The sequence below is a fragment of the Thermobia domestica genome, chromosome 1, assembly GCF_964235325.1.
Source record: "Thermobia domestica chromosome 1, izTheDome1.hap1.1, whole genome shotgun sequence".
Classification (NCBI taxonomy): domain Eukaryota; kingdom Metazoa; phylum Arthropoda; class Insecta; order Zygentoma; family Lepismatidae; genus Thermobia; species Thermobia domestica.
This window is the reverse complement of record NC_137454.1, coordinates 347,438,858-347,510,946: the sequence shown is the minus strand read 5'-3', so window position 1 is coordinate 347,510,946 and position 72,089 is coordinate 347,438,858. Positions and strand designations below refer to the sequence as shown.

Below are 72,089 nucleotides of genomic sequence, written 5' to 3'. Positions count from 1 at the left end.
GTCCCATAATTTGTTTGGTACATCTATAGACAAACCTTGTTTCTGAAGATCTTACCAAGGGATTGAACAGTGACCCTGTCGACAGAAATAAAGATAGCATAATAGCTATTGAAGAAATATGTTTCTCATGCAGGAACTAGATGCCTTGATCTAGTTTAATTTCCTGCTGTTGTGACTGTAGGTTGAGTGAAAAGAACAGATGAATGATAATAATAGACCTGCTGGAAGGAGAGTAAGAGGAAATTGAAGTACCATGAAGAAACCTATACACACCATTAATAAACAATTGGTTACTCAGCAAAACCAGATATACACAAAATACTTGTCCAATACAAAGCATATAGAACTGCTGGAATTTGAACCAGAGAAGTAAACGATTATCCAGTAGATCTACTTTTGCCGTACCGCGACTGAAGAACAATACTCTTACCCATGTCTTCCAGTCAACTTGTTCCCAAAGTTAAAAGCGAAAAAATCTTACTGGACAGGGCTTTTAATCAGCTAATGATCGGAAAACCACAGAAGATTCCTTTTTTCGGGACTTTCTAGAAACGTATGTTCTGGATATTATATAAGCATTGAGATCCGACTGAATTGTGTTTATTGTAGCTAAAGAAGACCACATTACTTGATATGTAAAATTATTATTATTATTTATTTATTTATTTATTTAAGGAAAGGACATAAGGAGGGGTTCGGGCATCCAACTACTAAGTCTCATCAGCCCTTAAAGTGAGGCTAAGACGGAGGAACGAAGTTCGCCTGCCCTCAGATAAGGTACTACCCAGGCATTTATCTGGAATAGCTGAGGGCGATCAGAGCAGGCTAGGGTTCGTTCCCACGCTCGACCTACCCAAATGCCGCATGGGTGGCAGATGCGTTGAGAAATAAAAGTACTTCAAAGACGCAATTACATTCTTTCATTTTACGCCTCGAAATGTTCAGCTGACCCTCGTAGATCACGTTACATGAAAATGAAGTTGCACCAATGAAGCTTCTAAATTCTTATATCAACGTTATCTATAGCCATATTTTTCAAGCAGGGACAGAAGTGACGAATTACATACTGTAAACAAGTAAGTATTATTCCACAATTTAAAGGTACAGTATACTTCAAATATACAAATGCAATAGTAAAACCCTGAATCAATTTGCGAAAACTGTTTGAGCTACCTATTACCGTTTTTGAGTTGTAGTCCTTACTGTTGAAACAGGAGGTAGTAGATTTCTACCACTTCCGGTTCAAGGAAATGGGATCTGATCTTGCGATGCTAAATCAATTCCCAAAAGCCGCTTGTCGATACCACTGACCATTTCTTAATTATGACCATTAATATTGAAACCGGAAGTAGTAGTGAATTTCTACCGTTTTCGAATTTAGTATAAACGCAAGAGTAGAGATGGTTTATTTTCTTGAAATCGTTAATCGATTTCCGGAAACCGTTTGTCGCTAGGCATTACCATTTTTGAGTTATGACCATTAGTATTGAAACCAAAAATGGTCCATTTCCACCATTTTCGGTATAAGTGAATGGTTGTTGAAGGAGATGCAACCAATTCTTTGGATGCTGAATCGATTTCCGAAAGTCGTTTGTCAATAATTTTCACAGTTTTTGCTGTGACAAAAAAAAAAAAAAAAAAAAAACACTTTAAAACTCTCTCTATATAAAAAAAAACTTACTTCAACCCTAAAAACCTGGTTTAAACCATAGAACTTGCTTTCTAGTTAGTACAGATATTTTTCTAATCTTTTTTCATATTTTCCTAAATGATATGTAAAAAAGAAAGTCCATCTTTAGCGTAGAAACTTTTCTTTCCTTAAGCAATTCGTTTCAGGATTTCCATGAACTTACTTCAATAGAATTAATGAAACAATTTCATCAGTTAATTTTACGATGCATGCACACTTACGTTAATTGTCAAAGTATAGTAATACCCTTTTTTGGGGTCACTGTTTAAAGGTTCTGCTTTGTTACATACTTTTACACAGGGAAAAGTTACGTACCGTTCTTGTACTGTAGGAAATGAAACAGTCGACCATCAGAGTTTCGTGGTTTCTTCTTTTTCGTGGCAACGTCAAAAAGTTTTGATTTTAATACTGGGAAAGTTTCAAATAAGCTGATTGTGTTGTCTGAGTAAGTGTACTCATAGTCCTTAAGGAGCTGGAAAGAAAAAAGTAATTATTTTCATTATTGTAGTTGCTAATTGCAATATAAATTAATATTACTTACAAAGACATTAAGATATATTATCATTACGGTGTTTCGCTGCCAGTACCTGAGCTAGTTAAAGAAACGTGCCTGAAGAAATTACGCCTACTTTGTTAAAATACAGAATACTAGTATGTTTGATTTTTTCTTGCTTACAACAAAAGGCCTGCCATTGAGTGAATATTGTATATCTTTCCACATTTACTAGTTCGACAATAAGAAACATTTAATAAATGATGTTAGTAAGCATGCATCCAAAATCTAAATGAGATAGATATGAAATTTATTCCAATGAGCAATCCTGCGAGAAATACTGATAGCGAACAACAGAAAGTAGATGTTATAACACGACAAGAATACCTTGATATATTACCAAGACCAAATGAAAAGTGTATGGTTACTTCTGTTAACAAATGTTCTTTTATGCATCATTTTCTATTACATTTTTAAAATTAAGATCTTAAGGCATTAAATACATTCAATATTAAATATAAGTCCAAAAACCTCAAGGTATTCTAATATCAACTTATCCCGTTTGTCGTGGATGTCAAATAGAAGGAAGACGTGTGGTCATTTATGCTTCCCTGTGTGTGGTCATTTATGCTATTATTTTCTGTTGTGCTTACTGTATACTGTGATCGGCAGAGAAGCGGGAGGTATCATAGTTGAATTTTATGCAACTCTGTTTCAAAGTAACTGTTTATATAAGGAGCCTGTTTGATTTCTGCTGTTACGACTAAAAGGGAACAGTTATTCGCCAATGGGAATGTCTCGTCTAACAATCATTAACGGGGAAATGAGAACATCTTTAGGGTAGCACGTATGCTCCTTGCTCTCTGGTACTATATTTTATTAGGTTTACAATAATAATTTCTAAACCTATATTTAGTCACAAACACCTTTGTTGGAATTTAATATCCCAAAATGCCATTATGTAAAAGTTATTATGACAAAAATAGCCTATGTGCGCAGGTCATCACTACTGGAACATATGTATTAGGTAATTTATCACAAATGGAATAGTATTGTGCAATCAGAGTTATTAGTTAACTATATTTCAAATCAGAAGTAATTAAAGGTATAAAACACATTCTAAATTTAACATACTAACATTATATGTTCCAGCACTGGTGAGCTTTTCTGCTCTAAAACATCTCAATAGCTCAGGTGTAAATAGAAAATAGAAATAAAAACCAAATAGGTATTATAATGGTTGGCTAAGCTGAAATTGGTGTACAATGAATGTTAGAAAAATATATTTTATAAAATTTCCCTGACTTTCCCTGATTTCCCGTCTTTCCCCTGACCTGCAACATTTTCTTTCAGTTCTTTCTGAGAAGTAGGAACCCTGTTCTTACACTTATGTATAGCATTGTTTGGAAGTGTAATATAACTATACGATACCTTTAAATACTTCGAAAGCTTTGTCATTTATATACTTCAGATATGTTAGTAATGATAAAACTACGAATAAGTAAAATATACAACTAACCGCAGAATCACAGTCTACTAGTGGATGCATATCTTTCTTCCACATGTTCCAATGTTTCCTGAACAATGCTCTGTGTCCCACTTTTGGAAACAGAGAATTTATGTCTTCGCCTTGGAGCATGGCCATTATGTTGCTAGTAATTTCATTCTCTGGAAAATATATTAAATAATTACACTTCTGTAGGACAAAATAAGACTGCAAGGTGTGATGTGATTACGGGGGCAGACTACTAAAAATGATACAAAAGCTAACATATTTTCTTCTGCCTGTTTCTCGTAAGTGGAAAGAGATAATGAAATGTAACTTACCACAATAATAGATAATTACAGCCGAAATATGAATCGGAAGAATTTTCAGTGTTGCCATCCATAGAAATTAAAGTATGGCCAGAATATGAATTACCCAAAAATCTAGGTTAAGGCAGGACTAGAAGAAAGAACTCAAGGATATTGTATTGTATTGTATTTATTTCTTTTGTATGAACTTACAAGTACGAGGAATGTCCTCAAGTAAGTGTAACATGCGTCATATGTACAAAAAATTTACATGAGTAAAATAAAGTAATATTACCTTGTCATGATATTTACGTACTCCTCAATCGTATAACAAGAATTTTCTAATAGAAATAATTTTAACTTTTGTCTGAACCTTTTCATATTTGCTTCATACTTTATATCAATAGGCAACATGTTGTACAACTTAACACCACCATAACTTACACTTTTTTGATACATTGCTGACCGGTGATTACACAAATGAAAATCATTCTTATTTCGCGTATTATGATTATGTACATCCTTATTTGTTACGAATGCCGATGAGTGTTCTTTCAAATACAAAAAGAGACGATACAAATATAAACTATCCAGAGGTAGTATATTGACCTCCTTAAACAAATGTCTACAAGAAAAATTCGGCTTCTTATCGCAAAGTATTCTTATGGCTTTCTTCTGAATTTTGAAAACATTAAATCTCTGACTTGAATTTCCCCAGAACATGATACCATATTGCAAGATAGAGATAAAACACGAATGGTACAAGGTTTTAGCTAATTTTAAATTTACCTTCTTTCTAATAATCCTTAGTGCATAACATATTCTATTTAATTTATTAATAACTGACTCTATATGAAATTCCCATGTCAGGTTATGATCTATAGTAAGACCTAAAAACGAACAGTGTGTTGTATAGTTAATTTTATTTTGGTTCAGATATAGGTTAGGGTATATTGGTTTACTGCACTTGTTATGAAAATTTATAGCAATGGATTTTTCAACATTAACAAAAAGATTATTGTTCTTCATCCAAAGAGATACTTCATTTAATGTTTGCCTAGCATTCTGTTCCAATAATTTTTCATTTTTTCCACTCACTAGCAGAGTGGTATCGTCAGCGAAAAGGGTAACATCTGCCGAAGATATGCTTTTCTCAAAATCATTAATATATAAAAGGAAGAGCAATGGCCCTAGAATAGATCCTTGTGGAATTCCGTGTTTTATATATAATTCATCTGATAAATAGCTTTCTACAATGTTATTATTCTTATGCGTTATTTCTACGACCTGCCTACGATTTTTTAAGTACGAACCAAACCAGTCCCTTGCTTTACCACGTATTCCACAGTTCTCCAGTTTGTTCAAAAGTAAACTGTGTTGTACTGTATCGAAAGCTTTAGACAAATCAAGAAAGATTCCTATACAGTTTTCTTTCTTATCTACAATATTTCTTACTTTCTCAATGAAATTAAATATTGCCGTATTTGCAGATCGACCTTTAAGGAAGCCATGTTGTTTTGTTGAAATAACATTTTCTTTCAATAAAAAATTAATTACCCTGTTATACATAATTTTTTCCAAAACTTTTCCAACGACAGGTAAGAGAGATATTGGTCTGTAGTTATTTATGTTTTGCTTATCACCTTTTTTAAACAAGGGCTTAACTTTCGCAATTTTTAACTTTTCTGGATACTCGCCATTTGTAAGTGATATATTTGCTAAATGACAAAGTGGCTTTGTCACCTGATTGAAACATCATTTCAATAAATTATCTGAGATTTCATCAATTCCAGCTGTATTTTTGTTTTTGAGAGATTTTATTATATTTGCTATTTCATCTTCTGATACTGGCTGTAGAAAGATTGTTTTTTCACATTTATTTGAACTTTGTTTAAAATTATTTACAGTAACTACTTTGTGGCCATTCTGTTTACATTTATTTACTTTATCATCATCCATAATTTTTGCGACAACATTTATAAAAAAAATTATTAAATATTTCTGCTTTTTCCCTTGGGTCTGATACACTGTTCCCTTCATGTATTATTGTATCCACATATGGTGTCTCTTTGCCACCATTTAGTTCTTTATTTATAATGTTCCACATGGTTTTAGTTTTATTCGATGCATAAGCAAGTTTAAGTTGGTAGTAATTCCTTTTAGTCGTTCTAATTAGTTCCTTGTACCTTTTTGTATATTGTTTATAGTAGGACTTTGCACAACCTGTTTTAAAAACCTTACTAAGTTTATGTAAATTTATGTTTGTAGCACTTGCTTTTAGTACTTCAGGAGTAACCCATTGTCCCTTCTTCTGGGATTTTAACATGAGTTTCATTTTAGGAAAAGCTATATCAAAATAGTAAGCAAAAATTTTTATGAATTCATTATATATATCATTTGCGTTGTTTAATGAAAGTACACCTTCCCATGTTTCGTGACTAAGTAAATAATTGAAATAATTGATATTTTGATTACTGAATACCCTTGTAACTTTGAAAGTTCTTACACTATATTTCTTACACTTTTGAGTTACAGAGAAGCGTTTATCACATATTTCAGTAATCTGAGCTTCATGATCAGAAAATCCGGTACTAATCACTTGCGCCCTTGAGCTCAAGTGGTCACAGTTTAGAATAATCTGATCTAGTGCTGATATACTGGTTGGAGTTATCCTAGTAGGCTTATTTATTAAATGTTTTAAATTAAACGTACCCAATAATGTTTTTATCTTTACATCAATATCTTTCAAAAAATCCATATTCAGATCTCCTACTACTACTAGGCTGTATTTAGTACCACTATAATGTGAAAGTATTACTTCTAAGTTACGCACAAAAATTTCAACTTCACTATCCGGTGTCCTATATATACAGATCATTACAATTTTTTCCACTGGGAGCTCCAAAATACAACATTCAAAATTTTTTTCATCGTTTATATGTTTAAACTTAGTGCATTCTTTAAATTTTAAACTATGTTTTACAAAAATGCTTGAACCACCCCTTGTTTTCTTTTCTCGACAGAAACTACTTGCTAGCTTGAAATTTGGTAAATTTATAGTTTCTATATTGTTTTGTGCACACCAATGTTCGGTTATACAAATAATATCTACATCTTTCAGAATTTCCGTCAACAAAATTTCCATAGTTAATTGTTTCCCAATGGAAAACCCTTGTACGTTTTGGTGAAAGATACGTAAGCCTACTCGCTGTGTTAAATTTACCCTTGAACTAAAAAAGAAGTGCCCTCATCCACATTCTTCTTACTTTGAGTTACTTCCCAAGGTATTGGCAACGCTGCTTGAGACCTAGATTTATTACTCATATCACTGTTAATTACATCACAAATTTCATTGCTTAAAAATTCTTTTCCCCTTTTATTTAAGTGCAAACCATGCCTTGTGAACATTTCTCTACCAAATTTACTTACATCTACCATCTTCACATTTCTGAAGCGTTTACACAAAGATTGCAGCTTCGTGTTAGTGACCTTAGTAGCTTGATTTACACATGAGTCTTCCATAAGGTCATACCTATTTGGAATATTTACCACCACTACTTTACAGTAATTTAGCTCAGTAAGCTTACCTCTAATTTTCTTAATAACTTCATTTCCTTGGTTACAAGCCACATCATTTGTACCGGTTAACATTACAACATAGTTTTTCTCCTTATTTGCAATTTTAGAGTTAATTCCACTTAATACCTCTGCACTTTTTGCTCCAGGCTTAATGGTTCCTTGTGCCTTTAACTTGTGTTTTAGATTGAGGTTCATTTGCTCAGCTAGACCCCTCCCATTGCTATCCGCATATACAAAAACTCGAGGCTCTGTTCCAGGTTTATTCCTTGCACTTATTTTCTTGTCTACCGCACTGAAGGCCGGATTCACTGTAAGTTTGGCGTTATTCATTGTCCTTTTACTGTTGGTTCCGTTCTGTTTCAAACACTTTGAGTTGTTCATAGTTTCACAGTCAACATTCTGTAGAACACTAAATTTATTTTCACACACTAATGGAAACTCTGGCGTCATTCCTGTATGAAATATAGACCCCCTTTGCCTAGTACTTACTTTTGACCACTCAAACTTCGATGGATTTTTCTTCTCAAGGTTTAGCTCTACTGCTTTAACTCTTTGATGTAAAGTTTCATTTTCTATTTTTAGTAGTTTTAAGTCTTCCTGTAGAACACGTATAATTTTTAGCAAACTATCGGTATCGCAAGTAGAAGTATCAATGTTTACTGGTCCACCATGTTCTGTGCATGTTGGGCAAAACCACTCGAGCTGTTCCTTCATTTTATGATTTCTGTCACCATTATTGATATTTCCACACTTGAAATGGAACCATTTGTCACATGATACACACAAAATGCCATTGATGACTTATCATGTACTGGTTCCTTGTTAACTACTTTCTAAATAATATTTGTAATTATTTTGTAATAAGCTTTCAGTATTTGTATTTATTATAAATTTTCTGTATTTGTGTTTATTATAAAGTTTATTAATCATCTCTGCCGATGTTTGAATTGTGCAAAATTTCAACGTTTTCTGTCTTAGTTTTTCAGATATTTCCAGATAGAGTTTTAAATGCCTCACCCTATATATAATAGTAGCTTCACATACCCACTTCGCTGCGTCTGACCAACAATTCCTCCCTAGTAAACAGAATTTTCGAAATTCCCATTTTACTAAGATATCAAAAACCACTGAAACACGTGTCAAATTATTTAAAATCAGAATTCCAAATACACAACTTCAAAATTTCTAACTTAATGGCTCAAAAGGGTATTCCGAAGAATGCTAATGATTGGGAGATATGCCCACCTTATTAAAATACTTTCCCCTCTTCCTCGTCGAATTTCCATAAATCATTCCTTAGAGATACTCTATGTCACGAATCCTACGTCCCTTCAAGTTTCTAAGTTAAGCAATTTCCATCTTATTAAAATATTTCCCACCCCATTTTCCTCCTGCCATCCTTTTATTTTCTTCTAGGCAATATGTCAAAAAACCCCGAAGCACGTGTCTAATTATTTTAAATGAGAAGTCCAAACCCCAAATTCCATGTTTTTAACCTTCAATGTTTCGACATATCGATATTTTACTATAATACTTACAAACACACACCTCTCTTCATTTTCTTTTTTTCTTCCCATTTTTTATAAAATATAATAAAAAACTGAAACACGTGTCAAACTGTTTAAATCAGAAGTCCAAATACAATTCGTAAAGTTTCTAACCTTAAAGAATTAGGAGATACGGCCATCTTTACAATATTTCCCACCCCCCTTTCCCACATACCCGCCGAATTTCCAGAAATCCTTCTTTAGTACTACCCTACGTCACAAACCCTAGGTACTGACCAAATTTCAAGTTTCTAGCCTAAGCGGTTTGGCTTGTGCGAGTGTCAGTCATTCATTCAATCAGTCACTCAAGATTTTGCATTTTATACATAAAGATCTGATATTGACCCATTGCACGATGGCACCATACTTCAAAAGAGGTTGGTTTTAATCCAAATTAATATTAGCTTTCGTATAAAGTAACTGTATCACCATATAGTATAAGGGAATCGTTTAAAAAATCACTCTCCATTATAAAGAATATTGTATGTACACAGCCTTAAAATTTGTAATAATTTCAAAATCGAATAAACTAAGTTGAAGGCTATGAATTTGTACTACTTCCGTTGGTAATGAGTGCTGCGTCTCAAGCACTTACACCAAAAGCCAATAACTACCATTATCGAGCAAATAACAAATGAACCACAGTGGGGACTTGTGGTCTTGCACTATTAACTTTGTCCTCTGGTTATTATTTTGACTAAGACACAACCACAACAAGATTTTAATAAAATCTATTTAAACTTTCACTTATTAAAATTTAACTTTTTTAAATACCGGAAATCACATACGGAGTAAGTTCAATATCTGAAAGGAGCATGCAGCACTGAACACTTTGACCTTAGTAGAAAACAAAAATATCTTTTTTTTTTTAAGATACTTTCAATATTCAAGCTCTAAAACTATAGTATGACTTACTGAAAGACTTTATGCCTAATTTTTACCATAGTATGTATAATAGTACGTATAGTACGTAGACGTATAGTACGTATAATAGTTAAATAACAATAAAATACATTGTATTAACACATTTAACATTACTAGATCCTAAAGACAACTTTCAACTTCATGTCGTTTAGCATTTATTAAAAATTCAAATTGTGATAAAATTTAGTTGTGATCTTCGAATTAAGATTTAAGAAAAGTAATATTAAATTATTAGAAGACTAACATTGCCCTGCAGACAAGTAGGACAAATTCAAAGAAACAAATTTTATCACATGATCTCACCCCACCCCCTTCTTCTTTGCTCCTCCGAGTGCGAGTTATTCGTTAGAAAATCTTGTTTTTGAACAACCATTCTTTAAGCTATCAGAAAACATTTGAAGAAATCGGTGTATAAACTGAATTTGTTACATGACACCTTTTATCTAAATTTTTGTAAATGATTATTGTAAGCATTACAAAAGATTTTTTTTTTTTTTTTTTTGCGCAGCGATATGACTCTTCATTATACATGTAGTAAAAGCTCTGTTATTACAATTTTGCGGCTATTTACTGATTCCTTAATTTTAATATTAATAAAAGGAAACAGCTAGTATGGAGGCTAGTCGTGAATGTATCATATCCAATTAAAAATCTGCGGAGAACACATAATAACATATTCAATTTCTACAATATTTATTATTTTTATATCTATACCGTTGGAGAAGGTAACTTATATTATTTATTTTCATTACTTTTACTTTCGCATTCTCTGTTTATTTATATTTCTTTCCAACACCCATATTATACCTAAGCAAATAGACTATTGACAGAAAGCTTCAGACTCTCCGCGCTCTCGGTCCAGTCGTAGCGTTTTAGCATCTTGGAACCTGAGAGGATGCAACTTTTGATAACATATACACTGGTTAACTCATTGTAGATTTACTACCGGTATTTTATATTTGTCACAACAACTTTTCACTTGCACTTACTAGAATCTCATAAAGATGCATAAGCTATTGAACATTTCATGGACACGGTTAATTATCAGAGCTGCAACATCGTACACTAACACTAATTTTTATTTAATAAACACGGAGGAGAGGAAAGGACTCAAAGCAAAAGGGGAGAAAATACAAAACCTGAGACTTTCTATCAGTAAACGAACAGATTCACATTATGGGCCTCTTCTATATTCGCTTTCTTTTCATATTAAAAGCAAGAATAAAACAACTCCTAACCAAAATTGACACTTTACAACACAAAGATATATATATTAGCTGAACGTACTCGATTCGCTGCGTCAAACAAAAGAGCCCCTTCCACCATCAGTGTTGCTAACAACCTCTGAAGAAAAAAAGGCTAGATGGCCCTAACAAGTAAGCTTTCTTATGCAATATATATATATATATATATATATATATATATATATATATATATATATATATATATATATAACTAGATTTTGAGCTGCTAACCTAAATTATAGATTCTAAATGCCTTTTTGTGTGTGGGATTAAAAGTAAATTATAGTAAAATTTGAAATGTTGAATTTTATTCAGTGAAGACTAACAGGTAACATATATGGCTCTCAATAACAAATTACTTTGTGAAAGTAGACAGCCAGAATTATCAGTCGAATATAAATAAATCATAGATGACGTCGCAGCTAGCAGAGGTGTGGAACTGGATGCACCGTCGTTGGATTGCGTATATATATAAAACTAGATTTTGAGCTGCTAACCTAAATTATAGATTCTAAATGCCTTTTTGTGTGTGGGATTAAAAGTAAATTATAGTAAAATTTGAAATGTTGAATTTTATTCAGTGAAGACTAGATGACGTCGCAGCTAGCAGAGGTGTGGAACTGGATGCACCGTCGTTGGATTGCGTATTGGTTGTGTAGGCTGGAGGGCGCCGTGGTTTAGTGGTAGAGCATGGGCGTAGCCTCTGGTTTGATCTTAGCTCGTACCAAGTAGGGTTTGTGGTGTACAAACACCGTGTGCATGGGTTTTCTCAGTATCCTCCCACTCTCTAGATTCCACCATTTCATTCATTTCTCATAACCAGTTGTTTTAACCTATGCGGCGCGGCATATTTGTGGGTCGTAAAACTCAAAGATTCTTTTTTCTTTGTGTAGGCTGCCATTCTCCCAATTTTCAGTAGTATTTCTTTTGACAGATATAGTCCTTACAACAGTATAATTTCTCCGCAGACCCACACGAATCATCATGGTTGCATTGAGTGTTTTCAAGCTAATTAGAAGTCCTATTTGTTTCCTTTAATAAACTAAAACAATCTCCGTAGCATGAAGAATCGAAAAAGTTAATAAATTTGTATGAGGAAACTCTCATTCTTGCAATGAAATGCGAAATTTAAAATAATTTAAAAGCACTTGACCGTTACGGGAGCGACATTAAAATTATTTCTCAGTCGACAATTATTGTTAAGTACCTGTAAAGTTGTAGGTAGGAAGAGAGAAGAAGAAAAATTAAGAGTTTGTTGCGTAATAAAACACCCTTTCATGGGAAATCAATTAATACGATTGTATATAATGACAAATATTCTTCTCTTTTTATGTTTACACTTTATTTTCAAAGAAACAGTATTCTTAGAATTAATTTAAGGGCCAATAAAAAAGGGAAAAAATGGCAAAAGAGCTTCATCAAATTAACTATATTTAAGGTTTTCGTAAATTTGCATAGCTAAATGCCTCTTCAAATAGACTAAATTTTGTTCTTTCCGCCTCTTTTTTCCTCCTTTTCACTAAAATATCAAATCAATTAAACACGTGTCAACTTATTTTAAATAAGAAGTCGAAACAAACAACTTCAAGTTTCTAAGCTTAAGGGATTCAGAGATATGGACATCTTATTAAAATAATTTCCACCCTCTTTTCCACACCTAAGCCGTCAAATTTCCAAAATTTCTTCCTTAGCGGTATCCTACGTCACAAATCATATGTACTGTCAAAATTTGAACTTTCAAATTCAAGGGTCACTCAATAATAATGCCGGAAGGGGCCGCGGTGGCTCAGTGGTAGAGCGTTCACCTCTGGTGCTTGAGGTTCTGGGTTCGATCCCAGCCCCCGCAAAGTGAACTTTGTGGTGGACAAACACCGTGTGCGTGGGTTCTGCTGTTTCCTCCCACATTCTTCATTCCACCATTTCATTCATCTCTCATCATCACCGTCTCCTTTAGCCTAACCGGCATAATCGTGGGACGTAAAACAAAGATTTCATTTCAATTCATTTCAATAATGCCGGAAAGGATCTTAAAAATTTCGCTAGTTTTTACGAACAGCCTCACTTGTGCTGATACACTTCATTTTTCAACACTATGATACCTCCCTTGCATTGCTTTTGCAAATTATAAACCTTGTCATTCAGTTACACCAACTATTTCTCAATTAATTGTTATTCTGGTTAAATTCATTCATTCACTTTCTTTCGTCTTTATAATCATGCATATTGCACGAATTTGTGCTGGTGAACAAGACTCGTCAGGGTAAAAGATACATAAACATACATACCAATTAAATTGAAATACTAAGCTGCATCTACTATATAAAAGAAACACAAAAATAGGCATTGCAAATACTATCAGTAATCAAATTCATTTACACATCGTATATTAAAGAAATGAAATAGATATCAAAGGGAAATTCAGTTTGTAACTTGCCGTGACTTTCGGCATTACATACTGCATTAAATACCATATTCGCCGTCACTGTCATAAAGCCAACAAAATAAGCCACAATTCGGTGCTGTAGTAGTTTTGGAGCACCACATTTTGAAAGATTTACAGGCAAATTTTTAATACTTTCCATGAAAAGACACATTTATAAGGATGAAATTTCTGCAGGCTACAGAATGAAACAAAATAATACGACTACATTTCAGGTTTACATGTGTAATAGCGTTACAAGTTCTTTACGACCGATAAAATAATTGAAGTTTCTATTTTCCACCGGCTGCATATTTCTCCACCGTGTACAAATCCTGTTATGTTTAAAAGTGGAGCATTATACTAGTATGAAACCATGACAAGTTTTAATGAAACTTGTATCCTGGCCTAAACCCACTTTCTGCTACCCTTGCCTTCGCGTATACCCACCATCGCCAACGCGCCGTCCCTTCGGATTCAACCCGCGCTAATGCGACGGCGAGTCAGCTTCGCCCTTCCGTCACTCGGTTAGATACGATTCGTGCTTTTAGTGGCCGCCTATCATAGGTTGGTTTGTGTTTTGTGCACTATAGTTTTTACGTTACACATCCGAAAGCCGTATTTATGCACAACTTGTAATTTTTTAAGAACTTTTTTGTTTGCCTCCTTGAATTTTATCTATGTCACGTGAAATATTTTTATACTGCCCAGTAGAATCCTTTTAGGACACAATAAGAAGAAAACTGGTGAAAGAATTTTAATTTTCGAACAATTCTTTCGGCTTACGTCCAGTTTCAAACCTTCAAAAATGCAGTTAAACCATTAATAATTGTTCGATTAGGTTAGTTTAGGGTTCCCGGTAATACTTTACTTACACTAGAACTGTGACTTTAGCCGCTTTTCATAGAAGTTGGTTTTCACTTCATAATAGATTCTATTTTCTTGTGTAATTCTGTAAAAGTCAAAGCGGAAATATCATATTCAACGTACCGATTCACCATCCTATACGATTATCATCCTCCTCGATCATCGGAACATTCCTCGTATTGCAGATTGTATCAACTTCTACATGCATTTTCTCTGTGTTAATGAAATTCGTACCCTTGCCAAAACCCACTTTCTAATATTCTAGCCTATTAAACATAACTTTACTGCCAATAATACACATATAAATAACACATAAGAACTCCAAATCACCATTTCTTACTTAATTTCTCCCCTGTTTTTTTTTTTTTTTTAACGGAAGAGAACCTTTAAACTTAACCCATCCTTCCTAGTGGTGCGCCAAAAGTAAACCTGTACGCACAATTCAACAGCATTATCACATCAAATTTATATGTGAGGTGTTTCGTATAGACGTAAAGTGAAAGCTACGTTTCAGTTTATGTTAACAACTAGCAAGACACTGCTATTTTTCGAAGGTCTATGAGCCGGGTGTAACGATACATACACCCTCCATTCCAAAAGAAACAGAACGTTTTAAAAAAACAAAAAAGCAATGTACATTTTGGAACAAATCATTTTTATTAATCAATGTATTCCCCTTCTGCATCGATACACATATTTGCACGCTCCAACAAGTTGTCAAACGACTTCTCCATGTCCTTTATTAGAATGGTCTTTAGGACGGCGGTCGTCGCCTTCTCAATGGCATCAATCGATGCGTGCCACTTTCCTTTCATCGCCAAATGCAGTTTCGGGAACAGATAGAAATCGCACGGAGCGAGATCTGGTGAATAGGGCGGATGATGCAACCGAATAATGTGACTTTTGACCAAAAATTCAGTTACAAGTCGCGAACGATGTGATGGTGCATTATCGTCCAAAAGAGTCCAACTGCCGATTTCGCGATATTCGGGCCGAATACGAGGAATTCTTGCCAGCAAACGCTTCAAGACGCCCAAGTAAAACTCTCCAGTGACTGTCTGGCCGGGCTGAACAAATTCTTTGTGGATAATTCCTTTTGAATCGTAAAAACAAATCAGCATCACCTTAACTTTTGACTTCACCAAGCGACTTTTTTTGGGTGTTCCTTCATCCGGCGCTCTCCATTCAGCACTTTGCCGCTTAGTTTCGGGCTCATATTCAAAACACCACGTCTCGTCACCAGTTACAATCGATTTCAAGAAGTTTCGATCCTGCCGAGCACTTTTAACGATGCCTTTGCAATGCGCAATTCGATCAACTCTTTGGTCTTCGGTGAGTTTGTGTGGTACAAACCGCGAATTAACCTTCTTAAGGCCCAAAACTTCGGTCAAAATGCGGTATGCGGTTGTTTGAGGAATGCCTAATTCCATTTCAATAACTTTCACCGACGAGTTTTTGTTATTTTTGATGAATTCACGCACTTTTTCGATGTTTTCTTCCGATAATCCGGTTCTGGGACGGCCTGATCTTTCGTCATCATCCAGCGTCTCTCTACCCGATTTGAATCGCCTGAACCACTCGTAAACTTGCGTACGGGATAGACACTCATCACCATATGCATTTTGTAGCATTTGGTGCGTTTCACTAAACGTTTTACCCAGTTTAATACAAAACTCAATTGCAGCTCGTTGTTTGAAACTCATTTTCCGACCGATGTACACAACACACTGACAGTTGAAACGCAATAACTTTGTTGCCGTGCATCCAAATGTCATGACATTTATACCAGTTGTCAATGAGGGACTACGCCATCTACCCGTAAAATATTACAACAGATGGCACTAGTGGTACTATTTGTTTTCAAAAGTTCGGTTTATTTTGGAATGGAGGGTGTACATACATGATCAACACAAACTTACCTTCGAATAATGGTATATATTGTTCCAATCTCCATGTTGTTAATAATGTTCTGGTTTCCTCCATCTTAATCGATTTAACGTTGGAAATATTAGGCTACACCACTTTCGTCTGTGATTACACTATTGCATACACATATGCCGCCTTACAGATAACCGCGACGTTATTTTTTCTTTATCATAAGCAGAGCGCCAATTTCCCTGCAACGGCAATTCCATTGTCTAAAATACCACACGTACTCGGTAATTATCAAATGCGTTGCGTGTTTACCGATCTCTCCTTATTTGAAGTAGCCGAATAAATTAGTTAGATGTAATTTTTCAAAATTAGTAGCCTAGAATTAGGTTAAAACAGCAAAGTATGATTTAACCGAACACTGCTAGGTTACAATAACCCAGAGAATTTCTTCAATGAGAGTATTTTTAACAGAAATTCGGCTACTGTCAAACGAGTTTTCATTTAACCCTGGCTTAGCAAACCCTCCATTTTCTCAGTGTAGTCGCTTCGATTTAGTAGCAAATCCAGAAAGTCGATTAGCCGTGCGACTAAATCGAATAAGTGAATACAGGGCTTAAGACTATAAGTTACTTTACATATTAAACTAAACTGTTATATGTGAAACAACTGTTAAGTTTATATTAGGACTATTCATCTTTTTCAACTTCCCTTAAGGCAGCAATACGAGGATAAGACAAAGCTGTTCGTTGGACGTCGCCCAATAGATAGACTCTGTTATTCAATTATTGTGACAGTATAAGCGCCCGCCAAGTGTGAACTACGTAATGTACTCATTCAATTTCTGCAGGCAAAAGGGCATAATACAGATGTGTAACTCTATGGACGACTGCTGCAGAAAGTTTAAATAAGACTTGCCGATATACACGAGAAAGTAACCAATGGTGGAAATCTGTGGCAGCAAACGTCCTTTGATGAACACGTAAATCATGTGGCTCCGAAAAAGCGTGTGATTTATAAAAATATATGATCATGGATTCTCGAGCAACTCAGCAGACGCCTGGAGAAACTAATTACATTATGTAGTTCACACTTGCCAGGCACTTCGATTGCACTCGATATGATAAATTTTCATGCTCGCTGCTCTACAATGATTCAATGCCAGGGTCTATACGTCAGTTAGCGCGTAAGAAGAGCAACGTCCAATGAACAGCTTCATCTCGTCCCTGTTTCGTCTTCTCAAGTGGCTTTCCGGAGGTTATGGTGGCTGAACGGGGGTAGCAAAATAAATATGGTGAAATCAGATAAATTCATAATAAATTTACAAAGTTTTTTATTGACCGGAAATGGTAAAAGATATTGTGTATTTTATGAATGAGAAGAAAGCGTTGAACATTCTGGAATACAGGAAACATGATTTAATGAAACAAATAACAAAAGTTAAATGTATATCAAAGTTTTTATACAACTAAGTGAAATTTAGGTAATTTCGTGGTATATCAGGTAAACTCGTGATAGTACAAGTATATTGGTAATCCTGTGAGATCACGAGTTTACCTGAAATTTGTTTAAACTCCTATTCAGAATTCCTGTCATTGGTGTGCAGCTTACACATAAAAACAAGTGCAGTGTTGCTCACTTTTACACCTATCACAAAAGTTACACGAAATTCATTTTGCTCCATTCTTCTGTTTGGCATCATTATTGTAACTTCCACTACATGTTCCACATAACCAGTCATTATTCTTTTCACCTGTTTCGACACTAGCTTTGACACTGGTTTCTTACGTTCTCCAGAGGTTCATGGAATCTGATCATTGTCCTCTTGAGACATTTGCCCTGTTTTCTTACATTCTTCAGAAGTTCCTGAGAGCTGATCATTGTTCTTTTCTCCTGGTGCAATAATTATTTGATGCAACTGTGATGGTTTGGAAAATTGCGCACAAGGTGCCAATTTTAGAACTTATCTAGAGAACCTACCGAATTATTTGCAGGAACAATGGCATTCTGATTTGGGTATGGTGTTGTCACAGTTGAAGGAGCTTAAATGAGAGTGCCGATACTTTACTTTCCTATCGGCACACACATAGGAATTCTGGTTGGTTAATTTTGATCATTCCTATGAGCTTGGTTAATTGATTTCGGGAGATTAACGTCCCTTTTCAACATCGAGGCTACGACTATGGGACGTGATCTCCTGTTTAAAATAGGAGCTGAACCCGTACTAGTGTTTGTTCCTCACGCAACTACCCGCATTGGAAATCAAGAACAGAACCAGCCACCCACGCCGTACTGTTAAGAGCTCAACCAAGAAAATACTAGCTGATTCGAGTAGGTAAATTTTCACAATTAGTAACGGATTGAACAGTGATCTCGTCTTCTAAGCAGATTGTTAATCTACATAGTTGCAAACGATTTATTATTTTTACTATTACTATTGTAAAAACATAGTAATAATCCATATTTAGTCTGGAAACAAGAAGTACCATACTTTTACGAGAAACACGATAATATTGAAGTGCTACGTATGATAATATCTACTGCATTAGTTAGCAAAGCGGCAAGTTACTATTCTTATATAGATCGCAATGAGTCGTGAAGCTGGATCTAGATCAATCAATTTTAGTATCCAATGGAACGCGAGGGTGTGCCCAGTTTTCAACCTATTCATGAAATTTTGCGCTCGTTTCTCATGCTTTACGGAGAACATATCCTGAGGCTATATATATATAGTTTCGTTTGTTGTAATTGTTTTGTCGTTGTTTCATATTTTTGCTGTTATTATTGTTTTTATTTAATTCCAATAATCGCTAGGGTTTGTGTATAATTCTTTCACAATGTATTGTAAGTTTAGTAACATTGTTAAGTCACTTTTGGTCAATTTTTCAAGTGTGCGTTCGGAAAGGCAGTTCCACGAATCGTGCAGAATTCTTACGAGGCATTGAACATGAGAAAAAGCAGCTGCGTGATTGGTGGAGAGCGTAAGCTTCACGAGTCCTCGCGGTCACTATAGTAATTCACGCGGACCTCAGCATGTTAACTTAAAGTTCCCACCCTTCTTTTCCCCATGGTAGAGAAAACCTCCGAGACAACAGCTCAAACTGTCTCGTCTTGAAAACGTGTTGTGAAAGAGTTTGTCTCGCCTCCGAAAATGCATGTATTTCTATTGGAAAACATGTGTCATATCGTGTCACAGCTTCAAAATTCTGTCACGTGGACAATCATACTAAAGAATAATTTTACGGCAGGTAATTGCTTCTCTAATATTAAAATTTTTCGAGTTTGTCCATTTGTTTTGTTTCGATACACATATTACAACAATGACAATATGAATTGAAGGCTTGAGCGTTGTTGAATAGAACGTTATTTTTTTAAAACTTTTAAACAAATATCTAGCAACGAGGCAATTGTTTGTTCCGTGAACTTAGATTATAACACAGGAAATTACTGCTCTTGGATTAGTCAAGCAGTTTAAAGAAGAAACTGAAACTACGTTAGATTTTGGTTCACTACCTACTTCTTATTTTCAAATTGTCAAATCAGTTTTATCCAGTATCGTGATTTTAAGCTGAGTGACGAAGGATTCAATTATCAAATATGGTGCATCTGAACAAAGAAGCGAAAGAACGTCTATCAACAGTATTTTGTGTTATGAAGGATGTATTCCAGTGGACCTGGATTCCTATTATATTATATTTAGGCTTTCGAAAGGGTGCTGATGAAGGATTGCCCGAACTCACCTTAACCAGTATATTGTGGTACTAATGTAAATGATGGCGTCAAATTCAAAATTTGACTGTAATAGTTTGTTCATCCATTTTCTACTATATTCAATCATGTGTGTTCGAATTTTTTTAAAAATGAACTATGCAAGTATTTTGGAAATTTTAGTCAGCAGCAGATTGTTATACTAAGTTAAGTGATGGATCAAAATTCGAAATTTGACTGTCATAATGTTGTTCATTTGTTTCTACCATATACAAATCTATATATTGAAGAGTTCCATATATGAACTGTGCAAATATTTTCGAAAAGTAATGAAGAATGTTCTGCGTATATAGATCATCACTCGAATATGGATTTTGTTATAGAACTAATAGTAGTAATTTCTTTTCGTGTCTGTCGTGTCTCCATTTTTTCGGTGACTCAAAAAGGAACCAAATATCAAATTGTGTATTAGTCATAATGTTCTATTTTCTTTTGGATTATATGTAAATTAACGTACTGCATAAATATATTTTCCTCCCTTAGTCCTGGCAATATTATCATTTCTACTCACCTTAACGAGCAATTTCCAAATATATAAATCATAGGGTTTATGTTTAGTTAAAGGGGTCCAGCATTATTTTCGGAAAAAAATCTAATTTCGCTTATTTCTGTTAATATTAGTGGTTCTCAACTTAATTCCTATCACGACCCCCATTTTATCATATTCTCTTAACAGAGACAATCTTATAATTTCTGATTTGTAATAACCTTGTGTGGAATTTTTAATATACCTATCGCGGAGATCTTACGATATCCATCTATTTCTATAATAGTAGAATCCATTTTTTGTATATAGCAGATACTATAACTTCCCTAAAAGCGAATGGATTAAAACAGACAAATCCTTGCAATTGGTTTTCTGTAAGAAAAAAAAAGTTCTAACTAAAGAGAAAAGAAGAATATCTTGGTCTTGTATCTGCACCTTTAAAAGTAATAATTCCATTCCATTTGCTACATCGTACATGTGCGAAAGTGGTTTTTCTTCCATGATAAGCATTAAGGCAAAGACAAGAAATCGCTTATCAGTTGAAACTGAGTTGATAATGCACGTCATGAAGATTGAACCTGACATTGCCTGCACGTCGTGAACTAGTGAAATCACACTATGCTCAGGTATCTCATTAGCTTTCAAATTTAATTGTATTTCAATATGCAGGTTTTGTTGCATTTGTATTTTTCTGGTAGTTCAATATGCAGTTCTAATTAGTTTCATATCGTATCTCTTTCATTTAAATTGATTTTATTTTTTTTAAAAAAGAAAATAAAGCTCTGCACCTAATGAAAATCTTTAGTAGACCTTTATTGTTGGTTCTTAACAGTGTGTATAAAAACAAAAATATGCCTATCAGAAAAAAATTCAAAGAAATATTTCAAAATATTTTCCGGTATTAGATTCTAATTATATTTATCACTTCTGCTTATCTTCGCGATCCGTATGAAACCCTCTCGCGACCGACCACCGTTTGTGAAACCCTAGTTTAGATTAATTTAAGTTAGGTTAAATTTGGTTTGGTTAGGTTACATTAGGGCTAGTTACTTGCATATTTGTATTCATGTTCCCTTAAGTGTGCTTCTGGTAAGAACATAGAATGTCTACCACATTTTGCATTTCTCATTTCTACAATCCGTTACTTCATTTTTTTCTATGAATCTTGTATTTTTTACGTGCTTCTGAACCGCTTCAACTAAACAGAGCCCTATAATAGTTTTTACTATGATATTTAAAAATTATTTTCTAATCCAATATATACAGGGTGGATCACTTATATTAATACGCCCTTGCTGTTTTTAAACTAACAAACAAATGACGATGAAATTTTGAACCATACAAGTATCGGAAGGGGCATTGATTGCACATTGATATCTTAAGATTAACATTGTTCCCAATCCAACATAAAGTTGTGTTCTTTCAAATTGCTCTAGGTCAGGTTATTACATATTTTAAATCTGAAAAAATCATAACATAATGATATGATTATTTCTTGCAACTACTGGTCAAACAAGTGATAAAAATTAAATTTTAACTATTACAAGAATAAATAACATGTATATAAACAGAACAATCCTAAAGCAAATCACATAGTAGAGATAACTTTATATACAAATCAATTTCTTCTTCTTCAAGCATAAGAAAATCATATAACATAAAGAAAGGTGTTTTAAAGAAGAAAAATCTCCTCTAGCTCTTTACCTGGTGGCCTGGTTCCTAATATATAGGTTACATTACCTCTTTGCACTGCCATACTTATTCTCTGAATTAGGAAGGTGCTTGCGCTCTCATCACCAGATAATTGAGTGATGCGTTTACCTACTTCCCTTATAAAGCTGAGGCCTTCTTTGCCCCAGGATCCACTGGATTCAATGGCAATGGGCACAAATTGGTACTTCTCTGTTATGTTACTGTATTTTCTTCGTTTTTCTGTTTCCTTTCGATTGGCTACATTGCCCGCATGGAGTGATTTTTATTTTAAATCTACATCTAAAACAAAAATTTACAGTGTTACATTTATTATTCATTGTAGCAAAGGAAGGATGCTAAAGTATAACAATCATTAAAAAGAAAACACATTTGTAAGGGTTCTACAATAGTAATAATGTAAATGAAACGGAGGAGTAATGTACTACACCCAAAGTACCTTAATGTAGAAAACTGTGGTCATTATGTGCCATATTTTGAAAAAGTAGAAATGGAGCTACAAGTAATTGAAAACTTGACAATTTTTAAATTACCTTATTTAGAAAGTGTTTGAAAAAAAGAATAAAATGAACTCTTTCAGATTTACGTTCCACGGTTATGTCGTGTAGGCTAAAGAAGACAGTGGTAATGAGGAATAAAATGGTGCAGTGAAGAAAGTAGGAAGAAATGGGAACACTCCAAGGATACCCATGCCATAGTATTTGTTCACCACATAGTCCACTTGGCACGCTGGGATCGAACCAGGTTCCTCATGCACCCGAGGTGGACGCTCTACCACTGAGATACCCGGACCCCTGAATTACGTACATGCTTTTACAATACGTATATCCATCATAATGCCGTTTACAGCATTTTGAAATCTTAAACCATTAGGGAGTTATGAAAAATAGTAAAATTTGATATAATTGCTTAAAATAGCGTATTTGTGCCCATTTTAAACAATTTTTAATTTAGTTTTTTTTTTCTGTAACTTTACAACAGTACTTTCTAGATGAAATTACAATATGTTCTCGGAATTACATAATTTCAAGCGGTGTTACGAAAACTTTAACACTTTTTACTCTATCTCCGGAACGGTTTGAGATATGAAATTACTCTAAGCGGCATTATGATCATTCTATGTACTGAAATCATGCGCGCCGACTACGTGTGTGTTCCGGGGCTCCGGCACCCACACAAATAATCCTGTGGGTGCCGGGCACTCATAAGATTTTTAGTTTGGACCAAGGTTCGATCCCTTTTCTCTTACGTTTAAGTCAGCCGTGTTACCGACTTAGATAGGGCTGTTCCAACTTATCCTTATAATACCGGTGTATTTTACTTTATCACAGCACAGCCCTTTATAACAGTGTTCATAAAAGATTTTACCTAAAAATAAATCAATCAAATATTGAGACTTCCCTGAAAACATATAGGCTAACACGTCCCTTGATACGCAACCACATAAATTTTGGAAGGTCGGCGCAGTTGCTGAAAACAATATATGCAACTAGATGGAGTACTTAACTAAGGAGTTTTTCGAAATATAGGCTTTCGAAAAAGTCAAATTATCGAACTTCGTTTGTATTTATTCGAAATCTGTCATATCATGATCATAATATTACACAATAGAGTATGTTGGTTGTGCATTGCCCCGTCATTACTGCTGGAGAGGTCAAAAAAATGTGGATGAGTTTTGTACTATAGCGACTCTAGTTAAATACACTGTATAACATATTTAACATTATATCTTTTTTTATTTATCATATAGATTTGAAATATGTAATAATCTGACGTAATGCTATTTAAAAAAAAAAGAACAAATTTATGATGAGTTTGCCACACTCTTAACCTTGTGGTATCATATAATATCCCCCTGGTGGTATTTGGATAATATAGAATTTCTGAGTTAGTTTTTTTGTGTGTGTGTGTATTGGTTTAAAAGTTATAAGGAAGTATCAAATGAAATAAATGGTCCATGAGATGCGTATATGCAGGGTGTTTCAAAACGTCTACCAGCAACGTTTAGGAGGTGATAACTAACACGAAGATTTTTTAAAAAATTAGACCAATCTGGGTGCACAAATACTTCTTTTCGGAGTTATAAGCTGCCGGAAACATGAAAAAAAAATTAAAGGCCTATAGCTCAAAAATTATGGCAGCTACCGTAGTCGAGTCAAGACTTAAAAACTAATATGAGCGCTATACAAAAATGCATGTTTCAGAATCCTAAGGTACTCACGCAATTACTTTTTAGAGGGAGTTTAGCTACAGGCATATGATTTGAAGTACAGTAGAGCGTCGATTATCCGAACGTCGGTCAACCGAACGACCGCTTAACCGAACTATGTACTCGCTCGCACCTGTTACTCTCCCACCCTACCGTCCATCATCCCCCTCACTCCCAAACCAAGTTTCCCACAGTAGTCGCCGCACTGAGCCACCACTGGCGGAACATTGTTTCTAAGGTGGGCTATACACTACGAGATAAATGCTAGGAAATATCTTAGGATTTATCTTGGGAAAAATGTTATGAGATATCTCATAGGAAATCCTACCCTTTTGTGCCATACACGTGAAGAGTTTTCCTGTCTGACCGAATGACGTTTTTCAATATTATGAAACAGTTCTATGGAATAAAAGAATAAGAATAAGAATAATTTATTGTCGTTAAACAACATGATGTTGTAATAGACAACGTCAAAATTTAAGTTTGCGTACATGTAATATTTACAATTTTAATTAATCAATACAATATTTTATATTTTACCTAGTACTACTTTTCTATTCTAATCCTGAAATTTCTTCCTGAAATTCTGAAATACTATATATACACTTTTCTAAGAGCCACTTTTTACAAAAACATTTAAAATTTTTAATCTCCATTTCTCTCACTCTGAGTGGCAACAGATTATACAATTTCATCCCTATATATTTATAACTATTTTGAGTTTTGCACAGCCGCACATGGGGAATATTTATTTCATTTTTGCGCCTTGTATTGTGTGAGTGAACACTACTTCGAGTAACATAATTTGTACAGTTTTCTTTGATATACATAAGGCACGATAATATGTACAAGGATGGGATGGTCATTATTCCAAAATCTTTAAAAAAATGTCTGCAAGATTCTCTCTCTGGAATTCCTGTTATCGTTCTTATCGCTCTTTTTTGCCACTTAAATACTGTTTGTGCCCCGGAAGAATTACCCCATAATAGTATGCCATACGAAAGATGAGAGTGAAAGAAAGCATAATATGCAGTGATTAATAGACTTTTACTTACAGATATTTTTAATTTACGTAACACATATACTGCCCTTGATAATTTTTTACAAAGTTGCATAGTATGCACATTCCAATTTAATTTTGTATCTAAGTATATCCCTAATAGATTAACTGAGGAGCATTCTTTTGTATCAGTTGTGGAGCTGCTGAGATGAAAGTATAACTTCTCTGTTTTATTATGATTCAAATGTAATTTATTGTGGAACAGCCAAACAGTAGATTTATCTATTGCTTTATTATTTTTTGTGTGTATTGCGTTGATATTATTATCTTTCATTATAAATGTAGTGTCATCGGCATACATAACAGTGGTTTCTAATACGTAGTCAGGTAAATCGTTAATATATACCAGAAATAGAAAAGGTCCAATGACACTTCCCTGTGGCACTCCTGTTAATATATCAAGTACGTTTGACTGTTTATTTTGTACACACACAACTTGTTTTCTACTTTCAAGATAAGACCTGATCAATAGGAGCTCAGTTCCTCTGATCCCATAATACTGTAATTTCTGAATCAATATTTCATGTGAAACAGTATCAAAAGCCTTACTTAAATCTAATAATGTTGCGCAAGCGAATGAACTGTTTTCAAAGGCATCAATTATCTCAGATACAACTTTTTCAACAGCTTTAATTGTGTACATACCTTTCCGAAACCCATATTGTGCACAGTTAATGAGATTGTTATTTTCAAAGTACAGAGTTAGTTGTTCTTTCATGCAATGTTCAATAATTTTTGATACAATTGGTACGAGAGATATTGGTCTATAGTTGCTGGGACAGTTTTTGTCCCCTTTTTTATGTATGGGAATAGTAACCGCAATCTTAAGACAATCTGGGAACACTCCTTCTACTAGTATCCAATTAATTAAGTGTGTAAGGGGTTCCACTATTACGTCTATAATGTTTTTAATTGTACTATTAGTAAACCCATAATAATCCTCGCTACCAGATGTCTTAAACTTACGAACCACTGACAAAATTGCTTCAGGTGTTACGTTTGTCCATTTAAATGTCAAGTTACTAGTATGATTTCTACATGAACTTAGAATACTTTTAAAGTCTATAACACCGTTTTCTGTGGACTTAGGGATATTGCTTGTATTACCATTTACATACTTAGCACTACTTACAAAGAATTCATTAAAAGTGTCAGGGGATATTGATATTAAATCATTTTCTTTTCGTACCCCTATTTTCCTGTTTATAATTGTCCACCCTGCTTTACATTTATTTGTATGGTTTACAATAAAATTGTCGTTTGCCTTAATTTTTGCCGCACTACAAAAGTACAAAATAGAGGAATTCCTATGCTAACTACATTGTAAATTCTACAAATATTAATACATATTAATACCAGGAGTTAAATTGGATGCTTCTTTAAAAAAAAAAAAAAAAAAAAACATAAAAATCAGAAGGGTGAGGGCGTACTTTTGGCGCGCACATTTTAGAAGATTTACAAGTAAAAATCAATACTTTGCATGAAAAGACATATTTATAAAGAACAAATTTTTGCAAGCAATAGAATTAAATACAAAATAATACACCTATATTTTACATCTACATACACCTATATTTTACAATTGTAGGTTTAATAGTGTAAAATCATTATAAGTATTTTACAACGGATAAAATAAGTGAGGGACAGTATTTAGCAGAAGGGTCCAGCTATTTTTTCTAAGAAATGTTATAATTTCGGTAGTTTCTGTTCACATTAGTTTAGTTTAGGTTAGTTACGGTTAGGTTAGGTTATTTTATGTTATATTAGTATAGGAGTTCAGCATAAATTTCAAAAAATGACAGTTTCGCTTTTTTTCTATTAATATTAGGTTGGTTTAGTTTCATTAGGTTAGATTTGGTTAGGTTGTGTTAGGTCTAAATACTTGCATCTTCCATTTCTCCTGTAAATTTTGTATTTTTTACGTTCTCCTGGACCCCTTCTGCGAAACATTTATCTAAGTGAGTTCATATAAAAGATGACCGGTGATACTATTTTCAACTAACGGTGTATTTCTGTATAGTTTACAGAAGCTGTCATTTATGTTTACAAGTGGAGCACTACTAGCATGATAGTATGACAAGTGCTATTGAAACTCGTATCATTGCCAAAAACCACTAGTTTTCATTACTTTCGCTGACATGCCTGCTTCCTTCGGACGCACCCCTCGCTCCGTGCTTTTCAGTGGCCTCCTAGCACAGATTGGTTTGTTTTTGCACTATAGTTTTTATACTATACATCCGGTGGCCGTACGTGTAGGCAAATCATAAAAGAATTGTAGTTTTCCAATAATTGCTTTTGATGGTCCCCTTGAATTTTATCTATGCCATGTGAGATATTTCCATATCGCTCAGCGCAAATCATTTAGGAAATAATACTAAGGAAATGAGTGACAAATTATATTTTTTAACAATTATTTCAAATGGTGCACCAAAAGTATACCTGCACGATCACAAGATAAATTAGCAAAACATACCGCATCAGTTGTTTTCACATTCTCTCACCTGATATCGCTTAAATCGAAATCTTACGAAATTTCTTTTCGAAATAGAGCGTGCTCTAAACAAGAGAAATCTCATAGGATCGTCCAGAACACAGGAAATGGCATGCGATCTGATGCCATACACGTTGAGATTTTGACTCTAGGACAAATCGTAAGAGATTTCCTAGGATCTGTCCTATAATGTATAGCTGGCCTAATGGGGCCTTCATAAGGCGCTGCTGACCGGCCAAGCCGCCAGTCCCTGTGTTTCAACAATCAGCACACTTCTGTCGGTTTGGCACTGGCTGTAGAAGTACAGTCCAGTACAGTACAGTACAGTTCGATTATCCGAACAAACCAGTTTTCCGAACACCCATGTCCCCCAGTTACTTCGGATAATCGACGCTCTACTGTACTCACTAACTACCTATATAAAAATTGTTTCGGAAGTACCGCAGGACTCTGAAACTTGGATATTTGGATAGGTCATATATTAGTTCCTAAGTTAAATCTTGAACCGACTATGGTGTGACCCATAGTTTTGGAGTTGTGGACCTTTAAAATTCAAATTTTCATGTTTTCGGCAGCCTATAAGTCCAAAAGGAAGCATTTGTGCAGCCAAGTTGGTCTATATATTTTGTCCTACCTTGGTGTCAAGAATCACCTCTCAATCGTTGTCGGTGTTGTTTTGAAACACCCTATATATGTATGGAGCAACCCAAGGTAGAGAAGCAAAGCTTTACACGAAGGAATTATTGGAATGGGGACATCTACGGCAACATTGGCCACCATCACCAGATGAACAGTGTTCCCAACACAGTATAAAGTTGTGTTTTTTTCTTTTTTCTTTTTGAATGGAACGACCTAGATTTTATTTCATAATTGGAATCATCAATAAAACGAAGATAAAGGAGATGATACTCGCAGGTCAGTGTTGCTAAGTTTTCGAGAAATAACGTTAATTATTATTATTATTTTTTAATTATAACACAGGAAATGCGCACACAGGAAATGAACTACTAACTATTTTTGCACATTAAATAAAATACTGGCAAGAACTGGTTGAGTTGGCTGAGAGTTTACAAGTGTCAGTTAAACAGTGTTGCTACAACAGAAGAAATAAAACTTGAGTTTGGAAAAGGTGCAATAACTCGGATAAGATTAGTAGTACATTATGGTTTAAGATTTATACAGCAAGTCGGTATATCATAACGATCGATATGCGAGTGTCAACTTTATATGAGATCGATAAGTCAAGTACTTGCTGAGATATTCGGTATCTTGCAGAAGCTGAGAATTTTGGGCTGTAAAAATTGATATTGCTGTTCCATAATTCCCTGTTTTTCCTTAGCGTTGGAGAAATGCTGAAGAAAGAGTTAAAACTAGATAGAAGCATTGATGAATAGACATACGATGAAATGAAACCCTTTTCAGTTCTTTAAAAGACTAATTAAGCGTAATGCTGTGGATATAAATCGTTCTTGAGCAAATAATACGAACTCACATCAGGCCCTATTCACGGGGGGGAGGAGGGTCGCCCCGTCTAATCTTTGGCTGGCCCCATAAAATTTCACGGTAGGCTTGCAAATGAACTGTAATATGGTGATGAAGTATAATATGATTGGGTCGGGCCCCCCTAACTTCTACCGGGCCCCCCTAAATTTTTGGGCTGGCTACGGGCCTGACTCACATTACAGCAATATGATACAAAAACGTTTAATACAGTTACCTAATAGCTACTTTCGTGCGGTGCATATACTTATTCTCAGGCAATTTTTGGGGAGGAATATCGAAACTACTCTATACTATCTATAAATATTACGAACTTCTTACATTACCAATTTCTATTAAAAATACTAATGAATTAAGTATGTAACAGTGTGTTGTAGTAGAAGCAATACAAGATGGTGGTTTGCAAGGCACGTTCCTTTGGCCGAGTGGTTGCCGGGGGTGTAACCAAGTAAATTACTCACTTCCTTCACTTGCTAACACATGTCTACGGGGTCATTCCGAAGCGGTGTTCAAGAAATTCTGCATACAAGAAAGAAACGCAAAAAATGCAAGAAGTCATGCCGATTATCGCTAACAAAATCGCAAACTTTGTATTGCTTTGACGCAATCTATTACTGAATATGACCGTTAATATCTCGAACTAGTCAGTAGGTCTCGAAACAAATTTCTTTGTGTGGCACACTTAGTAAGGGTGAAAAGTCACTTAGGGACTTAAGAATTTTAAAATCATTTGCCGTAATTAAGTAATTTTAAATTCATTTATCATTTTTCTTCCATAATCTTTGCAAAGGTTGGATGTGCGAGTTGTATATGCACCAATGAAATAGGCATTATTCTAGAAATACATAATTATATTTACTTTAAAATTCGTGTACTTCTTTACATTCCTACTTTGCCGGCAGATTGTCAAACTGCACGTTATTTTCTTCCGTATTTGTGAACTCATTTACTGAATGTGTAGTTACTATTCATAAAATAAGTTTGGAATACGCCACTGCTTTTATGTGCAGGTGGAAGTAATGTTTTAAGCATTATTTAGTAATGTTTCTTATGAATTCTAAGCTAAATAGCTTAGCGGAATCTAAGATTGATTTTATTAATTTATAGGTCAGTCTATGCTTTTAAGCCGTCATAAATAGTCATAGTTTATACATCGGTAGACTATTTTGATTACCTTACCGTATGTTATATATTATTAAGTTGTTAAGTATCCTCCATTTTCTTCACACACTGCATTGATTCATGCTAATCAGGAATTATGAAATACGTCGTAACTTTTAACGGAGAAATTTAACACAATAACTTCACGCGCTGTGTAATTGCCTCTCTTAAATATAAAATGTCCTAAATAATTTTGGAATTCCTAGTATAACTCGAAGCGTAAGGCACAACTATTTACCAGAGTAATATGTACTACTTATATTCTAGGTTCTATTTTCGATTAAATTCAACAATGTTGGATGAAGGTTCAGTAAATTCAGAGTAATGTCGCAAAACCATAAATTGCCTTATGCAGAATCGTTCTGACTCGTGATTAGTGTCATACTAAATAGTTCGACTAACATATGCTTCCTACGCTAATAAATCGTCAAAACGACTCTGATTAAGACCCAGCATGTCCGAATAACCTCTTTGGATTTCCCTCGTGGTTAAATTGTTAACGTACGTACCTGTGGTGTGCAAAACCCGAGTTTGATTCCCGCAGGAGCTCATGTAGTTAGGGATGCGCATGAATCGAGATTTAAGCCTGTCTCAACTCGTCTCGAGAAAATGTTGTCTCGACTAGTGTCTCAACTCGACAGTTTCACACCAGCACACATCAGCCAGAAGATTATTACTACCTACCTAATTGTCAGTATGTCCATCTTTGGCACCGATAACAACGGCGACGCGTCTTAGCATGGACGCAATGGTCCTTGGTAGGTCACTGGAGAGAATTGGCACCACATGTGCACACACAGGTCACTTAATTTCTGTAAATTCCAGGAATGGGGCAACGCGCTCTGACGTCACATTGAATCACATCCATTGATATGTTCGATTGGGTTCAGATCCAGCGAGTTGGCAGGCCAGCACATCACTTGGAACTCGGCCCTGTGTTCTTCGAACCACTCCATCACACTCCTGGTCTTGTGACATGGTGCATTATCTTGTCGAAAAATGGGAAACATGGTCGTCATGAAGGACTGTACGTAGTCTGCAAGCAGTGTGCGATATCACTCGGTCGTCATGTGCCTTGCTCGAGCTCCACTAAACATATGGATGCTCACGTAAATGTTCCCCAGAGCATAATTAAGTCACCGCCAGCTTATCTCCGTCCCGTAGTACAGGTGTCAAGTAGCTGTTCCCTAGGAACAAGACGGATTCGCACCCTCCCATCGTCATGATGAAGAACTTATCGGGATTCATCAGCCAATGCAGCACTCTGCCACTGCGCCAAGGTCCAGTGGCAATGTCGCGGGTTCATTCATAGTTGCCCAAGTCGTGGTGTTAATATTCGCACATAGATGGGTCGTCGGGTGCGGAGGCCCATTGTTAGCAGTGTTCGGTGCACTGTGTGTTCAGACTCACTTGTACTTTGGCCAATAATTAAAGTCTGATGCTAGTTGTGCCGTAGTTTGCTGCCTGTCCTGTTTTACCAGTCTACCCTGCCTACGACGTGCGGCATCTATAATGAGTGGGATGCGCCCAACCCCACGATGTTTGAACATCGTTTCCCCTTGGTTTCGACACTCACGACAGCACTCCTCGAACACCCAACAAGTCCTGAACTTTCCGAAATTCTCGTGCGGAGTGTTTCTGAGTAAATATTTTCTTCAAAATCATATTGAAAATTATAGAAAGATTTTCGAGACATTCGAGTCAAGTCGAGATTTTTACGAGCAGTCTCGACTCGACTCGAGAATTCGAGTCGAGAAGTACGTTTGTCTCGACTCGTCTCGATTTTTACAGTGTGTCTCGACTCGTGCGCATCCCTACATGTAGTTTGGATCTCATAATCACTGCTGAAAGGAATGGTAAGCTCAAAATCAAATTCAATATATTATTTATATAGGCGACCAGTTTTTTCCCAGATATCTTTTTAGAAGGGGGCTTTTCTACCACCACCAGAGAAAAGGAAAAGTGCCTACACACAGGGCCGTCTGGGCGCCGCGACCAAGGGGGCGGGCGCCGGATGACAAATAAACAAAATTCAAGTAAGTCAGATTCTTCTGTCATCTTAGTAAATGATTTCTTTTTTTAAATTTAATGTTAATTCAGATATTTTATTAATGATCAGGCCAAAGCTAAATAAAATTACCGGTAACTTAAAACATCGTCTAGGATTATTCAACTGAAAATCTCTCCAACCCTCTGTGAGAAGAGTTTTTATCTTGGAAAACTGATCGAGATCTGCTGCTACCAGTGGCGGCGATTGGACGTTAAAAGTGTGGGGGCAAGACATGATCAGAATATTTGTATATCAATCTTAGTTTCCACAGTTGTTTCTAACACTTTGTTTGACGAAGGTTGTATGACTAATAGGATACTGTCTTTTTCGGTTAAAATACCGTATATCGTATTTCATATTTTATTAAGTAAATTGACAAAAGCAACGCAAGTAGGTACTAGCCCTTTGTACTCTTAAACAACGAAGGTGTAATAAGAGATTTAATTGCTTGCTCATGAACATCTTAAAATTCTATCAGGAAAATTGTGTGATCAGATTATTTAATACCAAATATACTTATACAAAACAAATAAATACAAAGGATAATATTAATCATAGTAATGAATAATAAGGCTTGTTTTGCAAAAGGTATATTGAACGGCAGGCTCGCAACCAAACATAGAAATTTGGGGGGGGGGCATGAATAAGATGGGGCAAGTCACTAAAAATTCTCTTACAAAAATCTAAATTGTGATTTTAGTATTAATAATAGCATTTTGTATTGAGGTCAGGAGGGGCCATGAAAAGTTTAGAGGGCCAGGCCCCCTTGCCCCTCTAGTTGAGGGCCTGGAAGTGGGGTTTAATGAACAATTTCATTTTTTAATTCCACAGATGCTATTAAATGTATGTTACTTTTAGAAGATGAAACACAGTAAATACTAAAGGCATACCAGTATGCTACGACATTTAAAGAAATACTCATTTTTGTATCTTCCCTAAACATGTTCGTTGCCATTAGATGCAGTTTTCATTTTCTTGGAACACATCAAAAGACAACAACTTAGAATCACTCCACACTCCAGTTATACAAAATAATCCTAAAAAATAGAATTATGTTGAATTCACTAAATTTGATTGTATATACACTCGCTCAACTTTAAACACACCACTTCACTCGTACATTACACTGCAAAACAATGGAAAAGGTAGTTGTTTCTTATTATTGTCTTTTTAATCAATATTTCTTCCTATTAGAAAGAAGAGAAGATACTTTAGGAACCGTCAATTTTTGTGCAATTAAACAATAACTTGCTAAAGACTTTTTTCCTCGTGCGAAATGTGCTCTCAATTCGTTTCAAAACGGCTGAGGAATATATCGAGCCCTTGTAAGAAGAAGTAAAAGTATGCTGGAATTGTTGTGCTCCTAAGTTTAATTTTTGGGTTATTTTCCGTGGCAATTAAAACGCAATTCCTGTACCTTTATTAACTTCACTGAAAAACAACCAATAGGGCCTGCGTACTCACGCAACGGCAAATATTATATGGCACCATTTTTTCTATGAACCAGTAATACATACAAAAACTTTACATTTCCAAATGAAATTATATACATTATGGGTTACTTCAAAAAAGTGGGTGGTAACTGCCCCCCTTCGGCCCCTCCTAATCGCCGCCTATGGCTACTACTTACTTCTTATCCATAAGACAGTTTGGTACAAACTGAAGAAACTTCAGTAGAATTCAATAACATTTCTTTATTCCTATTCCGTCCAAGAGATGCTCAAGTAATAGACATATTTACGCTCAACAATGGCCCAGAAGAGACTTAATTCATTTGCATACTAGCTATTGAAAATGAAGCCAGAAAGTTAGATTTCAAGATGATAATGTCCACATTTGCTCACAGAAAAGTCAAAAGAATGCCATTTCGTGTTTGAATAAAGTATGTATATGTTATTATGTAGTTAATTTTGCTCACTTCTATTGTAATTTGTCAGTTTTCTATGTTATCATTATATTATTTTTACACTACATGTTTTGGAATAACATATCGTTAACATCGTCTTGCAGAAGAAACATTAACAAACAGAAACATTTTGATTTTGAACGTAAATTATAAATCTAGGATTGAATTGAAGCACTACAAATGTCAACTGGAAAAATTAGTTTTAGAATCCTATTATAACTTTACTGAAATATTTTTGTGTTAATCGCATGGAAAGAAAGGTTTATTTTGTTGGGTTTTAACGAAAGTCAGCAAATTACAAAGTTTTTGCTATCACTAACACATTGGGCTTTAATATTTGTATGGTTATTTGTATGTTCTAAGCTATTACTATATTGATGTGTATCAAGTTCAAAATAAACAAGACAAGCACACGATTTCAATAATTCAAAACCATGTTCTCATGAACTTCTTATGTTTTAACTAGAAAAGCCATTCACTTTTTAAAAAATTGACATAATACCAACTTCATTTATGTTACATTATGATCTTACATTCCATATTTAAATCTAGGAGTACAGAATAAACTCGGTTTGTTTTTCATAACACACTGGGGGGGGATGCCTGGGAATTTTCGCTCCGGGCGCTTACAATCCACGCGACGGCCCTGCTTGTACATCAGTTTTGTGTGGGGCACATCCTTTAGTATGTTTCAGTGTGGGCTCCTCGCATTTTGAATTCCCCTCTCAAACATTTTTTTTGGGAGGAAGAAAGCCTGTAAGTGATATATCTTCAACTAAAGTAATGAGGTAGAGATAATACAAGAAACATGAAACATGAGCATTTTTTCCATAATATATTTTCTTTTTTAAGAAAAGTATTGATGTAGCATGTACTACCATGAGCAAAATAAATGACGCGTCTCTTTATTTTGAAGTTTTTTGAAAATATCTCCGTTTTCTTTATATGTTCGAAATTTCGTAAGGTTTCCCCAGCAGGAAACGTTAATAACAAGTCCGTTTTAAATATTTGTGACAGAAGCTAATTTATATTTGGCAGGCAATCTACACACTAGGTTTTAACCAATAAACGCAACATATTAGTCCACTATCTAGTTCCTTGATCCAACTTCTCGATTCCCCTACTGAATTCCCTCCGCAATTGTGATCTGCTACTGAAAAAATCCCTAGAAATCATCGTTGCCAGTATACACAAAACCGAGCATAATTTGGTTTTCTGCTTATATTTTTATTATTTTATTATATTTTTTGGAAATATCTCCTTAGATGAATTGCTTTCTATTATCTCCACATATTAATAACTGAATTTTACCCATAAACGTAAGGAAAATGGAATAAATGCGAAAAATCTTGAGTTACAGTATACGCGCAATTTTTTTTGCGCATGGGAGTACCCGAGGTGAGCGCTCAACCACTGAGATACCACGAACCCTGAATTACATACATGTTTTACAATACGTATATCCATCATAATGCCGTTTACAGCATTTTGAAATATTAAACCATTAGGGAGATATGAAAAATAGGAAAATTTGATATAATTGTCAGGGCCGTGCCGTGGGAGGGGCGAGCAGGACGACGGCCCCCAGAACCGAAGTAAGAGGGGCGAAAAATTCGGGAGAAAAAAAGGAAAAAAAGTTAGGAAAAATTGTTTGGAATATATGTGTGGGTGCGCCGTCGTTTACTATCGCCCCGGGTGCTGATTTTCCACGGCACGGCTCTGATAATTGCTTAAAATATCGTATTTGTGCGCATTTTAAAACAATTTTTAATTTAGTTTGCTTCTAAAACATTACAACAGTATTTTTTGCTAGGTGTAATTAAAATGTCTTTTCGGAATTACATAATTTAAGCTCTGTTACAAACTTTGAAACTTTTTACTCTATCTCCGAAACGGTTTGAGATATCAAATTAATCTGAGCGGTATTATGATCTTTATATGCACTGAAAACATGCGAGCTGGGTACGTGGGTGGTCCGGAGTTCCGGCACTCACACAGATAATCTTGTGGGTGCTGGGCACCCACAACATTTTTAGTGCGAACCAGGGTTTGACCCCTTTTCTCTTGAGTTTAAGTCAGCCGTGTTACCGACTGAGCTAGGGCTGTTTCAACTTATCCTTATAATACCGCTGTATTTTACTTTATCACAGCACAGCCCTTTATAACAGTATTCATAAAAGATTTTACCTAAAAATAAATGAATCAAATACCGAGACTTCCCTGAAAACATATAGGCTAACACGTCTCGCCCTTGATGAGCAACTACATAAATTTTGGAAGATCGGCGCAGTTGCTGAAAACAATATATGCAACTAGATGGTGTACTTAACTAAGGAGTTTTTCGAAATATAGACTTTCCAAAAAGTCAAATTATCGAACTTCGTTCGTATTTATTCGAAATATGTCATATCATGATCATAATATTACCCAATAGAGTATGTTGGTTGTACATTGCCCCGTCTCACGCTGGACTAAATGCACAATCTAGCTGTGCAAAAAGCCAAGATCAAGTTTCTTGGAATTGCACCCATTGTACCTGTAATGAGTCACAAAGAAACCACAGACAGCAGAAACAACAGTAGAAAAATACGACATTCAGCAGAGAAATGGGTTTGCACTTATAAAATAAGGGTTGCGATAGAGCAGGAGGTATTACTAATACTGGTCCGATTTAAAGAGTCAAAGTTAACCCATCGTTCTCAACTTTGCTCGAATGTTAGGAATCGACAACTGTTCCATTTGCTACTGCAGGGATATACTGTAATTGAAATACAAATAGACTGAAAAATTAAATGAGTTTACCACAAGTAGCAAGCGTACAACATTGAAAGTTGTTGTTCGTACAAAAAAAAAAAAAAAAAAAAAAAAAAAAAAAAAGTATATGATATTGTATTTTAAAGGAAAGTAATAAAGATATCCACCTATATCCACCTCGAAATATGTTTATGTGCAATACACGAATGTTCTCGTATGCAATAATAGTGATATTAGCGGCAGCAAACTGCAACCTGATGATGTGTAGAATTATTTCAGATACGATGTCTATATCCCGGAGAGGACAGTTTCATATTTTGTGTGAAGAAAGAACCCTAATTATCAAAAATGCTGTAGTTGAAACTCAGTAAATTCAGAGTAATGTCGCAAAAACATAAATTGCCTTATGCAGAATCATTCTGACGCTTGATTAGTGCCATACTAAATTGTTCAACAACATATGTTTCCTACGCTAATCAATCCCCAAAACGTCTCTGCATAAGGCCCAAAAGGTCAGAATAACATCTTTGGTGCTCCCTCATGGCTAGACTGTTCACTACGTGCCTGTGGTGTGCGAGACCCGAGTGTGATTCCCGCAGGAGCTCATGTAGTTTGGATATCATGTTAAGCTGTAGGTCAACGTCTCATATAGCCTCACTGCTGAAAGGAATGGTAAGCTCAAAATCAAATTCAATATCTTATTTATATAGGCGACCAGCGTTTCTCCCAGATATCTTTTTAGAAGGGGGCTTTTCTACCACCACCAGAGAAAAGGAAAAGTGCTTACACACAGGGCCGTCCGGGCGCCGCGACCAAGGGGGCGGGCGCTGGCATGACAAATAAACAAAATTCAAGTAATTCAGATTCTTCTGTCATTTTTGTAAATGATTTTTTTTTAAATATTGTTAATTCAGATATTTTATTAATGATCAGGCCACAGAAAAATAAAATTACCGGTAACGTAAAATATCGTCTAGGATTATTCAACTGAAAATCCCTCTAATCCTCTGTGAGAAGAGTTTTCATCTTGGAAAACTGATCGAGATCTGCTGCTACTTACTTCTTATCCATAAGACAGTTTGGTACAAACTGAAGAAACTTCAGCAGAATCCAATAACATTTCTTTATTCCTATTCGTTCAAGAGTTGCTCAAGTAATAGACATTTTTACGCTCAACAATAAGCCCAGGAAAGACTTAATTCATTTGCATACTAGCTATTGAAAATGATGAAGCCAGAAAGTTAGATTTGAAGGAGATATTGTTCACATTTTCTCACAGAAAAGTCAGGATAATGTCATTTAGTATTTGAATAAAGTATGTATGTGTCATTATGCACTTAATTTTGCTCACTTCTATTGTAATTTATTAGTTTTTTATGTTATCATTATATTATCTTTACATGGTTTGGAACAATGAATTGTTAACATCGTCTTGCAGAACAAACATTAACAAACTGTACATTTTGATTTTGAACGTAAATTATAATCGTAGGATTGAAGTGAAAAAAAATACTCACAAATAATTACAAATATCATCTGAAAAAAATTAGTTTTAAACGCTATGATAACTTTACTGAAAAATCTATGTCTTAATCGCAAGGAAAGAAAGGTTTATTTTGTTGGTTTTTAACGAAAGTCAGAAAATTTGAAAGTTTTTGTTATCACTAACACATTGGGCTTTAATATTTGTATGGTTATTTGTATACTCTATGCTATTACTATATTGATGTGCATCAAGTTCAAAATAAACAAGACTAGCACACGATTTCAATAATTCAAAACCATGTTCTCATGAACTTCTTATGTTTTAACTAGAAAAGCCATTTGCTTTTTAAAAAATTGACATAATACCAATTTAATTTATGATCTTACATATGATCTTACAATATGATCTTAAAATATGATCTTACATATGATCTTACATCTTTATGATCTCACATTCCATATTTAAATCTAGGAGCACAGAATAAACTCTGGTTGTTTTTCATAACACACTGGGGGGGATGCCTGGGAATTTTCGCCCCGGGCGCTTACAACACACGCGACGGCCCTGCTTACACATCAGTTTTGTGTGGGGGCACATCCTTTAGTATTTTTCAGTGTGGGATCCTCTCATTTTGAATTCCCCTCTCAAACATTTTTTGTGGGGGGAAAGAAAGCCTGTAAGTGATATATCTTTAACTAAAGTCATAAGGTAGAGATAATACAAGAAACATGGAACATGAGCATTTATTCCATAATATAATTATTTATAAGAAAAGCATTGATGTAGCATGTACCACCCATGTCCAAAATTATTGTCGCATGTCTATAAATATGTTGTAGCAGGATTATAATTTGATAACGAATTCACCCTGTATTTCTTACAATGTTATGTGTATAATCGGCAAAGACATGTATGTGGCAAATTTCATATCAAAAGAGCAGTAAATAAAAACAATAGAACGAGAATAAACTTTCTTGTCCTTTTAGCATTATTTCGTTTTACTGATTCTACTTTTCATATTTATAATTCTTTTCCTGTGAAATTTACCACAAATATTAGGGATGCGCACGAGACGAGTCGAGACAGGATTTTCCTGACGAAATTCGAGTCGAGACACGGCATTTCAAATAGAGAAATACACATTTTTCGAATCGAGACATCACTTTTACAGCACATTTTTGAGACGAGACAGCCACAAATCTTGTCTCGTGCGCATCCCTAAAAAATATACATTTCCCGATTATGCACATAGTATCAGTTGTCACGTACCCGCCAGGAAGGACAAACAAAAATCTTTTTCTTTTTTATCTCTAAGTGTTAAAAACAGTTCGATATGGAAATGACTGAAAACGATGGAAACCAGTATGCAACCGAATAGAACCTGACCCCGCATGCTAACACCCAACCTTCACATAAATGACTATTAAAGTATTTTTTAGTAACTAGATAAAAGGAAAAAACAAAGATAAACTTCCAAATAAAAAGGTGGGTGGGAGCAGCGGGGGCATCTCACTCTCATCGCCGCTCTTCGCAGCTAGTCTCCCCGCTACAAAGTGTTTGAAGATCTGGCCTTCCTGGAGTATGGGACTGAAACCTGCAGCGTAAGTCATTTTCTCTCCTCTCTCTGATTTATGAGCTGTGGATCTGGGTAGCAAAGTCGGTATCCCGTGAGGGGATAAGATATCTTACTGTAATCTACTATACTATCTGTAACTACAATAGTCAATAAACCAGTTTGTGTTCAAAATTAAAAATAATTTCTTTCAATAGACGAAATTGACAATTAAGTAGCTTCTCTAATTGTCACTTTAGAGCATCGAAACAGATAATTTAAAGGATCGAAACACAGTATTAAAAGAACCCTGCAAAATCATTATCAAATTATATTCTTATCAGAAGACAGTTATAGAAATGCGACAATTATTTTGGACATGAGTCTTATGATCTTGTACATAGATCTTATGATCTTGTGTTGATTTTTGCAATGTATTTTAGGTGGCAATGATTCTAGCCGCGCCCTTGTATCTTTGTACAATAGAAAATACGTTAATTGAATAAGTGTGTGAAGTATTAAAAGACTATTGGTGTAAAGCATCAGTCATTATATGGTACCACATGTATTCTTTATCTATATTTGTTGGTGAGAGTGAGAATGTAAATTCAAGAATAGAATATACGTTTTCGAAGTGATGATTTATGAAGAGAAAGATAAAATTTGAACTTATTTTGTTCCCAGGTTTTTCAAATGCACATTAATATCGCCGAAACGAAATAAGTTGAAAGTTTCAAAAATATACGACGTACATTAAACGTTGTGAAACTTTCGTTCGTTATAAATGTCTCTTTTATACTTTACATCCTCGGTTTTTGTTAATTAATTTTCAAAATCAGCTGTAACTGTACACAAAAATAATAGTACAAATTACTCAAGTAACAGTACTGTGGACTATCATCGCATTATTATTATCAACATTCTGTATAAGCTTTGTGCAATCTACTCATACACATGTTGGTCATCATGTCATGAATACCTTATAATCTGGACGTACCCTAAAACATTGAACATTTTACATAGATTATGCTTATGAACATTGTTTATGGAAAAAATATAAATACATTACTTCAGCTTATCAGTTTATTTATTTACATTGACTAGGACATTAGATAGCAGGCATTGCATAATAAATAATATTACAATAAATTGCAGTTTATACAAAGAAACAATACCGTATTACAAATATTATTAGTTGTATTCTTTTATTTCTATTTTTGATCTTTATTTAATAACAATTGAATTTAGATTTGTCTTAAGTCAGATATATTGTCAGTCGCTATAAAGAAATGATTGTTCTTCGTGTGAGAAAACCAAAGATAATTCTTCTGTTTTATATCATATAGCAAGCAAACATAATTTTTAAATATTGATCAAGTATAAACATTCATTAAAACATACAAACAGAGTTGACTTTAATTGTTTTAACGTCCCTTTCAGCAATGAGGCTATATGAGACGGGACCTACTGATTAACGTGGAATCCGAACCACGTGAGCTCTCGTCGGAAATCGAACCCGAGCCTCACACGCAAAAGGCACGTACTCTAATCGCTTAGCTACGAAGGAGCTCTAACATATAAACACAAATTTCTGATTAACCAAATCAGCAGCGTTCCAGGATTACCATTACATTAAATTTGTGACAGTTCATTATAATACCTGTGGAGGTAGGCTACGCAAATCCAAATTACGTTATGGTGTTTTCCACAAATAAAATTGTTCTGAAGTTCAAAAGAATTTATTCATGTCTCTGAAACAGAAGAAAACAACAACATAAAATTAAATAATGACATAAGTTAGAAATATGTCACTCTTAGGAATAACGTGTCATTCTTAACTCTATGAGTGATACTATTAGGAGTAATTGTCACTGTTAACTGTATTTGTGTGACCGTTAGGGATAACTATCACTATTAACTGTACGTGTGTCACTGTTACTAGTAACTATGTCACTGTTAACTATATGTTTCACAGTTAGGAGTATCTGTTTCGCTCTTAGGAGTAACTGTGTCACTGTTAGGAGTAACTGTGTCACTGTTAACTTTATATGTGTCATCGCTAGCAGTAATTGTGTCATTGTTAACTGTATACTGTTTCACCTTTAGAAGACAAATGCAAATAAACAAATAATGTTTATTGTCAGCGATTGACAAACATTTTAGCGCTATAAAAGTTATATTTTCAACTATTTTTTCTAAACCTACTTATAAAGATTTACCATCAAGCATATCCCTTTTTTTTTTATTTTTTTTTTGCGAGCTCGATATCATACTATGTATGGATTGATGAGTAGCATGTCTAACCTTTGCTAAATATCAGATAAACATGAATTAAATATTAGTTATATTTAACTAGCGTCAATCACTCGCTCCGCTGGGTTAAAACAAGAAAAATTAATATGTTTCGTTAGTCAGTAACTTTTTACTATTACTGAAGAACTCTCTGATGTCGAATATTTCTATATAAAATGATCGAAAATGACCGATATATATATATATATCCCCTCCCGCAAGTTGTGGTTCTGAATTTGGATTTAACCTGCATCAGAAGTATCACTGTTCATCACGGCGAATACGAAAACTATTGATTTGGGACTAATATCGATCATTATTATATATCTTCCCCCAGCCCCTCACGTGTACCATCAAAGTGAGATGATTTTAAAAAATCCCAGGCACAAACCGTATCTATGTTGAAACTGTGATCGAAATCGGTTGGGTTGTTCAAGAGTTTTTAAGTCACAGCATACCCACTTTCAGTTTTATATATTCAGTCTCTAGTCATATTGAGACTAGATGCGTAAACTATACATTTACGAAGAGTTTATATATTAACTATAAGGTAATGCTTAACTAATTCATACATATATATTTAGCAAATATTACGTTACAAATTATATAATTGTTATTTACAGAAAAAGACGTAAAACCAGTTTCTCAATATTACATTATAAATTATATAATTGTTATTTAGAGAAAAAGACGTGAAACAAAGCAGTTTCTCAATATTACATTATAAATTACATAATTGTTATTTAGAGAAAAAGACGTGAAAACAAACCAGTTTCTCAACGTTAGTTTAAGGGCTGCGGTGGACAAACACCGTGTGTCTGGATCTCCGGTTTCCTCCCACTTTCTTCATTCAGTCATTTAGTTCATTTCTCATCCACGGTTAGCGTAGCCGTAGAACATAAAACTAAAAGATTTCGTTCCATTTGTCAACGTTAATATGAGACATAGGAAAGTAAATTGAGGAGTTTGATGCAATAACGGCGTAAGTCTGACACAAGCATTTAGAGAAAAACTATGTTGAAGATTTAAGTAGTGTTTTATTTATTTATTTGTTTTTTTCTACATATAACAATGTAATATGCAGCATTTTATTCCGATAATGAATTGAAATTTTACCAGGAGGCTAAAAAGGCATGGCAAAAGCCACAAATGCATTTGATGCAAAAAGGGCGTAAACTCGTTTACCCCCTTATTATATCAAACTCCTCAGTTATAGGAAGGTTGATTAGGTATGTTATAAATGCAGTGTCTACGTATAATAAATATTCATATATTGTAAAATAATAAAAAAAGAAGGTATGATTGACTAATATTTGTCTTAAGAAGTTTTAGCAGTATCTTTCATATTTTTTGCCATCTTTTTTCTTCGCATCAATTATTTCCTCCTATAATACCTTAATTTTCTAATCATTTTACAAACAAACGAAAAACATTTGCTAATATAATACGTGTACAGTGTTAAGAAATGAAATGAAATGAAATCTTAAAGGCTTACGTCCTACAATTATGCCGGCTAGGCTAAAGGAGAAAGTGATAATGAGAAATGAATGAAATGGTGGAATGAGGAAAGCGGGAGGAAACGTACGAACCCCGAGAAATCCCACGCACACGATGTTTGTCCACCGAAGTTCACTTGGCGTGAGGTGCGATCGAGAAAGGGACCCGACGCATCAGAGGTTGAAGCTCAACCACTAAGCCACCACAGCCCTTACAGTGTTAAGCTTATGTTCAATAGCCTGACATTGCATCGGTGTTCAAAAAGAACGCTAAACTTCGGCAAACATACAATCAGTCAGTGTTTTTTTTATCCGAAGTATTTATTCTGCTCCAAGAGAAGTAATTCATGGAACTGTTCAAAGAACAAGTTCATTAGAATCTCCTATGTTGGTCTTACAAGAATATCGGACTCTTCTTTGATCAAATTAATACTCAACAAATAATCTTAGTCTTATATGATACTCTTCACAAGAACATCGAAGTCTTCTTTCATCAAATTGAGACTCAATGAAGAATCTTAAACCTTTCCATGATACTCTTCACACGAATATCGGAGTATTCTTTGATCAAATTGAGACTCAGTGAAGAATCTTAGAGTTTTTCATGATGGTCTTTACAAGAATATTGTGGTATTCTTTGATAGAATTGAGAATTAATCAAGAATCTCAGAATCTTCTATGAAAGTCTTTACAAGAATACCACAGTCTTCTTTGATAAAATTGAGACTCAATAAAGAATCTTAGTCTTCTGTGATAGGTTCTGCAAAAATATCGGTGTCTTATTTGATTAAATTAAGACGCAACGAAGAACTTTAAATTGTCCTATGATACTCTTCACAAGATCATCCTAGTCTTCTATGATCAAATTGAGACTCAATGAAGAATTTTAAAACTTTCTATGATACTCTTCACAAGAATACCGGAGTCTTCTTTGATCAAATTTATACTCCACACAGAACCTTAGAGTCTTCTGCAATAGTCTTGACAAGAATATCGGAGTCTTATTTGATTAAAATGGAACTCAATGAAGAATTTTCAAGGTTTCTATGATGCTCTTCACAAGAATGGAATATTATTTCATCAAATTCAGACTCAATAAAGAATCTTAGTATTCTGCGATTCGGAGTCTTCTTTGCTCAAATTGAGACTCGGTGGAGAATCTTAAAACTTTCTATAATATTCTTCACAAGAATACCGAAGTCCTCTTTGATCAAATTCAGACTCAATTAAGAATTCTATAGTTTTCTATGATTGTCTTCACAAGGATATCGGAGTCCCGTTTGATCGAGCTGGGAGTCAGCTGGGAGTCAACAAACAATCTTAAAACTTTCTATGATACTATTAACAAGAATGTCGGAATCTAATTTTATCAAATTCAGATTCAACGAAGAATCTTAAATCTTTCTATGATTTTCTTCACAAGAATACCGAAGTCTTCTTTGATCAAATTCAGACTCAATGAACAACTATAGAGTCTTCTATGATAGTTTTCGCAAGGATATCGGAGCCTTGCTTGGTCGAATTGAGACTCAATGAAGAATTTTGAGGTCTTTTATGATAGTGTTCACAAGAATATCGGGTTATTCTTTCATAAAATTGAGACTCAATGAAGAATGTTGAAGTCTTCTATTATAGTCGTCACAAGAACATCGGAGTCCTCTTTGATAAAACAGAGTCTTAGTGAATAATCTTAGAATGCTCTATGATAATCTTTACAATAATATCGGAGTCTTCTTTGATCAAATTGAGACACGATGAAGCATCTTAAAGTCTTCTATGATAGTCTTCATAAGAATATCGGAGTCCTCTTTGATCAAATTGAGACTCAACGAAGATTCGTAGAGTCTTCTGTGATAGTATTGAAACTTATGCAAGATTATTAAGTTCTTTTGTGATATCCTGTAGACTCGACGATCATTTTCAGAGCGTTGTGTCATATTGTTAAAATTTTACGAAGACCCTTAGCGAATTTTTATTAAACTAAAGTAAAAAGCGAGAACTGAAATAAAATTGAAATTAATTATCACAAGGAGAACCCTACTCTTACTAATAACATCTTTGGGACTGTAATGATATTTTCTAGGTTTCTTTCTTTTTCAAAAAGTGAAAGTATATATAGCATAGTACCTTACCTGCGTCTATATAGATGTTCTACTCACAAAATGTTCGAAGCTCGCTACAATTTAAACCGAGGTATACTGTATTGGAATTTTCGGCAAATTGGCTTCGAAAATTGTTGTTCGAGTATCAAAATCCATTGGAATAAGGATTATTATTTAATGATTTTACAAACCGTGAAATGCTGTTAACTCCAGTCAATAGCATAGCTAGATTGCCCATCAGCATTCCGTTTAAAGCAACCGCATTTGTAGCAATAATCGACAAAGTGAAGATTACAGCGGAAACTCCTCCAAATGTTATCATCATTTTCCTTTACGATTACCTGCAATTGAAAAACATAATCTGAGAACAGTATCTATTAAGAATGTGAAACGAATATTATATGCCGCTATTCACAAGAATATCGGGCTATTCATGATAAAATTGAGACTCTATGATAAATTTTAAAGTCTTCCACGATTGTTTTCACAAGAATATTGGAGTCTTTGTCAAAATTGAGACTCAATAGAGAAATTTAAAGTCATTTATGATTGTCTTTGGAGAATATCGCAGCCTTGCTTCATCAAATTGAGACTTAGTGGAGAATTCTGAAGTCTTCTATCAGGGTCTTCACAAGAATATCGGAGTTTTCTTTGATAAAACTAAGACTCAGTGAAGAATCTTAAAGTCTTATATGATGATGTTCACAAGAATATTGCGATATTCTTTGATAAAATTGAGACTTAATAAAGACCCTTGGACTCATGTATGATAGTCTTCACTGGACTACCGCAGTCTTCTTTGATAAAATTGAGACTTAATAAAGACCTTTGGAGTCTTCTGTGATAGTCGTCTCAAGAATGTCGGAGTCTTATTTGATTAAATTGAGACTCAATAAAGAATTTAAAGTTTTCTATGATACACCTCACAAGAATGTCGGAGTCTTCGTTGATGAAATTGAGACACGAGGAGCAATTTTAAGGTTTTCTATGATACTATTCACAAGAATGTCAGAATCTTGTTTGAATAAATTGATACTTAATGAAAAAATTTAAAGTTTTCTTTAATACTCTTCATAAGAACATCGGAGTGCTCTTTGATCAAATTCAGACTCAATGAAGAATCTTAGAGTCTTCTGCGCTTGTCTTCACAAGAATATTGTGGTCTTGTTTAATTAAATTCAGACTCATTGAAGAGTTTAAAGTTTTCTATGAAACTCTTCACAAGAACATCGGAGTCTTCTTTGATCAAATTGAGACGCAACTAAGTTTCTTAGAGTCGTCTGTGATAGTCTTGAGACTCAATCAAGATTATTAAATTCTTCTGTGATATTCTGTAGTCTCGATGATCATTTCGAGAACATTGTGTAATATTCTTAAAATTTTACGAAGACTATTAGCGTCTCTTTATTAATTTTAAAAAAGCAAGAACTGAAATAAAATTGAAATTGATCATCACAAGGAGAACCCTGCTCTTGCTAATAACATCTTTGGGACTGTAATGATATTTTCTAGGTTTCTTTCTTTTTCTAAAAGTGAAAGTATATATAGCATAGTACCTTACCTGAGTCTATGTAGATGTTCTACTTACAAAATGTTCGAAGCTAGCCACCATTTAAAATGAGCTATACTGTATTAGAATTTTCGGCAAATTGGTTTCCAAAATTGTTGTTCGAGTATCTATATCCATTGGAATTAGGACTCTTATTTAATGATTTTACAAACCGTGTGATGCTATTAATTCCAGTCAATAGCATAGCTAGATTGCCCATCAGCATTCCGTTTAAAACAACCACTTTTGTAGCAATCATCGACAAAGTGAAGATTACAGCGGGAACTCCTCCAAATATCATCATAATTAGGCTAGTATGATGTTTCTCTTTATGATTACCTGCAATTGAAAACCATAATCTGAGAACAGTATCTATTAAGAACGTGAAGCAAATATTATATGCCCTTATTCACAAGAATATCGGACTATTCTTGATAAAATGGAGACTCAATGAAAAATTTTAAAGTCTTCTACGATTGCCTTCACAAGAACACCCGAATCTTCTTTGATCAAATTGAGACTCAATGAAGAATATTAAAACTTTCTATGATACTCTTCACAAGAACATCCGATTCGTATTTGATCAATTTGAGACCCAATGAAAAATTTTGAAACTTTCTATGATAATTTTCACATATTCTTTGATCAAATTCAGATTGAATAAAGAATCTTCGAGTCTTCTGTGATAGTCTTCACAATATTGGAGTATTAATTAATTAAATTGAGACTCAATGAAAAATTTTTGTCTTCTTTAATAGTCTTCACAAGGATATCGGAGTTTTCTTTGATCAAATTCAGACTCAATAAAGAATCTTATAGTCTTCTGTGATAGTCTTCACAAGAATATTGGAGTATTAATTGATTAAATTGAGACTCAATGAAGAATTTTAGTCTTCTGCAATAGTCTTCACAAGAATGCCGGACTTTTCTTTGATCAAATTCAGACTCAATAAAGAATCTTATAGTCTTCTGTGATAGTCTTCACAAGAATATTGGAGTATTAATTGATTAAATTCAGACTCAATGAAGAATTTTAGTCTTCTGCAATAGTCTTCACAAGAGTACCGGACTTTTCTTTGATCAAATTCAGACTCAATGAGGAATTATAGACTCTTCTATTATACTCTTCACAAGGATACAGGAGTCTTATTTGATTATATTGAGACTCATTGAAAAATTTTAAAGTTTTCTATTATACTCTTCACAAGAACATCCGAGTCGTATTTGATCAATTTGAGACCAAACGAAAAATCTTAAAACTTTCTATGATACTCTTCACAAGAATATTAGAATCTTATTTGATCAAATTCATACTCAATAAAGAAATTTAGAGTCTTCTGCGATAGTCTGCACAAGAATGTAGAAGTCTTATTTGATTAAATTGAGACTCAATTAAAGAATTTTAAAGTTTAATTCAGACTCAATGAAAAATCATAAAACTTTCTACGTTACTCTCCAGAAGAACATCTGAGTCGTATTTCATCAATTTGAGACCCAATGAAAAATCTTAAAACTTTCTATGATAATTCTCACACGAAAAGCGGAGTGTTCTCTGATCAAATTCAGACTCAATAAAGAAACTTCTGTGATAGTCTTCATAAGGATACCGGACTGTTATTTGATTAAATTGAGACTCAATGAAGAATTATAAAGTTTTCTATTATACTCTTCACAAGGACATCGGAGTCTTATTTGATCAAATTGAGACCCAATGAAAAATCTTAAAAATTTTTCTATGATATTCTTCACAAAAGACTCGAAATCTTACATGAAAAAATTTAGACTCAATTAAGAATTTTAAAGTTTCCTACGATACTCTTCAGAAGAAAATCGGAGTATTATTTGATTAAATTGTGACTCAATGAAGAATTTTAAAGTGTTCTATGATACTCTCCACAAGAACTTCAGTATTTTATTTGCTCAAATTGAGACTCAATGAAAACTCTTAAAATTTCTGTTACTCTTCACAAGAACATCCGATTCGTATTTGATCAACTTGGGACCCAATGAAAAATCTTAAAAATTTCTATGATAATTTTCACAAGAAAAGCGGCGTCTTCTTTGATCAGATTCAGACTCAATAAAGAATCTTCGAGTCTTCTGTGATAGTCTTCACAAGAATATTGGAGTATTAATTAATTAAATTGAGACTCAATGAAGATTTTTTGTCTTCTGTAATAGTCTTCACAAGATTATCGGAGTTTTCTTTGATCAAATTCAGACTCAATAAAGAATCTTATAGTCTTCTGTGATAGTCTTCACAAGAATATTGGAGTATTAATTAATTAAATTGAGACTCAATGAAGATTTTTTGTCTTCTGTAATAGTCTTCACAAGAATATCGGAGTTTTCTTTGATCAAATTCAGACTCAATAAAGAATCTTATAGTCTTCTGTGATAGTCTTCACAAGAATATTGGAGTATTAATTAATTAAATTGAGACTCAATGAAGATTTTTTGTCTTCTGTAATAGTCTTCACAAGAATATCGGAGTTTTCTTTGATCAAATTCAGACTCAATAAAGAATCTTATAGTCTTCTGTGATAGTCTTCACAAGAATATTGGAGTATTAATTAATTAAATTGAGACTCAATGAAGATTTTTTGTCTTCTGTAATAGTCTTCACAAGAATATCGGAGTTTTCTTTGATCAAATTCAGACTCAATAAAGAATGTTATAGTCTTCTGTGATAGTCTTCACAAGAATATTGGAGTATTAATTGATTAAATTGAGACTTCATGAAGAATTTTAGTCTTCTGCAATAATCTTTACAAGAGTACCGGACTTTCCTTTTATCAAATTCAGACTCAATGAGGAATTATAGAGTCTTCTATTATACTCTTCACAAAGATACCGGAGTCTTATTTGATTATATTGAGATTCAGTGAAGAATTTTAAAGTTTTCTATTATACTCTTCACATTGTATACTCTTCACGAGTCGTATTTGATCAATTTGAGACCGAATGAAAAATCTTAAAACTTTCTATGATACTCTTCCAAGAATGTCAGAATCTTATTTGATCAAATTCATACTCAATAAAGAAATTTAGAGTCTTCTGCGATAGTCTTCACAAGAATATAGAAGTCTTATTTGATTAAATTGAGACTCAATTAAAGAATTTTAAAGTTTTCTATGATACTCTTCACAAGAACATTGTTCTTTGATCAAATTGAGACTCAGTGAAGAATCTTAAATCTTTCTATGATTTTCTTCACAAGAATACCGGAGTCTTCTTTGATCAAATTCAGACACAATGAAAAATCTTAAAACTTTCTATGTTACTTTTCAGAAGAACATCTGAGTGGTATTTGATCATTTTGAGACCCAATGAAAAATCTTAAAACTTTCTATGATAATGTTCACAAATAAAGCGGAGTCTTTTCTGATCAAGTTCAGACTCAATAAAAAAACTTAGAGTCTTCTGCAATAGTCTTCACAAGAATGCAGGACTTTTTTGACCAAATTCAGACTCAATGAGGAATTATAGAGTCTCCTATTATACTCTTCATAAGGATACCGGAGTCTTATTTGATTAAATTGAGACTCAATTAAGAATTTTAAAGTTTCCTACGATACTCTTCAGAAGAAAATCGGAGTGTTATTTGATTAAATTGAGACTCAATGCAGAATCTTAAAACTTTCTATGATAATCTTCACAAGAAAAGCGGAGTCGTCATTGATCAAATTCAGACTCATTGAAGAATGTCAGTTTCTTCTATGATAGTCTTTACAAAGATAATGGAGTCTTGTTTGATTAAGACTCAATGAAGAATGTTAAAACTTTCTGTGATATTGTTCAAAGTATGTCGGAATCTTATTTGATAAAATTCAGACTCAATTTTGAATTTTACTGTTCTGCAATAGTCTTCACAAGAACATCAGAGTCTTGTTTGATTAAATTGAGACTCAATGAAGAATTTTCAAGTTTTCTATGATACTCTTCACAAGAATATCGGAGTCTTCTTTGCTCAAATTGAGACTCAATGAAGAATCTTAAAACTTTCTATGATATACTTCACAAGAAAAGCGGAATCTTCTTTGATCAAATTGAGAGTCAATGAAGAATTTTAGAGTCTTCTGCGATAGTCTTCAAAAGAATATCGGAGTCTTATTTGATTAAACTATGACTCAATGAAGAATTTTAAAGTTTTCTATGAGACTCTTCAAAAAACATGGGAGTCTTCTTTGATCAAATTGAGACTCTGTGAAGAATGTTATAGTCTTCACAAGGGTATCGGAGTCTTGGTTGATCGAATTGAGACCTAATGAAGAATTTTGAAGTGTTTTATGATAGTTTTCACAAGAATATCGAACTATTCTTTGATAAAATTGAGGCACAATGAAACATTTTAAAGTCTTCTACGATTATTTTCACAAGAATATTGGAGTCTTTGACAAAATTGAGATTCAACAAGTAAATTTAAAGTACTTTATGATTGTCTTAGCAAGAATATCGAAGTCTTTTCTGATAAAATTGAAACTTAATAAAGAATCTTAGAGGATTCTGTGATAGCTTTTGTAAAAATATCGGAGCCTCCTTGGATAAAATTGAGACTCTATGAATAATCTTAAAGTCTTCTGCGATAGTGTTCACAAGAATATCGGAATGTTCTTTGATCAAATTGACACTTAATAAAGAATCTTATAGTCCTCTATGATAATCTTCACAAGAATATCTCCATCTTCTTTGATCAAATTGAGACTCAACGGAGATTTTTAGAGTCTTCTGTGATAGTCTTGAGACTCAATCAAGATTATTAAATTCTTATGTGATATTCTGTAGTCTCGATGATCATTTTTAGAGTATTGTGTAATATTCTTAAAATTTTACGAAGACTATTAGCGTCTCTTTATTAAATTAAAAAAAGAAAGCAAGAATTGAAATAAAATTGAAATTGGTCATCACAAGGAGAACCCTGCTCTTACTAATAACATCTTTGGGACTGTAATGATATTTTCTAGGTTTCTTTCTTTTTCTAAAGTTAAAGTATATATTACCTTACCTGAATCTATATAGATGTTCTACTCACAAAATGTTGGAGGCTTGCTACAATTTAGAACGAGCTATACTGTATTAAAATTTTGGGCAAATTGGTTTCCAAATTGTTGTTCGATTGTCTAAATCCATTTGAATTACGTTTCCTATTTAATGAATTTACAAACCGTGAGATGCTAATTCCAACCAATAGCATAGCTAGATTGCCCATCAACATTCCGTTGAATGCAACCGCATTTGTACCCATCATCGTCAAAGTAAAGATTACAGCAAAAACTCCTCCAAATATCATCATCTTTAGGTTAGTATGACGTTTCTCTTTACGTTTACCTGCAATTGAAAAACATAATCTGAGAATAGTATCTAATAAAAATGTGAAGCATATATTATATGTCACTATTGTATCATTTTGTAAACATAATTCTTTATTTGGTTGCTGTTAATGGAAACATAGATCTATTTCATGCTAAAAAATGAACCCGTTTGTACCAGAAATGTCTCGGCAGTACTACTAACTGACTCTTAAACAATGTTTTTGTATTTGATTATGTTTAACTATTTGAATCTTTCTAATTCATCTTTTAATGAATCTTGGATCTTCAAGGTACGAAATTTATAAGTATATGGAAAAGTAAAACGACGTTTAAAATACTTATTACTTTCTGTTATTATCCAATATACTCGTCCGTACGACACAACCAGAGGTAAGCGGGAATCTGAAAAGGTAGGGGGACGGATGACGTCACTCTGTTCTCAGGGCCTAACTTTGTCCATTGTAATTTTTGAAAGTAGAGAGATGCCATAAATATTTTTGGAATTTGGGGAACGACACTCTTCCGCGTTCCCCATCACTTTTACCCCTGGTAACAACTCGCTTTAATTATTTCTTTGTTTGAACTATTCATTTTTTGTTTTGTTTTATTACTTTGTTCATTTCATGTTAGCTTTTGAATTAGAATTTATATCCAATTGAAATAGACGATGTCTGCTACATCAGCCATTTAAAGTGAGTTTTAGAACTTAGTTTGTACTGGTATTGGTCTTGTTTTTATGATATAATTTTGATTATAATAGGTATTCTTCGAAGCAGGAAGAAATTGAGTTTGTTTCGCTAAGAATATATCTTACGATTCCCTCAAGTTAAGGAAATGAAACCGATATATAAACATTTTAATCAAAATAAATAACCATGGGCCTCAAGTTTTTAATAATTCTACCTCTAAAAGAAAAAATATGTCATTTCTAATATTTTTTTATTTCTTAATTCATATTTACGTGGAAAATGGTATGGAAACAGCTGCACTATTTGAAATGAATTTTTGAACATGGTTTGGACTTGGTTAGGCTTAAGTTGGGTTTTCATAATTTCATTTAATTTATTAAATGTGTAGTAAAGTTGAAAGAGAGTTCAAATTTGTTTTTCAAATATTTATTGTAAATAATACTCTTCCCGTGCCCGTGATAACATATTGTAAAACTCATTCAGATCATCAAAATATAGAGAAATACGTAATAAGAACTGTAAATATATAACTGTAACCACCTGCGAGGCAGCCAAGTGAAGGATGCTGTAGAGCTCCAAGGAAGCTTAGTGGTTACGGCTAGGTTCTCCCAGTGCTACAGGCAAGCAAAGGGATGAGTTAGGATTACGCAGAACTCCAAGCAAGCTAAGCAATCAGGAAAAACCAGAGAGATCCAGGCAAGCTATGTGGTTGCGGTTAGAATCACAGTGATTCAGGCAAGCAAGGGGAGTGGTTAAGGTCCAACAGAGCTTCAGGTAAGATAAGTGGGAAAAGAACTACAGAGCTCAGAGTACAGAACTACAGAGCGCGAGAACCCAACCCAGGTCTCAAGCAAGCTGAGAGGCGTGGGTTGGGTTAGAACACTTAGAGCTCGAGCTAAGAGAGAGGACTTGACCAGCTGAAAGTGATTCCAATGGAGTGAGTGTTTTGTACGCTCTTCATGAACATCGGCGCTAGTGTCCTGTTGGTGATGATGATGCCTTCGTCTCCTTGCTCGTAGAACTAGCAGTAATTGTAAAAGAAGCATGTGTTCTTGTTTACAAATATGGAGCACATGTTGGTTTTGTTTTCAATGAAGGTGCATGTGTAGTATATAACAATATACTACCATCAACGCAAGAAAGTAAATAGTAAGATATACGTTCTTAGAATTTTAAAATAAAGTTTAAATATAAAACCTTTAATACAATCTATTAGAGCCTAATTCACTCATTACAAAGGTATGGAATAGTCTTCTGGTCAAATGTAACAACAGTATAGAAAAGAAAAACAATCGTTTATTTGTGTAATAATATTTGCGTATAATCACTGGCATAAACTGCACACACTCAAGTAAACAATTATTCAAAAAATGCAGAATCCTCACTGATCCATGATTATTTATCCTAGAAATAGCCACATTCACCAAGAGAGAAACTGATACTACCAGTATTATACACCTCCCCGATAAACACTACCATTACGAAGACCCTTATGAAGGAAAGCAGGAAGATAGTATTTTAGGCAAATATGGTTTAGGCGAAAGAAATGAAAGGGGAAAGGGACTAGACAGTTTCTGGAGACAGAATCCACTAGTAACTGGGTATATTTGGTTCAACCAGCACAAGAAATATACAGGGTGGTAGGTAATGCCACCGAAAATCTTTGGGAGGTGATTCCTTATGTGAAATGAAAGAAAAAAGTTCTTATAAAAAAGGGTCGAAAAACGTCTTCTTTCAGATTTATAAAACGCCGAATATTCGAAAAAATCAAGTTTCAAAACGGCCTGCTTTAGAAAGTATAGGGCCTGTCCCAAGCGGTTTGAGGAATTACACAGGAACTATTATGCGTTCTGTCTAAACATCCATGTTTCAGATTCACCGGTACCAGCGAAACCAACGCACTGTTAGTACTTAAATGAGTATCCTTAAACCTCAACTTCCTACAGTTCGTTTCGCCGATAACAGAGGATGGTAAAACATGGATATTTAGATAGAGCGCATACTAGTTCCTGTATAATTCCTTAAACCGCTCGGGATAGGTCCTATAGTTTCTAAATCGGGCGTTTTGAAAAGTGAGTTTTCGAATTTTCCGCGTTTCATAACTCTGAAAGGAGACGTTTTTAGACCCATGTTTATTAGAGCGTATTTCTTCCATTTCAAATAAGGAATCACCTCCGAAACTTTTCGGTGGAATTACCTACAATCTTGTAAATGGAAATCCTTAATAGACGGCCAAAGACATCAGACAGACAATTATTATGTTTCAGGACAGGTATCGGAATAGCTTTTAAAACTCGAGACTCTCCCCGGACCCGAAACTTTGTGCTGTACAAAATGGATATTCAAGTGGAAAAATGTAGGCAAAAAATAGTAGACAATAAGATGTTGAATACGAAAAAGTTGAGAAACAAGGAAGTGAGAAATCTTCTCGTTGAAAAATTCGAAGAAAAATGCTCAAATGAGGAAAGGATAGGTGCAGGTGGTAACAGACGGTGGGAGCATATTAAACTTTAAATAAAGCAGGTTGAAGAAGAAGTAGTAGGTTACCGCGAATGCAAAGCGGCTAAGAAACAGTGGGTTACATAACCGATGTTGCAGAAATTGAGGATAAGGAAGTCGTGGAAACAGGTTGATACATAAGAGGACGAAAATATGTAAAGAAAGTTAAACAAGTTACAAATTGAAACAGACAGAGCAAGGGAAGAGTTTTACTAAAGGAAATGCGAGGGCAAAGAAGAATTAAAAATAGTTGGGAAATATGAGGAAATGTATGACTGGGAAGGTAGTCAGTGAGAGAAGTGAAGTCTTAGGAAGATGGAAAGAATGTATTGAGGACTTATATGAGAGTAGTGATTAGGGATGCGTTCGAGTCGGGTCGAGTCGAGATTTAAGCCTGTCTCGACTCGACTCGAGAAAATGTTGTCTCGACTCGTGTCTCGACTCGAAAATATATTGCTGTCTCGACTCGTGTCTCGACTCGACAGTCTCTGTCTCGACTCGACTCGAATTCGAGTCGAGACGTCTCGAAATTCGAGTCGATACAAAATATACGAGTTAAAATATACATACACATCAGCCAGACCGTTATGACTACCTACCTAATTGTTAGTATATCCACCTTTTGGCATGAATAACAACGGCAACGGGTCTTGGCATGGTCGCAATGTTCCTCGGTGGGTCGCTGGAGAGAGTTAGCACCACATATGCACACACAGGTCATCTAATTCCCGTAAATTCCGGGGAGGGGGTGATGCACCCTCACGTCACGTTCAATCACATCCCAGATGTGATCGATTGGGTTCAGATCCGAAGAGTTTGGGGGCCAGCACATCACTTGGAACTCGCTCCTGTGTTCCTAGAACCACTCCATCACACTCCTGGCCTTGCGACATGGTGCATTATCTTTTCGAAAAATGCCACTACCGATGGGAAACATGGCCGTCATGAAGGGGTGTACGTAGTCTGCAAGCAGCGTGCGATACCTCGGCCGTCATGGTGCCTTGCTCAAGCTCCACTAGACACATGGATGCTCACCTGAATGTTCCCCAGATAATAATTAAGCCGCAGCCAGTTTGTCTCCGTCCCGCAGTACAGATGTCAAGGAGCTGTTCCCTATGAACACTACGGATTCGCACCCTCACATCGTCATGATGAAGAAGATATCGGGATTCATCAGACAATGCAACGCTCTGCCATTGTGCCAAGGTCTAGTGGCGATGGTCACGTGTTCATTTTAGTTATAGTTGCCGATGTCGTAGTGTTAACATTCGCCATCGTTAGGAATGTGTGTTCAGACTAGTATTGTGAAGGCCTGTGAAAAAAACGGAAATTTTGGGTTTAAAAAACAGCGTTTTTACTGTTTTTCCGAGCTGGGGAAAAAACGGAAAATTTGGGTATTATCAGAATCATCATTTAATCACAGAATCATTTTAGTTAATATGTTAAATCAAACATATATTTCATAGAGATATTTTGATTGTTCTATGTAAAATTCCGGAAATTTTGAAACCATTAGAAAAAATCGTTTGTTCGGAAATATTGGCAAAAACAGGAAAATGTAGTTTAAAAACTATTTGTTAGCCTGAAGCTAGTAATCTTATTTGCTGTAACATGTCTGCAACATATACAGTGGGAAGTCGAAAATCCGAACTAATTAGGACCACAGGTATTCGGATTTTCAAATTGTTCGGATTTTCGAAAATGACCAAGAAAATGCCATTTAGGCTTACATACTGTACGGTATGTTCTTCTATCGATACAGTGGTTATTCAGTACATACAGTAATTACAATCCTACCGTACGTAAGTCTACTTACATTTAATGTTTCTGAAGAACTTTCTTGTACTCTAAATAACACTGTTCTTGTAAATCACACTTAAAACTTATAGGCCTAAGAAAAAATAAAAATAAAAATACATGACAAACAATTACATATAAATGAACTTTTGTAAAAACACTGACTTCACATAACGTCGATGGACACGCTATTGTTTGTTTATTGCTAGCGTTAAGCCAAATTGTAAAAAGCTTCTAGGGACCGCATTCGGATTTTTGACGTTAGGATTATCGACGTCCTATTGTATATACAATGTATTTCGCTAACGGAAAAATACTTAAAACAACAGGTTTTAATTCTATTTTACACACATATACCGCACAAGTGAGTAAATTTGAGCAGCGAGAAATATATTAAATGAAACTTCCGTTAGTTATCACAGACTAGCAGAATATCCATTCTTCGCACGGGGAGAATACGTTTCATTTTGGACACAAAGGACACCAAAACTGTCACTAATGAACTTGTGGAGCCCCAAAACTATGAATTTGACATTAATATCGATAATTTTCAATTATCTTTACATGTCATCATCCTCCTTAGAGTACTAATGGGGCTGAATTTGTGGATTTAAACGGCATCTTCTGCTCATCTCAACGAGTATGGATGTGAGGCCATTTTCGATCATGTATATATATATATATACAGAGGCGGATCCAAAGGGGCTACAGCCCCCCTCCCCCTTCACACTCAAGTATACACTGCATAAAATGGGCTTCAATCCTGCTTTACACTGGATAAAACTGCAAACTATGGTTTAGCCCCTCCCTTGATCATATCCTGAATCCGCCACTATATATATATATATACTGTATATAATGCTCAAAAAAATTAGGGGTTCAGCTGAAGTATCACACAAGACCTTAAGATAGTGTATGAATAAGCTTGTGTTTGACTCATATATATCATACAAGAAGGAATGCTTTAAGATACACTAGAAAAATGGGGCACATACTGGAGTTGGGGCACGGAAAACCTTGTTCACATGGCTCATGACACAAGACGGTTATGTGTGCACCTCTCGAACTACCCATAAACAGGCAAAGCAACAACACTGATTGTTCCTTAATATGTCATATGATCACTTCGAATAGCCAACAGAGCCTCGCACCTGCGTGGCATGGATTCAATCAGATTATCGATGAGTTCTTGGGGGATGTTGTGCCACTCATCCAGAAGAGCGACTTCCAGCTCTGGAATGGTTGTTGGATTTACTGGCCTAGCGGCAATTCGTCTGCCAAGCATATCCCAGACATGCTCAACTGGAACGAGATCCGGAGAGCATGCTAGCCACTTCATCCGAGCGATACCCTCAGCATATCATCCCCTAACCGAGCTCTGTGAGGACGAGTATTGTCATCCATAAAAAGGAACGAATCACTAATGGCACCAGCATAAGGAAGAACAAGAGTTTTCATGATCTCATCCCTATATCTGAGAGCCGTCAAAGAGCCATTTCGGATGATGTGGAGCTCAGTACGCTCACCAATGCTGATTCTTGCCTACACCATCAGTCCACTACTATGATACTGGGATCTTTCTCGCACAAACATGGGATTGTGTCGTGTTCCACACTCTCTCCAGATGAAAACACGTCGATTATTAGGCTCTACACTGAATCGAGACTCGTCAGAGAACAAAACATTGCCCCATTAATTGCGTCCCCACCCACGATGTTCCTCCGCCTACGCTCTTCGATGAACACGGTGTCATGCAGTTAATGGGACACACACCATAGGCCTACGTGCGTAGATACCACCTTCTCGAAGGCGATTGCGGACCGTTTGAGTAGATATTATGCGTCCTGTTGTTGTTCGGAAGGCTCGCGGTAGCAGAGTTGTATTCTGGTTTCGACGGGCTGTTAACAACAGATAACGATCGTCTCTGGCTTTAGTTGCTAGTGGACGGCCCTGTCCTTGTCTTCTTCGAACACTTCCAGTTGTTTGAAATCGATTCCACAATCGGGAAATCACACTTTGTGCCACTCCTATGGCATGTGCCACCTCCCGCCATGACTGACCAGCTTGCAACCTCATTGGGGGCCGCGGTGGCTCAGTGGTAGAGCGTTCATCTCTAGTGCTTGGGGTCCCTGGTTCGATCCCAGCCCCTGCCAAGTGAACTTTGTGGTGTACAAACACCGTGTGCGTGGGTTTTCTCGGGGTTGTCCCGTTTCCTCCCGCTTTCTTCATTCCACCCTTTCACTCATCTCTCATCATCACCGTCTCCTTTAGCCTAACCGGCAAAACCGTGGGACGTAGAAACTTAAAGATTTTTCCCGGTCCGCATACAATTATAGCTGAATTTGCATATCATCGCTAATGGAATTGTCACCATTGATTTCAGCGACTGCGAAAACTATGGATTTGACACTAATATCGGTCATTTTGGATTACTTTTACTTGTCTCGGTATCCGATCCCCCCGGTGACCCCCGCCCGGATAGGGTGAATTTGTAAGTTAATGTGATCAGAGTTTCACCATTGATTTCAGCGACCGCGAAAACTATGAATTCGACAGTAATATCGGCCATTTTCTACCACTTTTACATGTCCCTGTAAGCGCCCCCTGAGACCTCCTGGTCCGAATTAAAAAAAAAAAAAAAAGATTCGTCTTGATCTGGGGCCTGGACCAGGGTACCCCTGACTAAAATTTGATAACTCTCGGTCCACTCGTCTGGTCCCCAGGCCGCATACAAACAGACAAACACAAACTATTTATTTTATATATATTAGACTAGATAGATTCTTGCAAATTATGCCAGATTTTCATATTATCTTTCCGAACTAATTTTAAAGACCCGCTCCTACTTATCTTTATATATATACGCAGTATCTCTATATTGATATCTATCTATATCTATACATGTATATAACAAACGTAGGAATTACACCATCAATAACGCTCCTGGAGGACCCCTTTCTCAAAAAAAAAAAAAAAAAAATGCTGGGGAACACTTGTAGAAACTTCATTTTTCGTGCCAGACGATTACCGAGACCTGGTGAACAAAAAAAAAAAAAAAAAAAAAAAAAAAAAAAAAAAAAAAAAAAAAAAAAAAAAAAATAGCGATCGAATTAAAAAAATAGTTCTCCATAATAGTATTCACTGAGAATATTGTTATAAAATTTAAATTTTATGGGTAAATAAGTAGACTTTGAATACATCCACATCGTATCCACTAAGTTGCGAAATTGTGTACCTCCAGACATGGGCGGCCGAAGAAAATTTTCTAGGGGGGGCATCTTCAATGTTTGCTATATTAGTCTGGCATTTAATGTGCATGATTTGTTATATTACGTGTACATTTTCGTGAGCCAGGGAGGTTCATTCTTATCAAACACGGAGATTATAAAAGAGCAGATCTACTGCACAAAATATAATAAAAACATCTCTTTCGGATTTCTATCATCCCGCAGTCCAACCCCGAGACGGAAACATAAGAGATAGGCTTTTTGTTTTTAAACAAGATAACGTGCCTAGCGAATGCTTTACATTGTGAAGATTATATTAGTGAAAATTAAACGAATATAATTTTACAACTTAATATACATATCACTAAATGTTGAGCTCCCCGTTGCTATGTGGTTAGCGTGTGCGCCTTTCTCGAACGAGGTTTGATTCATGGTAGGAGCTCATGTGTTTGAAATCCGACTTTAAACTGTACGTTCACGTCTTGTAGAGCTTTGCTCCTGAAAACGACGCTAAACTATAATCTAATTTAATATTACTAAATATTAAAAAATAATGACTTACCAAGGTGACGTCAATTTGGCAGTCATCAAATCCATTTTATACTTTCACTTAATCCAGTGGATATTAATATAACAATTACAAGACACACGTCATCATCTTCTCATGTATCTGCATTATTTGATTCATCCATAGATTTGTTATTTGTACGCATCATTCATTTTTGCATTTTCGGGAGGGTTCAGGGTTCTTTCTTCATTTAAAGAGTCGGTTCTCTGTATTGGAAAGAGAATCAGGGGAAGAAATATATATAAAACATGCCGCTTCCGACGCAGCACTGAAGCATTTCTTTTAGCGGTCATACCCCCCTCCCCTCTGAAGTTGTAAAGTGAGAAGGGACAGAAACATCCCAGACACTCAGGGTTCAGTTGACAATAATAAAACTATGGGTAAGTAAACATCTTGTACAGAGTCACGTTTTGCTTATTTTTGAACATTTCTGTGAATTCAACAATACAACAGCGGAAATACTAACTGGTTTTATTACTCCAACCATCGCTTCAACTAAGGGTAATTCCCAACGCTCAATGAGCCATCTAAATTTTCGTTCTTTTTCTGTTCTCCAGAGGAAAGAATGAGATTTTGCCAAGATGCTAAAGTCAAGATGCTAGATGCTAGATGGGAGTGAATTATGCTAGATCTAGCACCAAGATGCTAGATATGGCTTCACTGGCGGGCTTCGATATCTACAGAACTTTCTGCCAAAGCATACAAAAAAACACAAAGCACAATAGTTTCGATAACATCTGTGTGGTCCTTCGGTAGGCTACACATCCGGTAAGAAGCTCAATCCAAAGAGTAGCTTGCACTGCACCCGTAGCCGGCTTGTATAGATAATTGAGTTCAAATTTTCAAGTATCCATTTACTGAATGCCCATATCGTGTATGCATGCATTTGCATGCATTATTTAATAAGTAAATAAAGTACACACACAATTAATTATGTCAGTGATAAACGGTGTTTATTTAAAAAAAAAAAAAAAAAAAACTCTCCAAACAATGAAGATTAATCTTAGACTGGAGAAATGGTTATCCTTCGTTTTCATTATCATTTGGCCATGAAACAAACGCCTGACAGATATACAACCCCTATATACAACTATGTGATGTTGAAATAACTCGTAGGGTATGATGCTTTACTTTTTCAAAAATTTCAGTACTTCTAGTGAAATGATATCTTTAGTTTTACGTCCCACTTTTATGCCAGTTAAGCTAAAGGAGACGGTGATGATGAGAAATGAATGAAATGGTGGAATGAAGAAAGTGGAAGGAAACGGGAGAACCCCGAGAAAACCCACGAGCATGGTGTTTGTCCACCACAAAGTCCACACGGCGCGATCTGGGATCAAACCAGGGACCCCATGCACCGGAGGTGAACGTCCTACCACTGAGCCACCGCGCCCCCACAGTACTTCTTGTGTACCCCTATAAATGCAATAAAGAAGTAATGGCCATGTTTTTTTTCTTTTTTTCTTTTTACAAAAATATTCAATTAGAACTGGACAATTTACATAAAATTTGGAATCGACAAATGAAAACGGCACGTTTCTAGCACTTGTGGGTTCGAGGTCTCATTGTTGAAAGGATTGGAGACAAACATATAAACTTTTCTGTGAGGAGAAACATATACGCGTAAATCTAGTATTTTAATATATAGATAATAATTGGAATAGTTTTATTTTCGAGTGCTATTTTTTAATATTCGCAATATTGAAATTTTTGAACTTAAATTTTTCCCGTGTTTGAAAAAAAAAAGATATCATTACTAGTAAAATTAACCTAATACAAACATATTTACTTTTTTCAATTTTTTCAGAAAATCGAAAAAAACGTTTTTTTTAAAAAAAAAACAGGTTCAAAATTTCCGGAAATTTGACAAAACTAGTTCAGATACACTTGTACTTTGCCCAGCATTAAACTCTGATCATAGTTCCGATGCAGTTCGCCGCCTGTTCTGTTTTACCAATCTGCCCAGACTAGAACGTTCGACATCTGTAATGAGGTGGGGGCACCCAACCCCTCGACATTTCGACGTCTTTTCCCCTTGGTTTCGCCACTTGCTGAAGACAATCACCACAGCACTCCTCGAACACCTGACAAGTCCTGCAGTTTCCGAAATACTCGTGCCGAGTGTTTCTGAGAGAGCACTTTCTTCAAAATAATATTAAAAATTATAGAAAAATTTTCGAGACATTCGAGTCGAGTCGAGATGTTTAGCAGCTGTCTCGACTCGACTCGAGTCTCGACTCGAAAATTCGAGTCGAGAAATACGTTTGTCTCGACTCGTCTCGAATTTTACAAAGTGTGTCTCGACTCGAATCTCGACTCGAGATTCGAGACATGTCTCGACTCGAGCGCATCCCTAGTAGTGATTGACCGTGTTGCCCAGATGTTGCAGTAGAAGATGAAGTACGCATGGATAATAAAGGGTTTAATATTCTTCGGGGTGAGTTTGAAAAACAAAACTATATATGAGATTAGGAATGGAAAGGCGACCGGGATAGATAATATACCAATCAAATTCATTAAGAATGTGCGAAAAAAAGGTAATTAAGACTTGTATCACATCTGCAATGAAATATATGAAACAGGAGAGTGGCCAAAAGAGTTCCTGAAGACGACGTTGATACCGATGTGTTAGAAATGGAGCCCAGAGATATTTGAGAGTTATAGATCTATTATTAAGCAGCAAATATTTGGCTCTGAATATTGCACAGGAGGTTATATCGAAGAACACATGAAAAAGTTGACGAGGATCAATTCGGGTTCCGGGGAGGAAAGGGTACGAGAGACGCAGTTGGATTATTAAGGGTGATTAGTGAAAAGTTTATAGAAAACGGAAAGAGGTGTATGTTGTATTTATTGATCTGGAAGATTTCATTTCATAGTGTGAATTGAGAATTGTTGGAAGTTCTAAAGAAGGTTGGGTTGGAATGGAAAGATCAGTCTCATAAGAAACTGTGATCAACAAGTAAGTGTAAGAATAGGTGAGGAAATGACAGAGAACTGTGCAATTGGAAAAGAATTTCAACATTGATTTTGTCTCTCGCCAACGTTATTTAATATCTATCTAGGAAGGATAGTGAAAAAGAACTTACCTAATGAAGACTGTTTTTCGATAGGTGGCAGAATGAGTAGCTTCATGTTGTTTGAAACTTTCGTGCCAGTTCTTGTGGAATCTGAAAACAAAAATTAATAAGATGTTGGAACACGTGAGGAAGGGCTGTGAAGAATATGGGATAAAAATAAATTTTAGAAAAACAAAACCCACGGTGATTGGAACCAAGTAATCCTTGTCAAATAAAGAAGTAGGAGGGGAGAAAACTGAGAAGGTGACTAGTTTCCGATGCCTGGGTAATTCCCACTTGATAAATAATAGTATTTAGTAGTTAATAACATTTGTTTAATAAGCACTATTATTTATTAAAAGTAATTTGTTTAATCAGATTTTATTTTTAATTAATTTTGTAGTAATTAATATATGCGATTTGAAGTAGTATATTTGACAACTGGTATATTATACTCAATAAGGAAAACTATTCTATAAACTATTGTAAAGTATTTTAAACTTGTAACCCAGCATTTTGAATCTAAGCATTCCGAACTAAATTTTTGAACACTAAATATCTTGGTTATGCGGAGTAAATGAATGCAATGAAAGGAAATAAACCCAAATCTAAAAAGAGATGTTTAGCATATAATGACTTATTTTTGTATAAATATATAGATTTACTCTTTCTACACATATTTCTACTGTTCTATCTAAATATGAATTCACACCCACATACATAGGGTATATGCAGGGTGTTTCAAAACAACACCGACAACGTTTCGGAGGTGATTTCTAACACCAAGATAAGACAAAAAAAAATATATAGAACAATCTGGGTGCACAAATGCTTCCTTTCGGATTTATAGGCTGCCGAAAACATGAAAAACTTAACTTTAATAGTCCATAGCTCCCATAATATGGGACCTATCGTAGACGGGTCAAGACTTCACTTAGGAACTAGTATGTGCCCCATCCAAAAATACTTTTTTCCTTAATATTGTGGTACTTTCGCAACAATTTTTATAGAGGTAGTTGATGAATACTTCAAATTAATACCGTTTTTTTTTCAGGAAAATACGAAACCCGTATTCCCTCATTTTACGTCTACAGTATATATGCTCAATTTCATTCACTTCAGTCCACTTTTTCTTGCCTTTTGGGCGTCAACTTTCAAAATTTTGGGTGGGAGCTTTTACCCCATAAAACCGTTTTTCCGCCGAAAATAGAAAACGTATTCATTTTTTTTTTTTTTTTTTTTTTTTTTTGCGTATTGTACCTACACAAAGCTACGTTGCAGTTCTTCATGTCCTTTACACACGTCTGACATTATGTTATTAGCTCTTTTGATTTTGTCATCATAGCTCCGTCCAACCGTTTTCCCAGGAAAATACGAAACACGTATTCCCTAATTTTACGTCTACAATATCGGTATACAATTTCATTCACTTCAGTCCACTTCTTCTTGCCTTTCGTGCGTCAACTTTCAAAATTTTGGGCGAGAGCTTTTGCCCCATAAAACTGTTTTCCCGCAGAAAATTAAAAAAAATACGTATAGGTATATTTTTGCGTATTGCACTTACACAGTTTCGTTGCAATTCTTCATGTCCTTTACACACGTCTGACATAGTGTTATTAGCACTTTTAATAATTCGTGATCATAGATGTGGAGGGGACCGTGCTCCACCCAACCGTTTTTTTTTTTTTTTTTTCAGGAAAATACGAAACACGTATTCTCTCATTTTACATCCACAATATCTGTTCACAATTTCATTCACTTCAGTCCACTTCTTCTTGCCTTTCGAGTGTTAACTTTCAAAATTTCGGGTGGGGGCTTTTGCCCCCTTAAACAGTTTTCCGCAAAAAAATAAAATAAAAAGCACATATTTGTTTATTTCATGTGAAGTAAATTTTTATCAAAATCGGAGTGTTACACTTGGGAAGTGTTATTTGTTAGTATCTTTCTGTCTCGAAATCCATGGTCCAATTTCAATGGCATGAGACTAACATACTGTTAGTAAATTAAGGTGTAAGTAATATATTAGCTGCAATAAAGATTTAGAATAAAGTCTGCTACATTGAAGTAATGCCAAAGTGAGTACTAGTTGTTCCAAGTGTAGCGTACTTGCTAACGCTCTCGTCTTTGCTGCGAGCAGTACTGTGTTCGCTTCCCGGTGGGGACACTCGGTGGAAAAAATGTATTTTTTTTAAGGCCAGACATTCTCAGTGAAATTTTCCTCATACATACCAGGCAAATGCTGTGATTGTAACTAACTTATAGGGCCACTTCTTTCCTTCGTCAATCCTTTCTTCCGTCCCTTTTCCCGGGTAGTGTGATCCCTAAGGAAGATGATCTCTAAGGAGCATCATGCCTCATACGTGACTTGCTAAGATGGCCATGGAAGCCAAAAGCCCCGAAATCTGACTCATTATTCTAATTCCTAAGTGACCACTAGTATTTCTCTATCTGTCTCTAATTTCTTGTTTCGGCTAAACTACCGCAGATGGGGCCCCGGAGGAAACCCACATCAAGCTGTTTTCAACATTGTATTACAACTTACCTGTTGTTACTTTCATAAATCTTACCTACAATTACCCGTGTTTCATTTCTGGCAGTCACAATTAATAACAAATATTTCTTATTTGCATGCTCCTTTTGCTCTCTCCTACATCCGTATACATCAGTATACCGTAGCATTACTGCACTAAATTAGTACCTTAGAACTGTTAAGTGTTGCAAACTACACAATACTCATTAATGACTAAAACAATGCGGCCGATTAAATATCATATCTTCCAAAAGGGTGAAGTTAAATTTATATTGAAGTTGTACTATCCGAGCGTGACATAATGTCACATGGTATTTAGTTCACTTTGCACACACAACTTTATTGGTGAAAAAGGTGATTTATTTACGTTACGAAACATAGCTGAGCGAGCGTGAGCAAGCGAAGGGGGTCAGAAGCCCCGCAGGGCTCGTTTTGTTCCACCTTCACCCCCATGACAATACAACAACATATATATCCTAAGTTAGTTAATAACACGATGAGTTTAAAACACTGTCAGATTATGCTCTACTGCCACCTCACCTCATATCACACCAATCCGCAAACACACACATTCCACTATTTAACTTACGTTTTCTCCCTTGTTAATCACCCTATAGTGATGACCTTTCTAACGTTTGTTACTCTCATGATCACATTTAGTATTATTCCGTTTATTTCTCCGTAAATTCTGTATTTCTTTGCCGCCATCTGAGGCAGTTAACCTCTTATTTCTTGCTTGCTCGTTCGAATTGCATTATTTAAACCAGTTTTACTAAATAAAGTGTATTTACTTACTATTCTCAGTGGCGCCTCTTGAAGAATTAAAATATTAAGTAAGCTTTGTCCCTGAAGCCCCTTGTAGCAATATGTTGTTTTACTGATATGATTTACTTCAAGATGAACCACTGCTGGTCTTTCGGTTGTAAGAGCGTTATCTGCGATACGCTATTAAAGTTATGCACCTGTTATGTATAGAAATTTATGCAGTCGCGCGTGATGATACAACAGTACTGTTTGTGCGATCGATAAGCGATTAAAATGAAGCGTTAACTTTTATTTTAAAAACAGTGTTGAATTCAGACATTTTCACCCGGGAGGGAATGTGAACTCCTCGGGGGGAGGGTTGTTTCTCTATATTTTTTCAATAAAGCAGCATATTTAACAATTCCATTCACATGCACATCTTAGCTAATATTGAGACTAATTGCTGATAAATATTCAATATGAGATTATAATTTTAAAAAATTCTTTAATTTTATCTAAAACATTAAATAAAGACTGGCAAATATATTTTTAGACTAAATTTTAACTGCTATTTACAGTAGCTATTTTGGTTATTTTTTCCCTATTTTCAGTAGTTACTGTTTGTTACTAATGTAGAAGTTTTTAAAAAAGATTTAAATTAACTCAAATATTTTTTGTCCTAAAACAAACATACATAGGAATATCTTAACAAAAAGTAATCATTCTTTCTCACACTTCTGATTCTAAATCAAGCATATTAGCTTTGGTTTCTTCACTGTATACACATCAATTGTTTAGTTTACGAAATCTTCAGTAGGATTAGTGCCGTGTCGTGGAAAATCAGCGCTTGGCGTGAGAGTATACGACGGCACCCCCGTACATATGAGTGAGGTCGACAGACCAGTCGCGAAAGGTGAGAAAATTTTAAAAAGTAAACCCTGCTTTTCTTTGATTTTGAGCAATTTTTATTACTTTTTTCCTTTCATTTTATATATGTACACATGCTCACATGTGTACATGCGTTTCATTCCTCTCTTTTTTCTTTCCTACTTTTCTTTTCTTTTTCCCTCCCGAATTTTACGCCCCTTTCTTCGGCGCCGGGGGCCGTCGCCCCGCTTGTCCCTCCCCCATGCCACGGCACTGAGCAGAATCCGTCACTTTCAATAGCAATCTTTCACTTATATACTACTATTACATTGATAAATTCTATATAAATCTCTTACCCAGGAGGGATAACTGTTCCTCCCTGATCCCTCTAAATGACTCTCTGAATTTCACCCTTTAAGTGACTTACTTTTAGTTACAGAAAAGTGTGTTTACTTTAACAATCGTAAAATACATTTACGTCTGTTACTTCCGATGCGAGAAATGGGATTTAGGCGCTCTATTTCAAATAATACAAGAACTGTACATTTTCAAGAACTGAAGTCTGCTGACATTAGAGATCATATAAAATGATCGAAAGATCTTCCCTATCTTTCCTTTCCTATCTCAATCTGTGCTAGTGCTACCTACTAACATATAATATAGGGCGAGAGTATAGTACCTACTAAAGTACAAACCTTTCTTCAACATTAAGAAATACAGGGTTTATTGACTATTTGGTATTCTATCTTAGATATTACATGTTTAATATTTATATAGAAAGGGCCTGCGTCATTTATATGTAGGCCTATATTGAGAGATCGGATTTCGTCTGCCCGTGCACAGAAAGAAAAAAAAATTAGGTGAAGTAATTTCTACATTTTGTGATTGACTGCGGAATGAATTTTCCTCGGGGGGGACATTCCCCCCGGGCTACCCCCTGAATTCATCCCTGTTTAAAAAGCGACAGTGAAAAACGAAACTTCTTTGACAACTTGTTTACAAATACATTTAAGTCAGTGCTATAGGCTATATAATGCATATCGATAGTAATTTACTCAACTTACTGCCCGAACTAAGCATACTATTAATAATTACTTACGGTCTTCCACCACTGTTTCTTTTTCTGGTGCAACAGTGATATTTACAGGTCTTGCAGGAAATGCACGCACTTTAAGGCTCGTATCTTGTATCAACTTAGGCAAAAAGAGCAGCAAAAACTTGAACCAATTTTTCATCCCAAAAGCGCGCTTTGTATTTTGTGCAATGATCTCGTCCCCAGCGTCTTTCAACTTCATGAATCCATCCAGTAAATCCAAAGATTTTTTATCGAGTAATGCGTACGTGTTGCGAAGTACTTGGAGTTTTATGCACTGGAAATCAAGTTGTGTTAAACAATTGATCACGCTTATTTCAGAAGATTCTTCCATTATTGCAGTAACAGTTGTTAAACACAAACACAACAAGGGAAAAAATAAAGAGAAGAACTTTGCCATTGACATCTTTTGAGTTTCTTCGAGGTGGAACCAACTGGAGGAAAAACTAAACTGCAGTTGCAGTTTGTTAATGATTTCTATATGCAGTTTGTTAATGTTTTTATATCTTGGAATCTGAGCATCAGAAAATAATTGCCCTGTTATTTTCTTCGCTGAAATGCATTGAAACCTGTCGTCAAGCAATTGTTTTATTACCTTTATCATTTTTCGTGGTGCAATGCATATTCGCAGTTTTATTATCTGATATAACTATGTGATTCTTTACATTCTTGTTCGTCGCTCCATAAACATACATGTTTCTTAAAATATTTGTCGATACTTTTCTTCTCCATTTTATCCTGATCTTTTCATGAAAAAGTTTTTTTTTTTTTTTTCAACATTGAGCAAGAGGTATTTTCATGTGATTGGTTGAATCCGTGTCTTTTAGTCACAGGCAAACGTCGCCTGTCACGGACCTGAAGAAACATGAAAAAAATAGTAAAATCATGTGTTCTCAATTCATATTTCCGTCCTTGCATGAGAGCGAATTGAGAAATGTTCCACTGATCTTGGAAATACATGTATGAAATCTCTGATGAAGAGGCACAGTTAAATACTTCTTTTGGTCTCACAAAACACCAGAGCTCCCTCGTGGCTAAGCGGTTAGCGTACGCGCCTTTGGCGTGGGAGACCCGGGTTCGATCCCCGGCGGGAGCTCATGTGGTTCGGATTCCACGTTAATCAGTAGGTCCACGTCTCATATAGCCACGCTGCTGAACGGGACGCTAAACTAAAATCACCTCACCTCACCTCACAAAGACACCAATTCTCTTCTAAATATTAAGAGGAATCATAAAATAATAGGCCTACATTTGTTTCTTAACATTTCTTAATATTATAATATAATTACGTTATACTGAGAAGTGATCAGAAAGTAAAATGAAATGAAATGGAATTTTTGAGTTTCACGTCTCACGCTTATGCCGGCTAGGCTAAGGGAGACGGTGATGGTGAGGGATGAATGAAATGGTGGAATGAAGAAAGTGAGACAAAACGGAAGAACCCCGAGGAAACGCAAGCACACGGTGTTTGTCCACCACAAAGTTCACTTGGTGGGAGCAGGGTTTTAACCTATGACCCCATGCACCGGAGATGAACGCTCTACTACTGAGCCACCGCGACCCCATCAGAATTTAAAGTTACACAGCCTGCAGTAAAACGTGTAATATATTATTTCAAGAAGCAATACAGTACATACATTAGATTATTTTTCGACATAGTCTCCATGTTGGTAGAGGCACTTGTCGCATCATGGGATGAGTT

The 72,089-nt window shown here is 35.1% G+C and overlaps 3 protein-coding genes across 3 annotated transcripts in view; 1 reads left to right on the top strand and 2 right to left on the bottom strand.

Moving 5' to 3' along the window:
- LOC145668137 (uncharacterized) overlaps positions 1-16,559 on the bottom strand; it is a 20,952-nt gene extending 4,393 nt beyond the window's left edge. Inside the window, exons 1-3 of the mRNA XM_081735710.1 lie at positions 16,477-16,559; positions 3,703-3,851; positions 2,006-2,162 (exon numbers count right to left, since the gene is read on the bottom strand). Coding sequence (XP_081591836.1) covers positions 2,006-2,162; positions 3,703-3,851; positions 16,477-16,540 — 370 coding nt within the window. The 5' untranslated portion in view covers positions 16,541-16,559. The remainder of the gene's footprint in view (positions 1-2,005; positions 2,163-3,702; positions 3,852-16,476) is intronic.
- Positions 16,560-19,803: 3,244 nt separating this feature from the next.
- Positions 19,804-20,673, top strand: LOC145668130 (mitochondrial import receptor subunit TOM7 homolog). Its single transcript, XM_081735696.1, has one exon. It carries the CDS (start codon positions 20,027-20,029, stop codon positions 20,192-20,194), a length of 168 nt encoding a protein of 55 aa, XP_081591822.1. The 5' UTR covers positions 19,804-20,026; the 3' UTR covers positions 20,195-20,673.
- A 32,370-nt stretch (positions 20,674-53,043) lies between these two features.
- On the bottom strand, positions 53,044-65,260 carry LOC145668124 (uncharacterized). Its single transcript, XM_081735684.1, has 2 exons — positions 65,184-65,260; positions 53,044-53,330 (listed from the first exon to the last, which is right to left on the bottom strand). The coding sequence occupies exons 1-2, from the start codon at positions 65,227-65,229 to the stop codon at positions 53,059-53,061; spliced, it is 318 nt and encodes a 105-aa protein (XP_081591810.1). The 5' UTR covers positions 65,230-65,260; the 3' UTR covers positions 53,044-53,058.
- Between the last annotated feature and the right edge of the window lie 6,829 nt (positions 65,261-72,089).

What these genes read in the sequence shown, in the direction of transcription:
- LOC145668130 (XM_081735696.1), top strand. Translation starts at nt 20,027, where the DNA reads ATGGTGCATCTGAACAAAGAAGCGAAAGAACGTCTATCAACAGTATTT.
- LOC145668124 (XM_081735684.1), bottom strand. Translation starts at nt 65,229, where the DNA reads ATGAAGCTACTCATTCTGCCACCTATCGAAAAACAGTCTTCATTAG. An exon ending in CGAAAAACAGTCTTCATTAG is followed by an intron (nt 53,331 to 65,183) that starts GTAAGTTCTTTT and finishes TTTCAATTGCAG; the next exon opens with GTAAACGTAAAGAGAAACGT.